Here is a 72,089-nt window from a genome sequence, read left to right as displayed (position 1 = left end):
TCCCTTATCTGTACACTCGATTGTGATGATGTATTGTCTTTCTGCGGACTGGTTAGCACGCAACAAAAGCTTCTCACTGTACCTCGGTACACGTGACAACAAACTAATAGACTAAACTGAACTAAACTAAACTAAAGGTAGACACAAAAAGCTGGAGTAACTCAGCAGGACAGGCAGCATCTCTGGAGAGAAGGAATGGGTGACGTTTTGGGTCGAGACCCTTCTTCAGACTAAACTAAACATTAGACCCCAGTCAATAAATAACATAATGAAGGGTCCCCTCCAGAATCCCCGCTACAGGTTTAAACAAAACCAGGATGAAAGATGAAGGAGGAAACGATGATTACCCTCCATGACAAAACACTGAGAAACAAAGATGAAAGTCAAAGGTTAACAATTTACCGGCAAAATGCAAGGCTCGTGATAATCGCCACAAAGGAAGATTTAGACGGCTCAACAATACATCTGAACATTGGGAGGGACTCTGATCACGGTCATTGACAAGAGAGAGAAACAATTGGAACAAAGTCTTTGAAATGAATTGGCAACAACAAAGGCAGCCCGAGAGTGGATGATTTGCACACAAATACCAATAATGCAGGTGGCAGGAATTAAACCAACCATTTACATTAGAAACAATCAGACAAGCTGAGGGTGAAAGTGGACTGATTTAAAAGAATTAATGGAATGAAAGAGATAAAATAACACTCAGAAACGTGGGCAATGTTTTCGAATGGGAAACAAAAATTTGTCCTGAATAATTTTAAAGAGGCACAACATGTGCATAAAATCACGAGAGGAATAGATCGGGTAGATGCGTAGAGTCTCTTGCCCAGAGTAGGGGAATCGAGGACCAGAGGACATGCTGTAGGTTTAAGGTGAAGGGGGAAAGATTTAATGGGAATCTGAGGAGTGACTTTTTCACACAGAGGGTGGTGGGTGTATGGAACGAGCTGCCAGAGGAGGTAGTTGAGGCTGGGACTGTCGCAACGTTTAAGAAACAGTTAGACAGGTACATGGATAGGACAGGTTTGGAGGGATATGGGCCAAACGCGGGCTGGTGGGACTAGTGTAGCTGGGACATGTTGGCCGGTGTGGGCAAGTTGGGTCGAAGGGCCTGTTTCCACACTGTATCACTCTATGACTCTATGTACTGTAGGACATTTGCAAGTGGTGTCCTCAAGACAGTGTGTGTTCCTCCTTCTCTCTGTTGTCCCCCTCCCTCCTCTCATGCATCAGACCATCCACTGGCACGCCACGCTGTCTGATCTTAGGCTTGCTTTCAATAAGTGAAATATGTGACAAAAATATGTCATTAAAATAAACAAGCTGCCCTGGGCTCCAGTCAATCTGAGAGTCAGACTTTGTAAGAAAAAAGTTGTGATGTACTTTATACATAAATTTAGTTTCATTTAGTGTTGAGATACAGCATTTAAACAGGCCCACCGAGTCCACACCGACCAACCATCACCCGCTCACACTAGTTCCACGTTATCCCACTTTCCCATCCACTCCCGACACACTAGGGGCAACTTACAGAGGGCCAGTTAACCCACAAACCCGCACGTCTTTGGGATGTGGGAGGAGACCGGAGCACCCGGAGAAAACCCACGCGGTCACAGGGACAACGTGCAAACTCCACACAGACAGCACCCGAGGTCAGGATCGAACCGGGGCCGCTGGCGCTGTGAGGCAGCAGCTCTACCCGCTGCACCACTGTTGCCGCCCTTGAATGCTTGATGCCTATTGCTTTCTGAACTTTGAACACGGGGCCACAGTTTAAGAATATGTTGGAGCGACTAGGTTTGTATACACTGGAATTTAGAAGGATGACAGGGGATCTTATCGAAACGTATAAGATTATTAAGGGGTTGGACATGTTAGAGGCAGGAAACATGTTCCCAATGTTGGGGGAGTCCAGAACCAGGGGCCACAGTTTAAGAATAAGGGGTAGGCCATTAAGAACGGAGATGAGGAAAAACTTTTTTAGTCAGAGAGTTGTGAATCTGTGGAATTCTCTGCCTCAGAGGGCAGTGGAGGCCAATTCTCTGAATGCATTCAAGAGAGAGCTAGATAGAGCTCTTAAGGATAGCGGAGTCAGGGGGTATGGGGAGAAGGCAGGAACGGGGTACTGATTGAGAATGATCAGCCATGATCACATTGAATGGTGGTGCTGGCTCAAAGGACCGAATGGCCTCCTCCTGCACCTATTGTCTATTGTCTATTGTCTATTGATTAATTTATTAAGTGCCGCGCTTTTGACAAAACCTACGCTGATTTTTTACAGGAATTAATTAAAGTTAGATGAACAAATTTCGTGATTCTGAGGCAACGCAGTCTTTTTAAATATTTGGTGTGTTTTATTTAACTGGGGCATTTTAAGGGCATGACTTGGATATAATAATGTGCTATAAGGTAGTCAGGCCGAGCTGCCATGAATCCAATGTGCTGTTCATTGTGCCTCAGAGAGCAGTGCACCGGCGACACACAGACACACAGACACACAGACACAGACACACAGCACACAGCACACAGCACACAGCACACAGACACAGACACACAGCACACAGACACACAGCACACAGCACACAGCACACGGACACACGGCACACAGACACACAGCACACAGCAACAGCACAGACACACAGACACACAGACACACAGACACACGGACACACAGACACACAGACACACAGCACAGACACACAGACACACAGACACACAGACACACGGACACACAGCACACAGACACACAGACACACAGACACACAGACACACAGACACACAGACACACAGACACACAGACACACAGACACAGACACACAGACACACAGACACAGACACACAGACACACAGCACACAGACACAGACACACAGACACACAGACACACAGACACACAGACACAGACACACAGACACACAGACACACAGCACACAGACACACAGACACAGACACACAGACACAGCACACAGCACAGACACACAGACACACAGACACACAGACACACAGCACACAGACACACAGACACACAGACACACAGACACAGCACACAGCACAGACACACAGACACACAGACACACAGACACACAGACACACAGACACACAGACACACAGACACACAGACACACAGACACACAGACACAGCACACAGACACACAGACACAGACACACAGACACACAGACACACAGACACAGCACACAGCACAGACACACAGACACACAGACACACAGACACACAGACACACAGACACACAGACACACAGACACACAGACACACAGACACACAGACACACAGACACACAGCACACAGACACACAGCACACAGCACACAGACACAGCACACAGACACACGGCACACAGACACAGCACACAGACACACAGACACACAGCACACAGACACAGACACACAGCACACAGACACAGCACACAGACACAGCACACAGACACACGGCACACAGACACACAGACACACGGCACACACAGACACACAGACACACAGACACACAGACACACAGACACACAGCACACAGACACACAGCACACAGACACACAGACACACGGCACACACAGCACACAGACACACAGCACACAGCACACAGACACACGGCACACAGCACACAGCACACACACACACAGACACACAGCACAGACACACAGCACACAGCACACAGACACACAGACACACAGCACACAGACACACGGCACACAGCACACAGCACACAGACACACGGCACACAGACACACGGACACACAGCACACAGCACACAGCACAGACACACAATCAGTCAGACGGAACAACTTTATAACGCGGGTTGGAAAAAGTAATTTACTTGACTTCGAACTTTCTCCCAATAAACAGCTGACTGCCATCTCAACAAAATGAGAGCAGAGGAGGATATTTAGTTCGAGGTCATTCTTTTCACAGCAGGAGTTGTACTAAACAGAAAGATCTTCCATTTCCCTGCTAACGGAGGGCTTCAGGAACCTGTGATTCTGCTTGGCGGTGACAACAGACAATAGACAATAGGTGCAGGAGGAGGCCATTCGGCCCTTCGAGCCAGCACCGCCATTCAATGTGATCATGGCTGATCATTCTCAATCAGTACCCCGTTCCTGCCTTCTCCCCATACCCCCTGACTCCGCTATCCTTAAGAGCTCTATCCAGCTCTCTCTTGACTGCATTCAGAGAATTGGCCTCCACTGCCTTCTGAGGCAGAGAATTCCACAGATTCACAACTCTCTGACTGAAAAAGTTTTTCCTCATCTCCGTTCTAAATGGCCTACCCCTTATTCTTAAACTGTGTGGACCCTTGTTCTGGACTCCCCCAACATTGGGAACACGTTTCCTGCCTCTAACGTGTCCAACACCTTGTTGGGGTTGATGGTGTCTGCATGTCGTGCAGTTTGCCACTTTAACTAAAACCCAAACAGCCGGGCTTTCACATAACTGCCAGAGAAACACTGGCAAAGGCGAAGGGAAGGAAGGCAAGTAGGTATCACAAAATGCTGGAGTAACTCAGCGGGTCAGTCAGCATCTGGGAGAGAGGGAATGGGTGACGTTTCGGGTCGAGACCTTTCTTCAGTCTGAAGAAGGGTCTCGACCCGAAACGTCACCCATTCCCTCTCTCCTGAGATACTGCCTGACCTGCTGAGTTACTCCAGCATTTTGTGATACCTTCGATTTGTACCAGCATCTGCAGTTGTTTTCCTAAGGCATGCAGTACAGTCCAGAGACAACATTCATCTCTGCAAATGTTGAGGAGCACCGTGCACTGGAGAAGTAGGCATCTTGTGACACAACGTGAACACTGATAGTGCAAGTGAGTGCAAACAATCAAGTGTGTCAAACGTTGCGTTTGCACACTTCCCGTAGAATATTCTCCCCCATTGTTGCATTTTGTTAATTAATCATAGTCACAATCAATTAATGCACAAACAGTGAGGTTATATCAGAAGGAGCCGCTGACTGGCTGACACAAATCTGAGCACCGTAATGAATTATAGAACAGAATAGAGAGAGCTTTTCCTGAGGCAACTTACAGAATGGTTGATTATTCTGCTGCAGATAGACATCTGTGCTGCGGGTTTCCAGTGGGTGGAATCATTTAAATTAGCAAAGTTCCTTCCATCGGAGAACAAAATCGAGTAGTTGTCAAGGAGCGTACAGCATGGACACAGGCCCTTCGTCCCGCTGTGTCCACTCCAACCATCACTCACCCATTAGGCCTCTCTCACCAAGCAATAGGTAGAGAAGTGTCAAAACGCACACCTCCAGGTTTAGACTTTGTAGACTTTGGCCTTTGGAGATACAGCCCGGAATCAGGCCCTTCGGCCCACCGAGACCACGCTGACCAGCGATAAACCCATACACTCGCACTGTCCACACACTAGTGATAATTATACAACTTACCAAAGCCAATTAACAAACCTGCACGTCTTTGGAGTGTGGGAGGAAACCGGAGCACCCAAAGGAAAACCATGCAGTCACAGGGAGAACGTACAAACTATGTACAGGTAGCGCCCGTAATCAGGATCGAACCTAGGTCTCTGGCGATGCGAGGCAGCAACTCTACCGCTGCGCCACCATGCTGCCCTTCAAACTATCTTTAATCGGACATTACTCGACTTTACCTTGCACTAAATGCTAATCCCTTTATCCTGTATCTGTAACCTGTGGGTCAGGCAACATCTATGGAGAACATGGATAGGCCAGGATTCTTCTGTAGGCTTCTTCAGAAGGTTCTTGACCCAAAACGTCACCTATCCATGTTCTCCAGAGACGCTGCCTGACCCGCTGAGTTACTCCAGCACTCTGTGAAACGTCACCTGTCCATGTTCTCCACAGATGCTGCCTGACCCGCTGAGTTACTCCAGCACTCTGTGAAATCTCACCTATCCATGTTTTCCAGAGATGCTGCCTGACCCGCTGAGTTACTCCAGCACTCTGTGCCTGTTTATGTCAACTAGCACCTGCAGTTCCTTGTTTCTACCCTCTGTTTATTGTTGGGTTCCTGGGCAACCACTGAATTTAACTGCGAGGACCATCAGACCATTAGCAACTCCAGACTCAACCTGTTGAGTATCCAGGCCTTGGTTCCAGTGATGTAAAGTGGGTTACATCAGCATTGAGCTGACAGAAACTTGGTGCAAGATCATTCATTTTAACAGCAAGCGTTTGTTTTGAGGCAGACTGTAGGACAAAGAACATTTCACATCTTCAAGTCAATAAATACCTCTTGGTGAATCTAGGATAATTTAATGGAACAATATGTTCCTGAACCAACAACCATTTTCCAATGCAATGATGATTAAAAGTCAGGCAGCTCGGAAACATTAAGGAACACTGAGATAATTCCGACCAAAATATGTTCACATTTGCTGCTTAGTTCTCAAAGCAAAGTGTTGAGCCACAAACTAACTTTTAAATGGCTACGAGACTGAACTTGGAGAGTCGAGGTTGAATGGGAACACAACACACTAGGCAGACCTTGTAAACATAGAAACATAGAAAATAGGTACAGGAGGAATAGGCCATTTGGTGAGAGCTAAATCTAACTCTCTCTTGAAAACATCCAGTGAATTGGCCTCCACTGCCTTCTGTGGCAGAGAATTCCACAGATTCACAACTCTCTGGGTGAAACTGTTTTTCCTCATCTCAGTCCTAAATGGCTTACCCCTTATTCTTAAACTGCATGTAACCCCTGGCTCTGGACTCCCCCAACATCGGGAACATTTTTCCTGCATCTAGCCTGTCCAATCCCTAAAGAATTTTATATGTTTCTATAAGATCCCCTTCTCGTCCATCTAAATTCCAGTGAATACAAGCCCAGTCGACCCATTAAATATCAATAATAATGCTGATCAGTGGATGAGGTTGTGAATGACACCGCAGCACATCAGACTGTATTCATATTCAAGGATTGAGAGAGATATTTGCAGAGTTAAAGAAACATGTCAATGATGGAGTAGTGACACAAGGAACTGCAGATGCTGGAATCTGGAGCAAAACACAAAGTGCTGGAAGACCTCAATAGATCAGGCAGCATCTGTGGAGGGAATTGGTCAGACCATGTTTCGGGTCGGGACCCATCTTCAGTTTGAGGAAGGGTTCCAACCCAATTGTTGCCTGGCCAGCTCCTCCACAGATGCTGCCTGGCCCACTGAGTTCCTCCAGTCCTTGGTGTTTTTTGAAAATAATATATGCCGTGCAACGACTTGAATTATTAGTACACACCTTTAACTCAAATCGGGTTTCCCATCTACGTTCGGTATGTGACCTCCTAAAAACTGCCAACTCACAAACAATTACCAGTCACCAATCTCCAGACGAATCCCAGGCCAATGATTTCCACCCACACTAGTCCCACCTGCCCAGGTTTGGCCCAAATCCCTCTCAACCTTCCCAGTCCATATACATGTCCAAGTATCTTTTAAATGTTGTTCAGACCAGCCCTATGTCCTCTGGTCCTTGATTCTCCTACTCTGGGTAAAAAACCTAATGCATTTAGCTCGCTGTTACCTTCATGGTCCCTTCTTCTTCTTGCGTTTGAGGCAGCAGAAGTTATGAAACTGCTTCTGCTTCTGCTGTCTCTGTTTGTTGTAGTTCGCCTGACTGAGGTCAGTTGACGGGACTCACCACGGGGAGGTCGACAACGTCAGCCCCCTTCATGATCCCTGAGCCTCCTGCGCTCCAAGGAATAGCGTCCTCGCCTGCCCGAACTCTCCCTGTTGCTCATGCCCTCAAGTCCTGGCAACATTATCATCATCATAGTACCTGCCTTAACTAACTCCTCTGGCAGCCCATTCCAGATACCCACCGCCTCTGTGTGAAAATGGTGCTCCTTAAGTGTGTGTTAAATCTTTCCCCCTTTCACCTTATCCCCACCTTCTACAGGAGGAGTTGCCTCAAAAACGCAGCCAGCATCATCAGAGACCCACACCACCCTGGCCACACTCTCACTGACCCACACCACCCTGGCCACACTCGCACTGACCCACACCACCCTGGCCACACTCTCACTGACCCACACCACCCTGGCCACACTCTCACTGACCCACACCACCCTGGCCACACTCTCACTGACCCACTCCACCCTGGCCACACTCTCACTGACCCACACCACCCTCGCCACACTCTCACTGACCCACACCACCCTGGCCACACTCTCACTGAGCCACACCACCCTGGCCACACTCTCACTGACCCACACCACCCTGGCCACACTCTCACTGACCCACACCACCCTGGCCACACTCTCACTGACCCACACCACCCTGGCCACACTCTCACTGACCCACACCACCCTGGCCACACTCTCACTGACCCACACCACCCTGGCCACACTCTCACTGACACACACCACCCTGGCCACACTCTCACTGACCCACACCACCCTGACCACACTCTCACTGACCCACACCACCCTGGCCACACTCTCACTGACCCACACCACCCTGGCCACACTCTCACTGACCCACACCACCCTGGCCACACTCTCGTCTCGCTGCTACCATGGGGAAGAAGGTCCAGGAGCCCAAAAACCGTGACCTCCAGGTTCAGGAACAGCTTCTTCCCAACAACCGTGTGGGAACAGGGTGAGTGAACAAAAACGTTTCGACAGGAGTAAGGAGTCACCCAGATTAGTGGAGGGGTCTGAGTGAAGTTCACTTTAAACTCTTCTCCAACACTCTGTGCTCACTGTCTGCTGCGACTCAAGCACTTCACATTATTACACGTTCTCCTCGTGACCACATGGGTTCTCTCCTGGATCTCTGGTTTCCTGCAACACTCCAAAAGACGGACAGGTTTGTAGGTTAATTGGCTTTGCTAAAATTGAAAATTGTCCCTAGTGTGTGTAGGATAGTGCTAGTGTACGGAGATCGCTGGGCGGCACGGACTCGGTGGCCGAAGGGCCTGTTTCAGCGCTGTATCTCTAAGGATCTGTATCCTTAAGAGCTCTTAAGGCTAGATAGAGCTCTTAAGGATAGCGGAGTCAGGGGGTATGGGGAGAAGGCAGGAACGGGGTACTGATTGAGAATGATCAGCCATGATTACATTGAATGGTGGTGCTGGCTCGAAGGGCCGAATGGCCTCCTCCTGCACCTATTGTCTATTGTCTATAACTAAAAAACTTAACTAAACTAAACTAAACCATCAAACTGCTGAATACTACAAACACTAACTAAACTCTGAACTACAAACTGTCTTGTTGCACTGGGAACTTTGGGCTTTTGTTTTGTTTTAATATTGCTTTGTATTATTTATCAGACTTTTCTCTTTGTTTTTTATGATGTTATCTATTGTGTACTATGTCTACAGACCCGCTACGCTCCTGCAAGTACGAAGTTCACGGTTCTGTTTCGGTACATGTGACAATTAGACACACTTGACTCTTGACAAAACGTTTCACTGTCTGATTTATTTTCCAGTCTGCCACTATGACAGTGTGTAAGAAGATAGACACAAAATGCTGGAGTAACTCAGCGGGATACTCCAGGCAGCATCTCCGGAGAGAAGGAATGGGTGACGTTTATCGTCAAGACCCTTCTTCAAAACCCAGTGGTATGAATATTTTACAACTCTTCAAACCAGCGGTATGAACATTGACTTCTCTAACTTCAAACAACCCTTGTTTTCCCTCTCTCTCCATCCCTCCCCATTCTGGTTCTCCGACCAGTTTCACTGTTCTCCTGATTCATTTCACTGACTATGTGCCTCGTTCTCACCCTCCCCTCACCCAACAATGATCCACTTCACGTTTTCCTTGATTGTTGTCCCCTTTGATCTCTCGTTTTGGTCTCCAAATTTGAGGAAGGATATTCTTGCTATTGAGGGCGTGCAGCGTAGGTTTACTAGGTTAATTCCCTGAATGGCGGGACTGTCATATGTTGAAAGACTGGAGCGACTAGGCTTGTATACACTGGAATTTAGAAGGATGAGAGGGGATCTTATCAAAACGTATAAAATTATTAAGGGGTTGGACACGTTAGAGGCAGGAAACATGTTCCCAATGTTGGGGGAGTCCAGAACAAGGGGCCACAGTTTAAGAATAAGGGGTAGGCCATTTAGATAAGGAAAAGCTTTTTCAGTCAGAGAGTTGTGAATCTGTGGAATTCTCTGCCTCAGAAGGCAGTGGAGGCCAATTCTCTGAATGCATTCATGAGAGAGCCAGATAGAGCTCTTAAGGATAGCGGAGTCAGGAGGTATGGGGAGAAGGCAGGAATGGGGTACTGATTGAGAATGATCAGCCATGATCACATTGAATGGCGGTGCTGGCTCGAAGGGCCGAATGGCCTGCTCCTGCACCTATTGTCTATTGTCTATCGTATTCACACCTTTCCCTTCCAAACCTTCCTTCCTATACATGACAGTGTGTAACACTGGGCAGAAGTGAGGGCAGGGTATTTATCAGCACATCTTGGTATCTAAGGCTGCAGTGACACGAGGCTTCAGTTTAATTTATTGTCACGTGTGCCGAGGTACAGTGAAAAGCTTTTTTGGTGTGTGCCAACCAGTCAGCAGAAAGCCAATACACGATTACAATCGAGCTGTCCACAGTGTACAGATACATGATAAGGGAATAACGTTTAGTGCAAGGTAAAGCCAGCAAAGTCCGATCAAGGATAGTCCGAGAGTATCAAAGAGGTGGATAGTAGTAGGAAAATAACTGCAGATGCTGGTACAAATCGAAGGTATCACAAAAAGCTGGAGTAACTCAGCGGGTCAGGCAGCATCTCAGGAGAGAAGGAATGGGTGACGTTTCGGCAATACGTCACCCATTCCTTCTCTCCTGAGATGCTGCCTGACCCGCTGAGTTACTCCAGCTTTTTGTGATACCTAGTAGTTGACCACTGCTCTCTGGTTGAGGTAGGATGGTTCAGTTGCCTGATAATAGAAGTACCTTTGTCACCAGCCTTTCCTGTTTCATTTTGACAGAGCCTCATTAATAAAGCCAAATTATGGACATATTTTATGCTCACACTATCTCCACATGTCCTATGATAGTTTTAATCTTGCATCCTCAATTAACCAGTGATTACTTTGTTGAATACTGTGTAGGCTTTGACAAGCAAATCCCCGAAGGAACTACTATAAGCAGTTTACGTTCAGAATAAATAATTTTTATACTTACAACAGATTCTAAGCAACCTGATTATCATATATTAGGATGTATTTTAAGTAAGGTGCAAAAGGATTGTTTATCAAACAACACATGTAACTCATTTGAAAATGTGGCCCGCGTTTCTATGATGCATTAATTGTTAAATTGGGGAATTATAGTTTTGAACGAAGCTGTTCGTTTTCTCCGAGATGTCTTTCTATGAAACAGTTGTGAGCAGTTTTGGGCCCCATATCTGAGGAAGGATGTGCTGGCTCTGGAGAGGGCCCAGAGGAGGTTTACAAGAATGATCCCAGGAATGAGTGGATTAACCTATGATGAGCGTTTGTGGGCACTGGGCCTGTGCTCGCTGGAGTTTAGATAAATGAGGGGGGACCTCATTGAAACGTACAGAATAGTGAAAGGCTTGGATAGCGTGGATGTGGAAAGGATGTTTTCACCAGTGGGAGAGTCTAGGACTAGAGGTCACAGCCTCAGAATTAAAGGACATTCTTTTAGGAAGGAGATGAGGAGGAGTTTCTTTAGTCAGAGGGCCTGTATCTGCATCTTATCTCTCTGTGATTTCTGCCCACAGCTTGTAAACACCAGCTCCTTGTCTTCAGAATTAAAAAACATTCCTTTCGGAAGGAGATGAGGAGGAGTTGACTAAAGAATCAGAGGGTGATGAATCTGTGGAATTCATTGCCACAGAAGGCTGTGGAGACCAAGTCCATGAATATTTCTAAGGCAGAGATAGATAGATTCTTGATCAGTGCGGGTGTCAGGGGTTATGGGGAGAAGGCAGGAGAATGGGGTTAGGAGGGAGAGATAGATCAGCCATGATTGAATGGCGGAGTAGACTTGATGGGCCGAATGGCCTAATTCTGCTCCTATCACTCATGATAACCAAACTAACAGCCATTGAAGAAAGACGGTACTCGAGAATGTGTGTACTTACAAATTAATTGTGTAGAGAACAGTACAAAGGAGACTGATTCAATCTGAAGAAGGGTCTCGACCCGAAACGTCGCCCATTCCTTCTCTCTAGAGATGCTGCCTGTCCCGCTGAATTACTCCAGCATTTTGTGTCTATCTTCGGTTTAAACGAGCATCTGCAGTTCCTTCCTACAACAGTACAGAACGATATTGCAAATGTAGGGAAATGAATGAGTGTTTATTTCCAGCGTACCTCTCACCAAGATTATTATCACCACAGACGTAAAATTACCTCCCTTGCCTATTTCTGCTTATAACCAATACCTGCATTGGTCGCACATTGCTTGCCGGTGAATTAAAAGAGTGTGCTAACTAATATATTTCATCTGTCAACTACGATCTAGCGCTGGGTCAGATAATGATGTGTAATTCAGTAAACAATGGCGGTGTGAAAATGAACAAAGATATTGGAGTCTGGTGTCAGATTTTGCTCCCAAAATTACTTTATTCCAAATTAAAAGCAACTGAACCTTAGAGGTAACTCATTTCACATGTGTTTCATTTCAGGTAATATAATATAACATTTACTATTAATACTGTAAACCAAGTGGATGGCTGGACCTGGCTGGCTGGGACAGTTACATAGTTGAGCACTGCAAATTCTTGCGATTCATTTTAATTGTAGAAAGCAGACTTTCACTGCCAGCCAACATCTCAGAGTATGTCAGCAATATCTTATGCCGCAGAATTTTTTTTATTTTTTTTGATAACGAAATGCACATGATTTTTACAGAGATCAATAAACGAATAAGGTGACAAAGTGATTTATTGCCTCAGGTGAATGATCTTTTTTTTGCTGGTGCTTTCATCTTACTGCAAAAAAGATAATACCATGGAGAGACTTTTTTTTTTTTTTTCCCTCCTCCTTAGAAAATTGGGAAAAGCTTGGTCCATTTATCATTTACCTGCTTAGACTGTGCAAATCTTAAAATAGTAGCTGAAATTAATAACTGCTGTCCAATGAATTATTTTTACGATTCCATAACTCTGCCACTGCAATGCATAATGAAAAATCTGGAGAATTAGGTTTGTCACTGTGTGTCTCATTGCAAGCAGCCAGCATATGTCCTGATAATGCAATGCAAAACTGTGAAAAGAAACGCTTTCTCCTGCAATATACTTTGCAATCCATCAGTGGGTTAGGTGTGTTGCAGCCTTCCACCACAGTACATCAGTAATGTTTGATAAACAATGTTTCTAAGCAACTCTGCCCGGTAATCATTATTTTGTTCTTAAGAATGAATTATTCAATTTATTGCTTGCAGCTTTTAAAAGTTCAATGATGTTGCAAGTCACTTTTACTTACTCCTTTGATTTTTTTCCAGGCGCCGGCTGACTTGTTTCAGGGGAAAAGGCCGCTGATTTTCCACTAAGGGCCCTGGTTAATGCTGTCCACATCCATGAGTCATAGCAAAGCAGGAGATAACGAGTCCAGCCCTTCCACACTTGCCAGGGATTAAATTAAACATCCAACCTGTTCCATATCAACGTGATATCTTTAAAAAATGAAGAGAACTTAGCAAGAGAATACTTATCTGTGAATCGTGGAACTTAGATTGGAAATAAACTATGTATGCAGAAAACCACAGCTACTCTGCTGACTGCCTCAATCTGCATTAAATCCACAAGTGTAAACTCCAGTGAACAAATCCAGTGTACAACTCTGGTGCACAACTCTAGTGTACAAATCCAGTGTACAAATTCAATGTACAACTCTAGTGTACAAATCCAGTGTACAACTCTAGTGTACAAATCCAGTGTACAAATTCAATGTATGCGAATGGTATGTTGGCATTCATAGCAAGAGGATTTGAGTTTAGGAGCAGGGAGGTTCTGCTGCAGTTGTACAGGGCCTTGGTGAGACGGCACCTGGAGTATTGTGTGCAGTTTTGGTCTCCTAACCTGAGGAAAGACGTTCTTGCCTTAGAGGGAGTACAGAGAAGGTTCACCAGATTGATCTCTGGGATGGCGGGACTTACATATGAGGAAAGACTAGATAGACTGGGCTTGTACTCGCTGGAATTTAGAAGACTGAGGGGGGATCTTATAGAAACATATAAAATTCTTAAGGGGTTGGAGAGGCTAGATGCGGGAAGATTGTTCCCGATGTTGGGGGAGTCCAGAACCAGGGGTCACAGCTTAAGGATAAGGGGGAAGTCTTTTAGGACCGAGATGAGAAAACATTTCTTCACACAGAGAGTGGTGAGTCTGTGGAATTCTCTGCCACAGAAGGTAGTTGAGGCCAGTTCATTGGCTATATTTAAGAGGGAGTTAGATGTGGCCCTTTTTGCTAAAGGGATCAGGGGGTATGGAGAGAAGGCAGGTACAGGCTACTGAGCTGAATGATCAGCCATGATCATATTGAATGGCGGTGCAGGCTCGAAGGGCCGAATGGCCTACTCCTGCACCTATTTTCTATGTTTCTATGTTTCTATGTACAACTCTAGTGTACAAATCCAGTGTACAACTCTGGTGTACAACTCTAGTGTATAAATCCAGTGTACAAATCCGGTGTATCATATTATATCATATCATATATATACAGCCGGAAACAGGCCTTTTCGGCCCTCCAAGTCCGTGCCGCCCAGCGATCCCCGTACATTAACACTATCCTACACCCACTAGGGACAATGTTTACATTTACCCAGCCAATTAACCTACATACCTGTACGTCTTTGGAGTGTGGGAGGAAACCGAAGATCTCGGAGAAAACCCACGCAGGTCACTACAAGTCCAGTGTACAAGTCCAGTGTACAAATCCAGTGTAAAAGTCCAGTGTATAAATCCAGTGTACCAGTGTATAAGTCCAGTGTACGTCCAGTGTACAAATCCGGTGTACAAGTCCAGTGTACGTCCAGTATACAACAATAGTGTACAACAATGGTGTACAACTCCAGTGTACAACTCCAGTATACAGGTCCAGTGTACATCTCCAGTGTCCAAGTCCCGTGTACAAGTCCAGTGTACAAGTCCAGTGTACAAGTCCAGTGTACAAGTCCAGTGTACATCTCCAGTGTACAGGTCCAGTGTACAAGTCCAGTATACAAGTCCAGTGTACAAGTCCAGTGTACAAGTCCAGTGTACAAGTCCAGTGTACAAGTCCAGTGTACAAGTCCAGTGTACAAGTCCAGTGTACAAGTCCAGTGTACAAGTCCAGTGTACAAGTCCAGTGTACAAGTCCAGTGTACAAGTCCAGTGTACAAGTCCAGTGTACGTCCAGTGTACAACTCCAGTGTACAACTCCAGTGTACAAGTCCAGTGTATAACAAGGAAACTCAGATGCTAGAATCATGGAGAACTCACCCCCTCTCACCGACATCCACCTGCTCCTTTCCAGGCTTTGCCCAGCTCTCTGTCTTTGCTAGCTTTCTCCTCCCCACTACAATGAGACTAAAGAAGGCACTCGAGCCAAAACATCGCCTGCCCATGTATCTCCACAGTGGTCAATGTTAACCTATTGCCCATGTAGCTAATGACTTGGAAGCTAAGCAGGGGCACAACCTTCCATTAGGGCCTCCATGTTGTCTACATGAATTATCTTGGCGTTTATTGAATGCCAAACTCTGAGGCTTGAATATATGATGGTTGGGATCAGGGTGACAAACAAGCCGGTGATGACCTTAGAAAGACCATAGAAAACATGGACAATAGGTGCAGGAGGAGGCCATTCGGCCCTTCAAGCCAGCACCACCATTCAATATGATCATGGTTTATCAACTAAAATCAGTACCCCGTTGCTGATTTCTCCCCATATCCCTTGAATCCTTTAGCCCCAAGAGCTCTATCTAACTCTCTCTTGAAAACAGCCAATGAATCGGCCTCCACTGCCTTCTGTGGCAGAGAATTCCACAGATTCACAACTCTCTGGGTGAAAAAGTTTTTCATCATCTCCGTTCTAAATGGCCGACCCCTTATTCTTAAACTGTCTGGAGCAGGCAGGAAATATCCAGGATAACTCTGAGATCAGTAAACAGGAGACCATCGAGATCAGGAACCATTCCAAAGACGTATAGGTTTGTAGATTAAATGGCTTGGTAAATGCAAAAATTGTCCCTCGCGTGGGGATCGCTGGTCAGCATGGACCCGGAGGGCCGAATGGCCTGTTTCCGCACAGTATCCCTAAACTAAACTAAACTAAATTTTACATGTTACGTTCCCAGATAAGGCCATGGATAAAGACTGGAGCAACTAGGCTTGTATACGCTGGAATTTAGAAGGATGAGAGGGAATCTTATCGAAACGTATAAGGTTAATAAGGGGTTGGACACGTTAGAGGCAGGAACCATGTTCCCAATGTTGAGGGAGTCCCGAACCAGGGGCCACAGTTTAAGAATAAGGGGTAGGCCATTTAGAACGGAGTTGAGGAAAAACTTTTTCAGTCAGAGAGTTATGAATCTGTGGAATTCTCTGCCTCAGAAGGCAGTGGAGGCCAATTCTCTGAATGCATTCAAGAGGGAGCTAGATAGAGCTCTTAAGGATAGCGGAGTCAGGGGGTATGGGGAGAAGGCAGGAACGGGGTACTGATTGTGAATGATCAGCCATGATCACATTGAATGGTGGTGCTGGCTCGAAGGGCCGAATGGCCTCCTCCTGCACCTATTGTCTATGGACCTTTGAACTGAATTCATACGATCAGAAGTGATAGGAGCAGAATTAAGCCATGGAGCCCATCAAGTCCACTCCGCCATTCAATCATGGCTGATCTATCTCTCCCTCCTAACCCCATTCTCCTGCCTTCTCCCCGTAACCCCTGACACCCGTACTAATCAACAATCTATCTATCTCTGCCATAAATATATCCACTGACTTGGCCCCTTCTGTGAATTAGTCATCATGATTTTTTTTAACCAATTGCTGAAGATCCTACTGGCTACAAAGGTTCACACTTCTGTTCGACTCGACCACTGAATTTAATGTTCCATTTGGGTCTGCCAACTGCCCCAATCTGCAACCTGCATTAATGGCTAGGAAGGTATTAAGACAGAGCCTCTTCCAACCTATTGTATCTTTCCAATTAAAGTTTGCAACCTTCAACATAAATCTCACGCTGTCAGCTTCCGCCATCATTCTGATTCGGACCGCAGCACCACGGAAATCAGAAAAACACCATTAATGCAGGAACCTGAAGATGCTGAACTGATGAAGGTGTTGGATTATGATAATAACATTCTCACAGCCCTGTTGGATGGGCCGGCATTGGGCGCAGCGGTAGAGTTGCTGCCTCACAGCGCCGGAGACCCAGGTTCGATCCCGACCACGGGCGCTGTCTGTATGGAGTTTGTACGTTCTCCCCGTGACCTGCGTGGGTTTTCCCCGAGATCTTCGGTTTCCTCCCACACTCCAAAGACGTGCAGGTTTGTAGGTTAATTGGCCTTCACACACATTGTGATTTAAGCTATAGACATCATCATTTCCTAAAATATCCATTGCATGTTATAAGTGGTCTCGATGGATCAATGGTGTTTTATTAGCGTATCTGGAGGTGCAGTGAAATTCTACATATACATACAATTTTTTGAGCAAGTTCCAGTGTTTCATTAAAAATCGTTTACAGAGAATTGTTCCTCAAGATGACCACTAAATCAATGAATAAACTCGCTCTCAAAACTACTTTAGTCACCCATTCCTTCTCTCCACAGATGCAGTCAGTCCCGCTGAGTTACTCCAGCGTTGTGTGTCTGTCACAGGAGGGAGTGGCAGGTGTGGTGAGAGGGGCAGTGATGGGGCAGGAGGGGAGGGGAGGGGTGGGACACAGAGACCGCTGGAGTCAGTCCCAGAGTCACCACCCACCTAGCAGTTATAATCAGGAGTGGACAGGGAATCAGAATTGGACAGCAAAGGTGGGTTTCCTCCGGGTGCTCCGGTTTCCTCCCACATTCCAAGGATGTGCAGGTTTGTAGATTAATTGGCTTCAGTAAATTGTCCCTAGTGCGTAGGATAGTATACGGGGTGACTGCTGGTCGATGGGCTGAAGGGCCTGTTTCCACGCTGAATCTCCAAAACTAAAAACTAAATCTACCTCAACACATACAGTTAAATTGTGGAGGGAGGAACAGCAGACGCTGGTTTACTCCAAAGAGAGACACAAATTGCTGGAATAACTCAGCGAGACAGGCACTATCTCTGGATAGATGGAATTCTTCTGAAGAGGGGTCTCGACCCGAAACATCATCCACTTCTTCAATCCACAGATGCTGCCTGACCCGCTGAGTTATTCCAGCACTCTGTGAAACGTCACCTATCCATGTTCTCCACAGATGCTGCCTGACCCGCTGAGTTACTCCAGCACTCTGTGAAACGTGGGGGGAGGGGTGGATTAAATTCACCGTTTTGTAGAGGAGAGAAGCAGTTTCACTGTAATCAGAGAGCACACAGGAAGATAACACTTGTGCTAATCTTTCGTGGGATAAGATATTCTTACCCTGAAGTCTATTACTTCAAAGATTAACAATATCCATTTTTCCCCTCAGGAAGCAATCACCAAAAGAATTAAGTACACCGCACAGTTTTCCACTTCGTGACTCTGTGACCATCCTGAACATATTTTTTTTATTGCAAATAAACACATTCAAAGCTGTGCTTTCCCAACATAAGAATAATTTATAAATCTTTCACTTTGCTAATCAATGTAATGGAAGAAATGTATAGTAATTGTGCCGGGACTGTGTGAGGTGTCACAGTGTCAGGCTCATTGTCCCAGTCTGCCGCCTTGCCACAGATATGGGGGAAACAACTGCAGAAATCGACACAGAGTGCTGGAGTAACTCAGCGGGTCAGGCAGCATCTGTGGAGAACATGGATAGGTGACGTTTCACAGAGTGCTGGAGTAACTCAGCGGGTCAGGCAGCATCTGCGGAGAACATGGATAGGTGACGTTTCACAGAGTGCTGGAGTAACTCAGCGGGTCAGGCAGCATCTGCGGAGAACATGGATAGGTGACGTTTCACAGAGTGCTGGAGTAACTCAGCGGGTCAGGCAGCATCTGTGGAGAACATGGATAGGTGACGTTTCACAGAGTGCTGGAGTAACTCAGCGGGACAGGCAGCATCTCAGGAGAGAAGGAATGGGGGATGTTTCGGGTCGAGACCCTTCAGTCTGAAGAAGGGTCTCGACCCGAAACGTCACCCATTCCTTCTCTCCTGAGATGCTGCCTGACCTGCTGAGTTACTCCAGCATTTTGTGAAATAAAAAACGTCTTCAGACTGATGTCAGTGCCCGCCCCCTCCCCTGAAATCAGTCTGAGGAAGGTCGCCCATTCCTTCTCTCCACAGATGCTGCCTGACCAGCTGAGTTACTCCAGCACTCTGTGTCTGCCGCCATGCCACAGATTGCAGATTTATCATCGCGGAGTGAAAAGCAGAATCATTTATACGTAAGGAAATTGGAGAAATCACAATGAGGGGTTTAGTATTAAATGATGGAGACACACCAAACTGCAGATGCTGTAATCCTGAGCAAAAGCACTCAGTGCTGGAGGAGATGTAATGAAATTCGACTACTTAATACTATTTTTTTAGCACGTTCCGGCGTTAAAATCATTAATGGAGGATTGTTCCTCAATACGACTACCAAATCAACTAACCCTGAAGAAGGGTCTCGACCCGAAACGTCACCCGTTCCTTCTCTCCTGAGATGCTGCCTGACCCGCTGAGTTACTCCAGCATTTTGTGAACAAACTCACTCGCAAAAACTTGCTCTCAAAGTTAACCAAACACACAAAGATAGAGCAGTCCTGAACTACTATCTACCTCATTGGTGACCTTCGGACTATCCTCGATCGGACTTTGCTGGCTTTACCTCGCACTAAACGTTATTTCCTTATCATGTATTTGTGCACTGTGGACGGCTCGATTGTAATCACACATTGTCTTTCTGCTGACACGTGGAACTGCAGATGCTGTAACCCTGAGCAAAAGCACAAAGTGCCGGAGGAGATAGAATGATATTCCACAAGTACACACCATTATTATTAGTAAACTCTGGTGTTTGATTAAAAACCATTAATGGAGGATAGTTCTCAACATGACAACTAAATCGATTGAATAACTCACTCAAAAATAATCAAAATGTGCTGGAGTAACTCAGCGGGTCAGGCAGCACCTGTGGAGAACATGGATAGGTGATGTTTCACAGAGTGTTGGAGTAACTCAGTGGGCCAGGCAGCACCTGTGGAGAACATGGATAGGTGACGCTTCACAGAGTGCTGGAGTAACTCAGTGGGTCAGGCAGCATCTGTGGGGGGAATGTCCATTGGTGTTTTGGGTCAGGACCCTTCTTTAGTTTGGTTCAGTTTTGAGATACAGCGCGGAAACAGGCCCTTCGGCCCACCGGGTCTGCGCCGACCAGCGATCCCCGCACATTAACGTTATCCTACACACACTAGGGACAATTTTTACATTTACCAAGCCAATTAACCTACATACCTGCACGTCTTTGGAGTGTGGGAGAAAACTTGCCAACAGCGGCCAACATGACCCAGCTACACTAGTCCCACCTGCCTGCACTTGGTCCATATCCCTCCAAACCTGTCCTGTCAATGTACCTGTCTAACTGTTTCTTAAACGTTGGGATAGTCCCAGCCTCAACGACCTCCTCTGGCAGCTCGTTCCATACACCCACCACCCTCTGGCAGCTCGTTCCATACACCCACCACCCTCTGTGCATCTGCAGTTCCTTGCTACACATTCCTTCCTCTCTGTGATACCATGTCTGTCTGCAGCAATCCCATGCCTTGCCGTGTCGATACATTGAAGATGCTGCAACATGTACCTTATTGGCTTTGCTTAATCCCGAACAAAAACCGCAGCAAAGGCAAAACGGATTGTTCACACGCCGACAAGCACAAAAGACTGGCTTTTTTTGTTTTATATTGACCTGTGTGCAGCTTAAAGGAGGCCAGCAAGAACCTAATGATTTTTAACAGTAGCATGAATTTTGTGCAAACAGCTAACAAGCCTCTGCACAGATTAATGCACTGAACAGTGATTTAGCAGTAGCACATCACAGATTAATGCACTGGACAGTGATTTAGCAGTAGCACAGCACAGATTAAAATTACTCGAGCTTGGGAAAGGAGACATGGTTTTCAGTGATCGGCCCTGTTCGGACACTCCTGGATGAAACCTTCTCATTATAAAAACTCTTTCCCAAATCACTCTTTTTAATCTTCATTAACCTTAACTGAAATAATATCTTGTTTTTTAATCCGTCTACTAATCCTGGCTGCCAGGCCAGTGAGGAGTAGATGTAAATACAAGGGCCACTAATTACTGGGGAACAGTCCCGATGAGAAACAGTGTGTGACTGTGCAGGGGTTTAGTCGACCAAGGTGTGGCTGGCCAGAGAATTGCCAAGCTGGCTGCAATAACAGGGGCTTACGAGGAGATGCAGGAGAAGTTGGACCAAAGGTTCACGCAGTTTTTTCACAAGTGCACACGTTATAGGAGTAGAATTTAGGGCGGTCACGGTGACGCAGCGGTAGAATTGCCGCCTTACAGCGAATGCAGCTTCGGAGTCCCGGGTTTCATCCCGACTATGGGTGCTGTCTGTATGGAGTTTGTACGTTCACACCGTGACCTGCGTGGGTGTTCTCCAGGTGCTCCGGTTTCCTCCCACATTCCAAAGACGTGCAGGTTTGTAGGTTAATTGGCTTGGTATAAATGTAAAAATTGTCCCTAGTGTGTGTGGGATAGTGTTAGTGTGCGGGGATCGCTGGTCGGCGCGGACCCGGTGGTCCGAAGGGCCTGTTTCCGTGCTGTATCTCTGAAACTAAAACTAAAACTAATTAAGCCATTCGGCCTATCAACGCACATGGATTAACGTGTACCGGAGAGATGGAAAGAGAGGTGAGAGGCGGGGAAGCTTTTGGGAGAGATTATCAGAATTGAATTTAATTGAAAGCTGCCTTTACTTGTGAGGTCTAAGGCCAAGATGCTTCGAGGCACGGAGTCACACTCTATGTGACTCTTCTGCTCCAAACAAGGGACAAGTAGGAAAGACCTGGCTGTGAGTGGTCTTTGATTATGTTGGCTGCTTTCCTGAGGCAGTGTGAAGTGTAGTTGGAGTCGGTGCCCTGAGTGGGTGAATCGAGGACCAGAGGACATAGGTTTAAGGTGAGGGGAGAAAGATTTAATATGAACCTGAGGGGTACCTTCTTTACACAGAGGGTTGAGGCTGGGACTATCCAAACATTAAGAAACAGTTTGACAGGTACATAGTTAAGATAGGTTAAGAGAGATATGGGCCAAATGCAGGCAGGTGGCACTAGTGTAGGTGGGACATGTTGAAAGGTAAATCCTTTAGTTTAGTTTAGTTTAGAGGTACAGCGCGGAAACAAGCCCTTTGGCCCACTGAGTCTGCACCGACCATCGATCCCCGCACACTAACACTATCCTACACACTAGGGACAAGTTACAATTATACCAAGTATACCAACCCAAGCCAATTAACCAACAAACCTGCACGTCTTTGGAGCGTGGGAGGAATCTGAAGATCCCTGAGAAAACCCACGCAGGTCACGGGGAGAACGTACAAACTCCGTACAGACAGCGCCCGTGGTCGGGATCGAACCCGGGTCTCTGGCGCTGTGAGGCAGCAACTCTACCGCTGCGCCACCGTGACGCCCCTCTCTGTTCCTTCCAGCACCGTGCCTCTCACTGTTGTACACTCAGTCCCTGTGACCACTGGGTGATGCACAAGTCTGAGAGCTACTGGTTGATGCAAACTGCCTCCACTGACCCTGACACACACACCCTGCAGTCCGTGACTAAGATATAGAAAGCACTGAATATCCATGCAGATATAGAACGCACTGAATATTCTGAAAATCTTTTAAACGCACAGAAGAAATCAACCAGGCGCCAACATTTAAATATTTGATAACCCCTTTAAATCGCACCAGTGAGCTGTACTTTCTGCTGCCTTAGATGCCCTTACTAATCACGGACCTTTCCATCTCCACTTTAAAAATACCCAATGTGCTGGCCAGTAAACCAGCCTCTCTGCTGCCAAAGCCTTGTTCCTTTGCAAGACCATAAGACACAGGAGCTGAATTAGACCATCTCTGCTTTAACAGTACCCAATGACTTGGCCTCCACAGCTGATTAGTTTAGTTTAGTTTAGTTTAGTTTAGAGATACAGCATGGAAACAGGCCCTTCGGCCCACTGAGTCCGCGCCGACCAGCGATCCCCGCACACTAGTACTATCCAACACACAAGGGACAATTTACAACTTTACCAAATCCAATGAACCTACGAATCTGCACGTCTTTGGAGCTCTGCGACAAGTTTATCCACTCTCTGTGAATATAGATTCCAGGTACGTCCTCACATTAAGTTGCCAAATCTATTGTCACACGATTTCTCACTCCATCCCTTTTTAAATAATGGAGTAACAATTCGACTGCTCTAATCTGAAGCCACAACCCCAGAATCTGGAGACCTTTCCAATGTTATGACTAATGCCTCTGCAATTTCCTCACCTATTTATTTAGCCACCCTGGGGTGCAAACCATCAGGTCCAGGAGATTTGTCTATTTTAAGTTCCATTATTTACACTAATATCATTTTTTTTTTTTTTTACAGGCTAGCTGCTTGGGGACAAAATTTACAAGAAAATGATTAAATTTCCCTGCACAATAGTGATTCCTGAGCTTGAAATTGCTCCGCAAATGGTTTCTGTCAGAGACCATTGCTTTCCTGGATAGGATTGCTCAGAGTGAGCCAGGCTGGGTCGCCCACAGTTTAAGAGAGATAAGGGCAGGGTTTTTTCCGTAAAGGCCAAGAGAAAGTAAGACCAGTTCCTGAAGTCAAGAATGTCATAGAGAGAGTCATAGAGTCACAGAGTGATACAGCGTGGAAACAGGCCCATCGGCCCAACTCGCCCACACCGGCCAACAATGTCCCAGCTACCCTAGTCCCACCTGCCTGCGCTTGGTCCATATCCCACTAAACCTGTCCTATCCATGTACCTGTCTAACTGTTTCATAAACGATGGGATAGTCCCAGCCTCAACTACCTCCTCTGGCAGCTTGTTCCATACACCCACCACCCTCTGTGTGAAAAAGTTACCCCTCGGATTCCTATTAAATCTTTTCCCTTTCACCTTGAACCTATGTCCTCTGGTCCTCGATTCCCCTACTCTGGGTAAAAGACTGTGCATTTACCAGATCTATTCCTCTCATGATTTTATACACCTCTCTAAGATCACCCCTCATCCTCCTGTGCTCCATGGAATAGAGACCCAGCCTACTCAACCTCTCCCTGTAGCTCACACCCTCTAGTGCTGGTAACATCCGCGTAAATCTTTTCTGAACACATAGTCATACAGTGTGGAAACAGGGCCTTCAGCCCAACCTGCAGAGATAGATGGATTCTTGATCAGTGCGGGTGTCAGGGGTTATGGGGAGAAGGCAGGAGAATGGGGTTAGGAGGGAGAGATAGATCAGCCATGGTTGAATGGTGGAGTAGACTTGATGGGCCGAATGGCCGAATTAGACATAGAAAATATGTGGAGGAGGAGGCCATTTGGCCCTTCGAGCCAGCACCGCCATTCATTGTTATCATGGCTAATCATTCACAATCAGTAACCCGTGCCTGCCTTCTCCCCATATCCCTTGATTCCACTAGCCCCTAGAGCTCTATCTAACTCCCTTTTAAATTCATCCAGTGAATTGGCCTCCACTGCCCTCTGTGGCAGAGAATTCCTCAAATTCACAACTCTCGGGGTGAAAAAAGTTTCTTCTCAGCTCAGTTTTAAATGGCCTCCCCTTTATTCTTAGATGGTGGCCCCTGGTTCTGGGAACATTGGGAACATTTCTCCTGCATCTAGCTTGTCCAGTCCTTTTATGATTTTATACGTCTCTATAAGATCCCCTCTCTTCCTTCTAAACTCCAGTGAATACAAGCCCAGTCTTTCCAATCTTTCCTCATACGACAGTCCTGCCATCCCAGTGATTAACCTGGTGAACCTACGCTGCACTGCCTCAATAGCAAGGACGTCCTTCCTCAAACTAGGAGACCAAAACTGCACACAATGCTCCAGATGTGGTCTCACCAGGGCCCTGTACAACTGCACGCAATACTCCAGATGTGGTCTCACCAGGGCCCTGTACAACTGCACACAATACTCCAGATGTGGTCTCACCAGGGCCCTGTACAACTGCACGCAATACTCCAGATGTGGTCTCACCAAGGCCCTGTACAACTGCACGCAATACTCCAGATGTGGTCTCACCAGGGCCCTGTACAACTGCATGCAATACTCCAGATGTGGTCTCACCAGGGCCCTTATGGTCCTATCAATTATGACCTTATGAATTTTACCACAAGTTGCCCCACACATTTACTTTAAAGGCTCCTTAGGGCGGCACGGTGGTGCAGCGGGTAGAGCTGCTGCCTCACAACGCCAGAGACCCGGGTTCAATTCTGACCACGGGTGCTGCCTGTACGGAGTTTGTGCGTTCTCCCCGTGACCTGCGTAGGTTTTCTCCGGGTGCTTCCGTTTCAATGTGCTAATGTGCGTGGATCGCTGGTCGGTGTGGATTCGGTGGGCAGACGGGCTTGGTTCCATGCTGTAAGTCGAAAAATAAAACTAAAACTAAATGGGGATAGTTAGTCATTAGTCCTGGCTAATACGGGACAGTTGGCAACCCTACCCCTCAGATACCTGCGCTCCAAAGTAAACAGTCCCAGCCTGTCCATCCCCCCCCCCCCCCCCCCCCCCCACATCAGCCCACAAGCATAAACAGACAATGTTCCTCCAACTTGTACATCAACATTATATTTGTGGACACCAGCCTTTGTCCCTCATTGAAGGACAGAAACAACTTAGTTTAGTTTAGAGATTCAGCGCGGAAACAGGCCCTTCGGCCACCGAGTCCGCACCGACCAGCGATCCCAGCGCACTAACACTATCCTACACACACAAGGGACAGGTTGTACATATATTGTACACCAAGACAATTAACCTACACACCTGTACGTCTTTGGAATGTGGACGGAAACCAAAGTTCTCGGAGAAAAACCCACGCAGGTCACGGGGAGAACGTACAAACTATGTGGAGACAAGCACCCGTGGTCAGGATGGAACCCGGGTCTCTGGTGCTGTGAGGCAGCAGTTCTACCCGCTGCGCCACCACGCCGAGTTATTCTCACTAAATAACAGATTCAGCGAGTGCCCCTTTATGTTATTTCTGATTTGCAAGATAAATGTAGGCCCATCTGAAGAGCCCTTGACTACTTTATAGAACATTGCCACTTTTTCAGTGCAGACTCAAAGTGCACATCAGACACAGATTAGACACTTGTACAACCTCCTTTTACCATCAAGCTGTTTTCTATTTCTTCATGTGTAGGGAAAAAAACTGCGGATGCTGGTTTAAATCGAAGGTAGACGCAAAATGCTGGAGTTACCCAACGGGTCAGGCAGCATCTGGGGAGAGAAGGAATGGGTGGCGTTTCGGGTCTGGACTCTTCTTCAGACTGATCAGAAGGGTGTCCGCCCGAAACGTCACACATTCCTTCCCTCCCGAGATGCTGCCTGACCCGCTGAGTTACTCCAGCATTCTGTGTCTGCCTTCTATTTCCTCATATCAGCCAGACTCCAGCTACGTGGGCCACACAGTAAGTCCATGCGCACTTGCCAGAGAGTCGCACGTCACGGAAACAGGTCCTTCATCCCAACCTGGCTATGCTAAACAAGATGCCCCATCTACACTCGTCCCACCTGCACGCGTCTGTTCCATACCTCTCTAAACCTTTCCAATCCGTGTCCGTGTACGTGTTCAAATGTAAATGTGGTCATAGACCCTGCCTCAACTACCTCCTCTGGCAGCTCGTTCTAAACACCCACCACCCTTTGTGTTAAAATGTTGCCCCTGAAGGTTCCAACTAAACCTTTCCCCTGCCTGTCCCGCTGAGTTGCGCCAACTTTTTGTGCAAATCGATCCCCTCTCATCTTCAATCGATTTCTTCTGGTCCTCGATTACCCGATCCCAGAGGAATAGACTCTGTGCATTCACCCTAAAGCCCCTGACCCACGTAGGTGATTGTTTAGGCGACTACAGGTGACTAGGCCGTTGCCACACGGTTGCCGGGGTGTCGCCTGTGCGGCCGTGAGTCGTCTCCAAAGAGTCGCAGCGTTTTTCTGGTCGCCGCTGGATTTTGAGATGTTTAAACATTTTCGGCGCCTGTCGGTGTGACGCCGACGATCGTAGCTTGACGTCTCCTGACGGGGGCGCTGTCGTAGGTTGTCGCCAGGTGACGTAGGTTGTTGCCGGTGCTGACTTCGGTGAGTTCCATTGGCGACTACCTACGTCAACCGGCGACAGGTACCGGCGGCAAAACCAGAGGACAAAATGGCGTGAATTATCTTCAGTTGTGGCCGACACGGTCGTAGCTTGTCGTAGTTTCTCGCGGGTGGACGTAGGTTGACTTCGGTTGTCACAGGTTGCCGCCTGTGTGGCCGTAGGTTGTCGTAGGTGCGGTCGTAGGTAGACGCCCTACTCGCGACGATTGGGTCGCCGGTTGTCGGCAGCTTACCGTAGCTTGATGTCGACTGGGTGGTAAGTTGTCATACCTGGATGGTGCAGCTTGTCGTAGACATTGTCCTTGGTGGGGGGGGTCCAGTCCCCGGTTTATCGGCGGTCTGCTACGACTATTGCAGTCGCCGGCAGTCACCTAAAAAATCGCCCAAGTGGGACAGGCCCCTTAATAACTGTTCAACTCGGGCTCCGATTAAATCCGTTCCCTTTCACCTTAAACCTTTGTCCTCAGGTTCTTTCCCCTGCTCTGGGTAAAATCGTTTTTTCAGTCGCCTGACAAGCTGCCGATTATCAGCATTTACCTTGGACAATAGGCAATAGGTGCAGGAGGAGGCCATTTGGCCCTTCGAGCCAGCACCACCATTCAATGTGATCATGGCTGATCATTCCCAATCAGTACCCCGTTCCTGCCTTCTCCCCATACCCCCTGACTCCGCTATCCTTTAGAACGGAGATGAGGAAGAACTTTTTCAGTCAGAGAGTGGTGAAGGTGTGGAATTCTCTGCCTCAGAAGGCAGTGGAGGCCAGTTCGTTGGATGCTTTCAAGAGAGAGCTGGATAGAGCTCTTAAGGATAGCGGAGTGAGGGGGTATGGGGAGAAGGCAGGAACGGGGTACTGATTGAGAGTGATCAGCCATGATCGCATTGAATGGCAGTGCTGGCTCGAAGGGCTGAATGGCCTACTCCTGCACCTATTGTCTATTGTCTATTGTCTATTCAGAGAATTGGCCTCCACTGCCTTCTGAGGCAGAGAATTCCACAGATTCACAACTCTCTGACTGAAAAGGTTTTTCCTCATCTCAGTTCTAAATGGCCTACCCCTTATTCTTAAACTGTGGCCCTTGGTTCTGGACTCCCCCAACATTGGGAACATGTTTCCTGACTCTAACGTGTCCAACCCCTTAATAATCTTATATGTTTCGATAAGATCCCCTCTCATCCTTCTAGATCCCCTCTCATCCTTGGAGGATGTGCTTGCGATCCAAGCAAGTCCGAGTGTTAATTCAGACTGGTGGAGTTGTGCGTGAAGCCAGGACCGAGGGTGTGGGCTGAGCCACTGACTGTGCAGTGTGAGGAGCCCTGTACTATAGATGAGGAATGCAGTGTTTGTGTGAGAAATGTGAACCGGCCTCTTGCAGCTGTTATGCAGGTAAAACAATGAATCTTCCTGAAGACAGGCACAAAATGCTGGAGTAACCCAGCGGGACATGCAACATCTCTGGAGAGAAGGAACGGGTGACGTTTTGGTCGAGACCCTTCTTCAGACTGAAGAAACGTCACCCATTCCTTCTCTCCAGAGATGCTGCCTGTCCCGCCGAGTTACTCCAGCACTTTGTGTCTATCTTTAATTTAAACCAGCATCTGCAGTTCTTTCCTACACGTTGAATCTTCCTGTTTATATAGAGCTCATAAGACACAGGAGCAAAATGTCATTCGGCCCATCGAGTCTGCTCCACCATTCAATCAGAGCTGATCTACTTTTCCCTCTCACCCACTCTCCTGCCCTCTCCAGCCACACGATGTCACATCACCTGCTCTGTAGCTCAGCCACATCAGTGCATTACACGTTTGCACGATTCGCTGGCATTTCAGATCTCTGAGGTCCAATCCAAATGGAGACTAATTTAATTTCCCTGATTAAATGGATCTACGGGAAGCTTAAATTAATCAAAACCACAAAAGCTCGCAAACTGACCTGCCCTGAAAACAGGAACAACCTTTTTAACTCATTGCAATTTTTTCACGTGTATGAGCTTTCCTTCGACGGTCTTTGATCTGATTATATCTCATTGCTTCTACCATGGTAGAATGAGACTAGATGAGACTAGGTCAGGGAAAGTGGTCGGCGTGGACTGGTAGGGCCGAACGGGCCTGTTTCAGTGCTGTAGTTGTTATATGGTTATATGGTTATATGGGGGAGAAGGTACAGGAGCCTGAAAACCTTGAGCTCCAGGTTCAGGAACAGCTTCTTCCCAACAACATCAGGCTCTTGAACACCACACAACACCGACCTCAGCAAGTGTGTCTTTGGTTGAACTACGGACTTCAGTCTTGTACTGCTATGGGTAGGTTTTCGGTTTTAGGTTCAGGATTAAGTTTATTATTGTCATGGGTAGTGGGCTGAAAGACCTCGGTATGCATGACTATAAACTAAACTGAGGTACAGTCAAATGTTTTCATAGGTTCTAGGAGCAGAATTAAGCCATTCAGCCCATCAAGTCTAGGCTGCCATTCAATCATGGATGTTTTGCATGCTATCCAAACTGATCAGATAACACTCTACATAAATGCAATCAAGTTACCTAGTATTATGCTTATTAATTTATTGTGGGATTATACATTTATCTGTGTATTATTGTGTGAGCTGCTGCGTAAGGTAGGAAAATAACTGCAGATGCTGGTACAAATCGAAGGTATCACAAAATGCTGGAGTAACTCAGCAGGTCAGGCAGCATCTAGTAGAGAGGGAATGGGTGACGTTTCGGGTCTAGACCCTTCTTCAGTCTGCTGCAAGTAAGGGTTTCTTGTTCTGTTGTCGGTACACGTTAGAAGTAAACTCTCTAGACTTTGGACTCACTTCACAGCCAGACCTGCCCTTCACACGCCCATGGTCAGTCTGTTCCTGAGGTTTGTAGATCACACAGGAGGCGCCAAACATGACTGTTGTCTGAAGATAGACACAAAATGCTGGAGTAACGCAGCGGGTCAGGCAGCATCTGTGGAGAACATGGATAGGTGATGTTTCACAGAGTGCTGGAGTAACTCAGCGGGTCAGGCAGCATCTGTGGAGAACATGGATAGGTGATGTTTCACAGAGTGCTGGAGTAACTCAGCGGGTCAGGCAGCATCTCTGGAGAGAAGGAATGGCTGACGTTTCGGGTCGAGACCCTTCTTCAAACTGAGAGTCTGGGGAGAGCGAATCGAGAGATCTGAAAAGGTGAGGTGTGAACACGACAGATCAAAGCAAACGATGACCAAGAAATGTATAGGTAGGAACCCAACGTAGAACGGTTCATTGTGGGCTGAGGGGAAGGTGGCAGTGAGGCTACAAACAGTAACCTTAACCATGAGGACAGTGAAACTAGGCAGAGAAACGGTTTACAAATGATTGTTTTCTGTATTGGTTCCCACACCCTTTGGAGATGCAAACATCAAAGTCGGTGTTGGAATAAAACCTCCTCACCGACCTTTCGGATGCTGATAAACCCAGAGGTGTTCTGATCAGAATACCACCGGGTGATAATGGAGAAACTTCAAGCAGTGTGACGTTTCCCTGAGATACCAACGGGAAAAACAATCACTAAATACACTCGACAGACAGGATTATGACGTGGACTTCAAAAGGGGGATCCCCTCCATCGTTTGACACTGCGGCGATTTCCGGTTTGGGTTTTGTGTTACCAGAAGGTGGGTTACAGAGACAAAGCTTAGAGACTTAGAATGGAAGTAGGGAAGGATCTGATCGATGTGTTCACACCTCTGTGTGATTGTTGGGATGAGTGTTGCTTTCAATCAAAGAGAGTTAGACAGAACGGTTGGTATTTATAGTTGAAGGGAACGCCCTGCTGTAAGGTACAGAATACAAGTGTTTCCATGTTACGTTCAGTGCAAAACAAATTAACTCACCTGTGACTGGCGGTTCCGGGGGGCCATAGAAACATGGAAACATGGAAAAATAGGTGCAGGAGGAGGCCATTCGGCCCCTCGAGCCAGCACCGCCATTCATGGCCATCCCTGTGTGGTACCTCAGCTGCACGGAGGCAGAAAGGAAAGCTCTTCAGCGGGTAGTCCATAGAGCTCAGAGGACCATCGGAACACAGCTACCAGCCTTGGAGGGCATCTACAACACACGATGCCTCAGAAAAGCCACCAGCATCCACAAAGACTCTTCACACCCCTGCAACAGTCTGTTCGAACTCCTTCCATCGGGCAGACGATACAAGGCCTTCTACGCCCGCACCTCCAGACTCAGGAACAGCTTCATCCCCAGGGCCATAGCTGCTATGAACCGGTCCTGCTGAGCCGGATGGTCACATCGCACAGTGATCCGGCACAGATCTACTTGCACTTTATTCTGTCTTAAAACTGTTACAATTTGTTTCGTTGGGTTGTTGTTATTTAAATTAATTAATTTACTGCATCGTATGGGAGGCGCATTCCCAATCTCGTTGTACCTCTGTACAATGACAATAAAGATATATTGTATTGTATTGTATCATCCAAAATCAGTAACCCGTGCCTGCCTTCTCCCCATATCCCTTGATTCCACTCGCCCCTAGAGCCCTATCTAACTCTCTTTTAAATCCATCCAGTGAATTGGCCTCCACTGCCCTCTGTGGCAGAGAATTCACAACTCTCTGGGTGAGAAAGATTTTGGACTCCCCCAACATTGGGAACATTTTTCCTGCATCTAGCTTGTCCAGTCCTTTTATAATTTTACACGTGAAACATAGAAAATAGGTGCAGGAGGAGGCCATTCGGCCCCTTGAGCCAGCACCGCCATTCAATAAGATCATGGCTGATCATCCAAAATCACTACCCCGTTCCTGCCTTCTCTACTGTGTGCAGTTTTGGCCTCCTAATTTGAGGAAGGACATTCTTGCTATTGAGGGAGTGCAGCGTAGGTTCACCAGGTTAATCCCCGGGATGGCGGGACTGACATATGATGAAAGAATGGAGCGACTGGGCTTGTATTCACTGGAATTTAGCTGGATGAGAGGGGATCTTATAGAAACATATAAAATTCTTCAGTAATCGGACAGGCTGGTTGCAGGAAAAATGTTCCCGATGTTGGGGGAGTCCAGAACCAGAGGTCACAGTTTAAAAATAATGGGTAGGCCATTTAGGACTGAGATGAGAAAAAGCTTTTTCACCCAGAGAGTTGTGAATCTGTGGAATTCTCTGCCACAGAAGGCAGTGGAGTCCAATTCACTGGATGAATTCAAGAGAGAGTTAGATAGAGCTCTTGGTTACTCCAGCATTTTGTGTCTATAACATATAACAAACATATAACATATAACAACTACAGCATGGAAACAGGCCTGTCCGGCCCTACCAGTCCACGCCGACCATTCTCCCTGACCTAGTCTCATCTACCTGCACTCAGACCATAACCCTCCAATCCCCTCCTATCCATATACCTATCCAATTTACTCTTAAATAATAAAATCGAGCCAGCCTCCACCACTTCCACCGGAAGCCCATTCCATACAGCCACAACCCTCTGAGTAAAGAAGATCCCCCTCATGTTACCCCTAAACCTTTGTCCCTCAATTCTGAAGCTATGTCCCCTTGTTGGAATCTTCCCCACTCTCAAAGGGAAAAGCCTACCCACGTCAACTCTGTCCGTCCCTCTCAAAATTTTAAAAACCTCTATCAAGTCCCCCCTCAACCTTCTACGCTCCAAAGAATAAAGACCCAACCTGTTCAACCTCTCTCTGTAGCCTAAGTGCTGAAACCCAGGCAACATTCTAGTAAATCTCCTCTGTACCCTCTCCATTTTGTCGACATCCTTCCTATAATTTGGCGACCAGAACTGCACACCATACTCCAGATTCGGCCTCACCAATGCCCTGTACAATTTCAACATTACATCCCAACTTCTATACTCGATGCTCTGATTTATAAAGGCAAGCATACCAAACGCCTTCTTCACCACCCTATCCACATGAGATTCCACCTTCAGGGAACAATGCACAGTTATTCCCAGATCCCTCTGTTCCACTGCATTCCTCAATTCCCTACCATTTACCCTGTACGTCCTATTTTGATTTGTCCTACCAAAATGCAGCACCTCACACTTATCAGCATTAAACTCCATCTGCCATCTTTCAGCCCACCCTTCCAAAAGGCCCAAGTCTCTCTGTAGACTTTGAAAATCTACCTCACTATCAACTACTCCACCTATCTTAGTATCATCTGCATATTTACTAATCCAATTTGCCACACCATCATCCAGATCATTAATGTAAATGACAAACAACAGTGGACCCAACACAGATCCTTGGGGCACTCCACTAGACACTGGCCTCCAACCTGACATACAATTGTCAACCGTTACCCTCTGGTATCTCCCATTCAGCCATTGTTGAATCCATCTTGCAACCTCACTATTAATACCCAACGATTTAACCTTCTTAATCAACCTTCCATGTAGAACCTTGTCAAATGCCTTACTGAAGTCCATATAGACAACATCCACAGCCTTGCCCTTATCAATTTCCCTGGTAACCTCTTCAAAAAATTCAAGAAGATTAGTCAAACATGACCTTCCAGGCACAAATCCATGTTGACTGTTTCTAATCAGGCCTTGATTATCCAAATAATTATATATATTGTCCCTAAGTATCTTTTCCATTAATTTTCCCACCACAGACGTCAAACTAATAGGTCTATAATTGCTAGGTTTACTTTTAGAACCTTTTTTAAACAAAGGCACAACATGCGCAATGCGCCAATCTTCCGGCACCATCCCTGTTTCTAATGACGTTTGAAATATTTCCGTCATAGCCCCTGCTATTTCTGCACTAACTTCCCTCTATGTCCTAGGGAATATCCTATCAGGACCTGGAGACTTATCCACTTTTATATTCTTCAAAAGTGTCCGTACCTCCTCTTCTTTAATCCTCCTAATTTCCATCACTACTCTACTTGTTTCGCTTACCTCACATAATTCAATATCCTTCTCCTCGGTAAATACCGAAGAAAAGAAATTGTTTAATATCTCCCCCATTTCTTCCGGCTCAGCACATAGCTGTCCACTCTGACTCTCTAATGGACCAATTTTATCCCTCACTATCCTTTTGCTATTGACATATCTGTAGAACCCCTTGGGGTTTACTTTTACATTACTTGCCAAAGCAGCCTCATATCTTTTTTTCGCTTTTCTAATTTCCTTCTTAAGATTCCTTTTACATTCTTTATATTCCTCAAGAACCTCATTTACTCCCTGCCGCTTATATTTATTGTATATCTCCCTCTTTTTCCGAACCAAGTGTCCAATTTCCCTGGAAAACCACGGCTCTTTCAAATTATTATTCTTTCCTTTCCACCGAACAGGGACATAAAGACTCTGTACTCTCAAAATGTCACCTTTAAATATCCTCCATTTCTCTATTATATCCTTTTCATAAAACAACAATTTCCATTTCACTCCTTTTAAATCCTTTCTCATCTCCTCAAAATTAGCCTTTCTCCAATCCAAAATCTCAACCCTTGGTCCAGATTTGACCTTCTCCATAATGATATTGAAACTAATGGCATTATGATCACTAGACCCAAAGTGCTCCTCAACACATACCTCCGTCACCTGACCCATCTCATTTCCTAACAGGAGGTCCAACACTGCCCCTTCTCTGGTAGGCACCTCTACGTATTGCTGCAAAAAACTATCCTGCACACATTTTACAAACTCCAAACCATCCAGCCCTTTAACAGAATGTGATTCCCAGTCTATATACGGAAAATTGAAATCACCCACAATCACCACTCTGTGCTTACTACTAATATATGCTATCTCCTTACATATTTGCTCTTCCAATTCTCGTTCCCTATTTGGCGGTCTATAATACACCCCTATAAGTGTTGCTAAACCTTTCTCATTTCTGAGTTCCACCCAAACAGCCTCCTTAATCGAGCCTTCTAGTCTGTCCTGCCAAAGCACTGCTGTGATATCCTCCCTGACAAGCAATGCAACACCCCCACCTCTTGCCCCTCCGATTCTATCACATCTGAAACAATGAAATCCTGGAATATTTAATTGCCAATCGCAACCCTCCTGCAACCATGTTTCACTGATCGCCACATCATCATACTTCCAGATGTCAATCCAGGCTCTAAGCTCATCCACCTTTCTTACAATGCTCCTAGCATTAAAATATACACATTTAAGGGACCCATCATTTCTTATTCTCAGTTTATTTCTTTTCCCTTCTTTCTCTCCTACATATTGGGTCTGAGTGTTTCCCTTTTCTGCCTCCTGCCTCACACACTGCCTATTAGCTATCTGTGTTTGAGTCCCTCCCCCCAACCGTACTAGTTTAAAGTCTCCGCAGTTATTTTAGCAAATCTCCCCGCCAGGATATTGGTTCCCCTCGGGTTCAGATGCAACCCGTCCTTTTTGTACAGGTCATACTTCCCCCAGAAGAGGTCCCAATGATCCAGAAACTTGAAACCCTGCTCCCTGCACCAGTTCCTCAGCCACGTATTTATCCTCCACCTCACTCCATTCCTATTCTCACTATCGCGTGGCACAGGCAGTAAGCCTGAGATTATTACTTTGGAAGTCCTTTTTTTTAACTTTCTTCCTAGCCCCCTGAATTCTCCTTTCAGGACCTCTTCCCTTATCCTACCTATATTGTTGGTACCTATATGTACCACGACCTCTGGCTCCTCTCCCTCCCCTTTCAGGATATCCTGGACACGCTCAGACACATCCCGGACACCGGCACCAGGGAGGCAAACCACCATCCGGGTCTCCCGACTGCGTCCACAGAAACGCCTATCTGACCCCCTCACTATAGAGTCCCCTATTACAACTGCTCTCCTCTTCCTTTCCCTACCCTTCTGAGCAACAGGGCCGGACTCCTTGCCAGAGGCCCGGGCACCGTCTATCTTCCAGTATTTTGAGAAGTTTCTCAGATTATGTTCATAAAATATTGCACATCAGCATTATCGCCCGTGACGTTTCTCTTATTTACACGTACAACTTTAAAAAAAGAGTGAAACTAGTTAAAAAAAGCATTTACAAATTCACAGGTTGAACAATTAATTGAGTTTTGAATTCTCTTTAATCTTCGATTGTTGTGTGAGCTCATTTGTAAGAAGAATACTAAAACAAAGGGCCCCATGCAGGTTCAACCCACTGGTGCGGCTGTTTTATGTTCCAACTGAAACAATTCTTTGAAGATACTTCACAGAGTGTGCAATGCCCAGGAGATGTTCAGGTCAATGAAACCACATTTCAGAAGTACATTTCAGAGTACACAGGCCGGCACGGTGGCGCAGCGGTAGAGCTGCTGCCTCACCGCGCCAGAGACCCGGGTTCCATCCCGACTACGGGCGTTGTCTGTACGGAGTTTGTACGTTCTCCCCGTGACCTGCGTGGGTTTTCTCCGAGATCATCGGTTTCCTCCCACACTCCAAAGACGTGCAGTTTTGTAGGTTAATTGGCTCGGTATAAGTGTAAATTGTCCCTCGTGTGTGTAGGATAGTGTTAGCGTGCGGGGATCGCTGGTCGGCATTGACTCGATGGGCCAAAAGGCCTGTTTCCGTGTTGTATCTCTAAACTAAACTGAACTAAAACTTGAGAAAACTTATGTCTCTAATTTAGGTTCAGTAAAAAATGCCTCCACTGACAAGAAGCTTTTCTAATGGGCATAAATTGAAAAGCATAATTGGTAGCAACGTATGTACATCAAAGCCACAAAGTAATATAGGAAATTGAACTTCTGCATATTATTCCCACACTTCATGCGGTTTCCCCTTAAGCAGTGCGCCACAGAAGACAAGAAAGTTTCAGGAGATAACACAGACACACAAAAAGGGAAAGACTATCAAAGGGAGGAAGCTGTGGGATTGCCAGTGAAAGACTTTCGGCTCTGGTTCACAAGAAAAGGAAGGTGGGTAAGTCTTAAAGAAATCAGGTACCATTAAAGTATCTGCCCTATTTGTCAGCGTTTTTGGACTTGAAAACACCGAAAATCTGAAATCTGCATTTGATCCCATTTATCCATCAGCTACCACTGGAAAAATTAATAACAACGCTGGCAAATCAGCTTCTATAAAGCACTTTGCAAACATAATATTTTAGCCTATAAAAAGTCTGACTCTTTAGTCAGAGGGCGGTGAATCTGTGGAATTCATTGCCACAGAATGCTGTGGAGGCTACATCAATGAATATATTTAAGGCAGAGATAGATAGATTCTTGATTAGTACAGATTTTTAGATTTAGATTTAGAGATACAGCGCGGAAACAGTCCCTTCGGCCCACCGAGTCCGTGCTGCCCAGTGATCCCCGCACACTAACACTATCCTACACACACTAGGGACAATTTTTACATTTACCCAGTCAATTAACCTACAAACCCGCACGTCTTTGGAGTGTGGGAGGAAACCGAAGATCTCGGAGAAAACCCACGCAGGTCACGGGGAGAACGTACAAACTCCGTACAGACGGCGCCCGTAGTCAGGATCGAACCTGAGTCTCCGGCGCTGCATTCGCTGTAAGGCAGCAACTCTACCGCTGCGCCACCGTGCCACACCGATGTCAGAAGTTATGGGGAGAAGGCAGGAGAATGGGGTTAGGAGGGAGAGATAGATCAGTCATGAATGAATGGGGTATCAGACTTGATGGGCTGAATGGCCGAATACTGCTCCTATCACATGATCTGATGACACGTGAATAATATCTTCAGAAATGGCCAGAAGGCGCAGAGTAATGAGGGTCGCTGGTGGTTGCTGGACACTTAGATTGCTTGAAAGTTTAATTGTTTGCATCGCAAGTTACTTTAGAAACATAGAAACATGTTTCTATGTTTAAGGTTGGCCTTTCAACATTTTAAATATTTTACAGACGGCCACATCAAGTTTACAGGCGGTTTCTGAATTGAAGCCACCCAGCTTGTTAGTTCAGCTTCCCTCATTAAATGTTCCTGTAATCTTATTCCACCAAATACTGGGGTTCAAAAAAACCCAACCATGTGAACATCCAGTGACAGCTGCACTGTGATAGACCATTGCTTAATCCGATTATCTGCTGCTTTGCCAGCCTTGCACACATGTCTGTAAGCAGTTACTACATTACACCCTAAGCCGCTGATTCCATCTGAGATTGCATCACTCAGTTTGCAAAGATTATGTGAGTGTATCGTGGCAGGCTTTGTAAGGCCCCAGCCTCGCAACAAGTGACTTTTACTTGCAACTGATACGACGTATCAGGGTTAGAACTGATGGGACTTCAACCACTCGCTGTTAGCATGTTGGGCACGTAGGCCTCTACGACAAGAGGTGTTGAGTATAGGAGCAAAGAGGTCCTTCTGCAGTTGTACAGGGCCCTAGTGAGACCGCACCTGGAGTACTGTGTGCCGTTTTGGTCTCCAAATTTGAGGAAGGATATTCTTGCTATTGAGGGCGTGCAGCGTAGGTTTACTAGGTTAATTCCCGGAATGGCGGGACTGTCATATGTTGCAAGACTGGAGCGACTAGGCTTGTATACACTGGAATTTAGAAGGACGAGAGGAGATCTTTTCAAAACGTATAAGATTATTAAGGGTTTGGACACGTTAGAGGCAGGTAACATGTTCCCAATGTTGGGGGAGTCCAGAACCAGGGGCCACAGTTTAAGAATAAAGGGTAGGCCATTTAGAACTGAGATGAGGAAAAACTTTTTCAGTCGGAGAGTTGTAAATCTGTGGAATTCTCTGCCTCAGAAGGCAGTGGAGGCCAGTTCTCTGAATGCATTCAAGAGAGAGCTAGATAGAGCTCTTAAGGATAGCGGAGTCAGTGGGTATGGGGAGAAGGCAGGAACGGGGTACTGATTGAGAATGATCAGCCATGATCACATTGAATGGCGGTGCTGGCTCGAAGGGGTGAGTGGCCTCCTCCTGCACCTATTGTCTATTGTCTAATTAGCAGAGTGTTTATCTGTAACATCCATCGGATATAAACCAGAACGAGGATGTTTAGGAAGGAAATGCAGATGCTGGTGAAGGTAGACACAAAATACTGGAGTAACTCAGCGGGACAGGCAGCATCTCTGGAGAGATGCTGGCGGTGCTGGCTCGAAGGGCTGAATGGCCGACTCCTGCACCTATTGTCTATTGTCTATAGCAGTGCCAACAGCAGTGGAAAATATTATGCGACCTTGAGCTGACCCCCACACTCTCATCTCGCTGCTACCATGGGGAAGGAGGTACAGGAGCCGGAAAACCGTGAGCTCCAGGTTCAAGAACAGCTTCTTCCCAACAACATCAGGCTGTTGAACACCGCACAACACTGACCTCAACTATAGACAACTGTAGGGCCAAATGGCCTCCTCCTGCACCTATTTTCTATCTAAAATCCATCTCAACCATATTTCCAGATGTGGTGGTGGTGGTGGGGGCAGATGTCAGTGGCAAGTAAGAGGCTTTTGGACAGGCTCATGGATATGCAGGGCATGGAGGGCCATGGATCACGTGCTGGCAATGGAGAGGAGTTTAACTTGGCATTATGTTCGGCACAGACATTGTGGGCCGAAGGGCCTGTTCCTCTTCTGTGCTGTTCTAAGTTTGATGCTTTAAAATGAATTAAAATACATTTACCTTCATGTATTTTTCTTAAATCTGACTGGGGTTGGCGTGAGCAACACCAATGTCCGGCACGGTGGCGCAGCAATAGAGTTACTGCCTCACAGCGCCAGAGACCCGGCTTCCATCCCGACTACGGGGGCTGTCTGTGCGGAGTTTGCACGTTCTCCCCGTGATCTGCGTGGGTTTTTAATCCGAGATCTCCGGTTTCCTCCCACGCTCCAAAGCCGTGCAGGTTTGTAGGTTAATTGGCTTGGTGTAAATGTAAAATTGTCCCCAGTGTGTGTGGGATAGTGTTAGTGTGCGGGGATCGCTGGTCGGCAGTAACTCAGGCCATCGTTGGTGGAGCGGGAGCATGTGGCCGCTGGCTGGGTGAGGTCACGTGGGGCGCGGGGCGGTGACGTCACCCTTTGTCCCGTATTTGGGAGTGAGGAAGTTGCCAACCCTACCAATACGGGACAAGGGCAGTCCCGTACGGGACAAACTCATTTAGCCCAAAATATGGGATGTCCCGGCTAATACGGGACAGTTGGCGACCCTAGTCCCAACCCAAAACATCACCCACCCATGCTTTCCACAGATGCTGCCTGACCCGCTGAGTTACTCCAGCACTCTGTGAAACATCACCTATCCATGTTCTCCACAGATGCTGCCTGACCCACTGAGTTATTCCAGCGCTTTGTGTCTATCTTGAATGATTTGACTGCACACTCTCCTGTCGCAAGATATCAAATGTTTAGTTTGGAAACCTGGCCTCACTTTTTAAGTTCTGACTTTTTCCTTACTACAACACGGTCTCATTGGCTTCACACAAGTTGATATTTATGTTTGCTCAGCAAAACCTGATAGCTGCATCTGACCTCAATTTCAAAAAAGATCTCTCTGGTCTATTTTAATTCTTTGTTGCTGAATTCTATAAGCTGATTGAATGCAGCCGTGAGATTATTCACTCCACAGACACAGCTGGAAAATATCAAGGGCCCGTTACTTACTATCTTCAGCAAAGCACAGAGTGCTGGAGTAACTCAGCGGGTCAGGCAGCATCTCCGGAGAACATGGATAGGTAACGTTTCACAGAGTGCTGGAGTAACTCAGCGGGTCAGGCAGCATCTCTGGAGAATATGGATAGGTGACGTTTCACAGAGTGCTAGAGTAACTCAACAGGTCAGGCAGCATCTGTGGAGAACATGGATAGGTGACGTTTCACAGAGTGCTGGAGTAACTCAGCGGGTCAGGCAGCATCTGCGGAGAACATGGATAGGTAACGTTTCACAGAGTGCTGGAGTAACTCAGCAGGTCAGGCAGCATCTGTGGAGAACACGGATAGGTGACGTTTCACAGAGTGCTGGAGTAACTCAGCGGGTCAGGCAGCATCTCTGGGGAACATGGATAGGTGACGTTTCTGGTCAGGACCCTTCCTCAGATAGTTCGGGTTCCAAACAAAATGTCACCTATCCATGTTCTCCAGGATGCTGCCTGACCCGTTGAGTTACTCTGGAAATTTAAGAAACAGTTAGACAAGTACATGTACAGGACAGGTTTGGATGGACGGGTGGGACTAGTGTAGATGGGGCATGTTGGCCGGTGTGGGCAAGTTGGGCCAATGGGCCTGTTTCCACGCTGTATCACTCTATAACTCTATTATAACTTTGCTGGCTTTTCTTGGTAAACCAGCTGTTCGTTGTGTCTATGAGGCAAGAAGCAATGAGCAGACGCTAATGTATATAAAACCTGTACCAGGACAGAGGGGCGTGCGAGTTAATCTCAAAACACCATTCCAACACAATCTGATTTGTTCCCGTAGGAATTCACTGCATCAATGATTCCACTACCTGTATCACCACCTTGTGTTGGACCCAAGTTACCACAGCTTCTAAACACCAAGTGAATTTAACCATCCTGTAATCTAGAGTCACACTCAAATCCTGTGTAACCTTAATAATGTTTCAATGTAATACGTAGACATCTTATTTTTCTGTTGAAAAATTGCGCTGTTAAATATCGGTTTATGATATTCAGGCTTAATTATCTAATTAAGTTGAAAGGGTGTTGAGAACAATTTTGGTCACATTTTCATGCTGAACCTTGGTGCATTCTGCAGATTTTGTGTTTGCTTTGTTCACAATGCCCTGCTTGTGTTCGGCAGGGGATTGGTATTCACACATTGCAGGAGCTTTGACAACAGAATTTCAAGGGCAGGTAGAGAGGGAATGAGAAGTTGCTTCACACAGAACCCGGTCGGTCCCTCTTTGTTGCTCCTGTGTTGGTCTGTAAACAATAGATTTAATTGCTGTAGGAAATATAACAGCCTCCCCTCTCTATTTATCTTTCTCATCTCCACCGAAAACATTTGCCAATTAAAATTGGGCCTACAAATAACAAGAGTGACGATGCTTTGCATGTGGATGTATCCATGTGAAAATGTCATCAGTTGCTCTTATTTACACTAAAGCTTTCAAGCATGAGTCTGCATCCTCTTCTTAATTATGTAAACCCACAGCCTTTTATAAAGCAATAATTATCTTGGAACACTAGACACCAAATTCCAGTCATTATTTTGATGTGCAATATTAAAAATCCATTAGTATCTCTTCCAGTTTTTTAGCACAAACAATTAAGATTATTCAGAATATTTAGCATCGAACATTACTGTTGTGTTGGCAGGTATCAACAAATCAGGACCAAGCCTGAGAGATGTTCCCACCACCAGAGGAACACCTGTGGCCGCTGGAACCGTGACAGCAACAGATTCATTCTCTCATTCCACCTCCTTACATAAACCTGCTCGCTTTTAGCTACGGATGTTGGACTGTTGAGCAAAGCACAATGGTGTCGGAGGAACTCAGCGGGTCAGGCATAAGGTCGCCAACCGTCCCGTATTAGCCGGGACATCCCGTATTTTGGGCTGAATTAGTTTGTCCCGTACGGGACCGCCCTTGTCCCGTATTAGTAGGGTTGCCAACTTCCCTACTCCCAAATACGGGACAAAGAGTGACGTCACCGCCCCGCGCCCCAGGTGACCTCACCCAGCAGGCGCCCACATGCTCCCGCTCCGCCAATGGCGGCCGCCCGGGTCGGGAGGCGGGTCACCACGCACGTGGCCGCTGGCTGGGTGAGGTCACGTGGGGCGCGGGGCGGTGACGTCACCCTTTGTCCCGTATTTGGGAGTGGGGAAGTTGGCAACTAATACGGATTTTATTATTTAAGAGTAAATTGGATAGGTATATGGATAAGAGGGGATTAGAGGGTTATGGTCTGAGTGCAGGTAGATGAGACTAGATCAGGGAGAGTGGTCGGCGTGGACTGGAAGGGCCGAACGGGCCTGTTTCCGTGCTGTAGTTGTTATATGGTTATATGGTTATATGGTCACCCTTTGTCCCGTATTTGGGAGTGAGGAAGTTGGCAACCCCAGTCAGGCAGCATCTGTGGACAGGAGGGGACAGGCCACGTTTCAGGTCCATTCTTCAGGCAGGGAAGTAAATGTTAGGGTCGATTAAAGGTGTAGGTTCTAATATTAGCAACGATCTGTCGTGGACCAACCACACTGGTGCAAACACCAAGAGGCCTCACCACACCTCCAGTTCCCGAGGAGACTGAGGCCATTCGGCATGTCTCCAACGCCTCTTACAAACGCCTACAGGTGCCCCGTACACAGAACACTGTTGGGTTACATCACAGCTTGGTTTAGGAACAGCTCTGCCCAGGACTGCAAGAAATTGCAGAGTTGTAGATGTAGCCCAGCCCATCACACACACCACACTCCCCACCACTGACTCCATCTACACTCCTGAAGGTAGCAGTGCGTAGAGGAGTTCCAGTTTAGTTTATTGTCTGATCTGAAGAAGGGTCTCGACCCGAAACGTCACCCATTCTTTCTCTCCAGAGCTGCTGCCTGTCCCGCTGAGTTACTCCAGCATCTTGTGTCCACGCAGCGTGAAACTGGTGAGGTATCTCCAGAAATCTCACCATATGTTGTGAAGGATGCCCCTCAGATCTGCAGTGGAGCAGGCTTGGATAGAGTGGATGTGGAGAGGATGTTTCCCCTAGTGGGAGAGACTAGGACCAGAGGGCACAGCCTCAGAATTAAAGGACATTCCTTTAGGAAGGAGATGAGGAGGAATTTCTTTAGTCAGAGGGTGGTGAATGTGTGGAGTTCTTTGCAGTGGCAGTGGCATTTTTTAAGACAGAGATAGATGGATTCTTGATTGGTACATGGTGTCAGGGGTTATGAGGAGAAGGCAGGAGAATGGGGTTGAGAGGAGAGATAGATCAGCCATGATTAAATGTCGGGGTAGACTTGATGGGCCGAATGGCCTAATTCTGCTCCTGTCACTTGTGAATTTATGAACTCAGCCAACGGCCTCAGCGGCTGAAGCTGTGAACAGGGAGTCTGGAGCTTGCCGACATTGCCGAGATTGAGTGGCAGCCATTGCTCGTGCTCAGCTACACGCAAGCCTCTACATCTGCACATTTATAAACGTCACAGTCCATGCTTCATTTCAGTATCATCTGACATGCTTCACAAGGCTGACACGTTGGGTTCAAGTTCAAGGCTTTGTATTTTATCTGCGTGCAGATTACTCACATAAATGGGACTGGCGCTGTAAAATATTGTTATGATCTGCACATTCGTCTTTTTGTCTTGCAGCATCTTCTTCATATCTGGAGGCATTGGTGACAGGCGGGCAGGGGAGGAGAGGAGAGGGTATCGGAGGGACAAATCACTGCCATGAATATTCTGGCAGCCTCCCTTACAGCCGACCGAAAATGATCAACCATTGCAATATATTCCCCAAATGTTTAATTAGCTACTCCACAATTAAATTCATTAATCCGCCATTAACTTCTGCAGAATTAGTGTACAAAATAAAGAGTACCTCAGACTAGAGTGGAGGGGTGGGGTGGAGGGGTGGGGGGTGGAGGGGTGGAGGGGTGGGGGGATGGAGGGGTGGAGGGGTGGAGGGGTGGGGTGGAGTGGAGGGGTGGAGGGGTGGAGGGGTGGAGGGGTGGAGGGGTGGAGGGGTGGAGGGGTGGGGTGGAGTGGTGGAGGGGTGGAGGGGTGTAGGGGTGGGGTGGAGTGGAGGGGTGGAGGGGTGGAGGGATGGAGGGGTGGGGTGGAGTGGTGGAGGGGTGGAGGGGTGTAAGGGTGGAGTGGTGGAGGGGTGGGAGGATGGGGTGGAGGGGTGGGGTGGGGTGGAGGGGTGGAGGGGTGTAGGGGTGGGGTGGAGTGGAGGGGTGGAGGGGTGGGGTGGGGTGGAGGGGTGGAGGGGTGGGGTGGGGTGGGGTGGAGGGGTGGAGGGGTGGGGTGGAGTGGAGGGGTGGAGGGGTGGGAGGATGGAGGGGTGGAGGGGTGGGGTGGGGTGGGGTGGAGGGGTGGAGGGGTGGGGTGGGGTGGAGGGGTGGAGGGGTGGGGTGGGGTGGAGGGGTGGAGGGGTGTAGGGGTGGGGTGGAGTGGAGGGGTGGAGGGGTGGGAGGATGGAGGGGTGGAGGGGTGGGGTGGGGTGGGGTGGAGGGGTGGAGGGGTGGAGTGGTGGAGTGGTGGAGGGGTGGAGTGGTGATGGTGGAGGGGTGGAGGGGTGGAGGGGTGGAGTGGTGGAGGGGTGGAGTGGTGATGGTGGAGGGGTGGAGGGGTGGAGGGGTGGAGGGGTGGAGTGGTGATGGTGGAGGGGTGGAGGGGTGGAGGGGTGGAGGGGTGGAGGGGTGGAGGGGTGGAGGGGTGGAGTGGTGGAGTGGTGGAGGGGTGTAGGGGTGGGGTGGAGTGGAGGGGTGGAGGGGTGGGAGGATGGAGGGGTGGAGGGGTGGGGTGGGGGGTGGGGTGGAGGGGTGGAGGGGTGGGGGTGGAGTGGTGGAGTGGTGGAGGGGTGGAGGGGTGGAGGGGTGGAGGGGTGGAGGGGTGATGGGAGGAGGGGTGGGGGGGGAGGTGTGGAGGGGTGGAGGGGTGGAGGGGTGGAGGGGTGGAGTGGTGGAGGGGTGGAGGGGTGGAGGGGTGGGGGGGAGGTGTGGGGTGGGGTGGAGGGGTGGAGGGGTGGAGGGGTGGAGGGGTGGAGGGGTGGGGGAGGGGTGGAGTGGTGATGGTGGAGGGGTGGAGGGGTGGAGGGGTGGAGGGGTGGAGGGGTGGAGGGGTGGAGGGGTGATGGTGGAGGGGTGGAGGGGGTGGAGGGGTGGAGTGGTGGAGTGGTGGAGGGGTGGAGGGGTGGAGGGGTGGAGGGGTGGAGGGGTGGAGGGGTGGAGGGGTGGAGGGGTGGAGGGGTGGAGGGGTGGAGGGGTGGAGTGGTGATGGTGGAGGGGTGGAGGGGTGGAGGGGTGGAGGGGTGGAGTGGTGGAGTGGTGGAGGGGTGGAGGGGTGGAGGGGTGGAGGGGTGGAGGGGGTGGAGGGGTGGAGGGGTGGAGGGGTGGAGGGGTGGAGGGGTGGAGGGGTGGAGGGGTGGAGTGGTGGAGTGGTTGCAATCAAAAATCGTTATTCATTGTCTCAAAGTTAGATGTTTCTGGTCTGAAGCAGGGTATACTTTACATGCAGCCAAGTCTAATAGAGTGGTGTCCTGATGTTCTGGCCCTTCTACCCATTGCCTTGAGCAATGCAGGTGGGAATGCCAAACCCAATCTCTACATATCTACTTGTGTTATATCATTAGCTCATAAGTAAAGAATTCGGCCATTCGGCCCATCAAGTCCACTCCGCCATTCAATCATGGCTGATCTATCTCTCCCTCCTAACCCCATTCTCCTGCCTTCTCCCCATAACCACTGACACCTGTTCTACATCTCTTATATATCACAATTTTCCAATCCTAATGAATTTTATATTAACCCAAAACTCTGTTTCTCCTTCCATTTATGCTATCTGACAGTATTTCCAGCATTTAAATAGGACGTTATCCTTCTGAGAATACAAAAAAAAAACTATAATGGAATATTTAAACTTTTTCTATAAATTTTAGTAAGTCAAAGTAATCCATATTGGAGAAAAAGAGAAAAGCAAAGTTATACTTCCTTCCCTTGTTGTCCCTTCCACAGATCCCTGAACGTACGGACAGGGAACTCGTCTGATGGGACATCCACGCACGATCTTCTATAAATTGGCTGTAAATTCATTACTGCTCAGTGGTCCGAGTCATGATCTACCCGAGTCAACGCCTTATGTCTGTCTCTACAACTCATTCCATTCAGTCAATGGAATGAACTTCAGAGGTGGACTACAGTAAGCTAAGTTGGGTTTAGTTTATTGACGTGGTTGAGTGCTACCAAATCCACTCCTACCTGCAGCTGCCCCGAAACACTCAGTCACAGTGAGGACATGGGCATTTCATGGACAAAATGCTGGAGTAATTCAGCGGGTCAGGCAGCATCTGTGGAGAACATGGATAGGTGACGTTTCACAGAGTGCTGGAGTAACTCAGCGGGTCAGGCAGCATCTGTGGAGAACATGGATAGGTGTCGTTTCACAGAGTGCTGGAGTAACTCAGCGGGTCAGGCAGCATCTGTGGAGAACATGGATAGGTGACGTTTCACAGAGTGCTGGAGTAACTCAGCGGGTCAGGCAGCATCTCAGGAGAGAAGGTATGGGTCTGAAGAAGGGTCTCGATCCAAAACGTCACCCGTTCCTTCTCTCCACAGACGCCGCCTGTCCCCCTGAGTTACTCCAGCATTTTGTGTCTGTCTTCGGTTTAAACCAGCGTCTGCAGTTCCTTCCTGCACAATGACATTTGGGTCTCTGATTAAATCAGCTCATCCACAAGACGTGCAGTGCGTGCACGTTATTCCTCTAGTCGTCTACAGTCACTTGGATGTACCTACACTGGTGCAAGAGTCACCATCTGCTTGGGTCTTAGTTGAGTTCAGTTTATTGTCACGTGTGCCGAGGTACAGTGAAAAGCTTTTGTTGCATGCTAACCAGTCAGCGGAAAGACATAGAAACATAGAAACATAGAAAATAGGTGCAGGAGTAGGCCATTCGGCCCTTCGAGCCTGCACCGCCATTCAATATGATCATGGCTGATCATCCAACTCAGTATCCCGTACCTGCCTTCTCTCCATACCCCCTGATCCCTTTAGCCACAAGGGCCACATCTAACTCCCTCCTTAAATATAGTCAATGAACTGGCCTCAACTACCTTCTGTGGCAGAGAATTCCACAGATTCACCACTCTCTGTGTGAAAAAAAACTTTCTCATCTCGGTCCTAAGACTTCCCTCTTATCCTTAAACTGTGACCCCTTGTTCTGGACTTCCCCAACATCGGGAACAATCTTCCTGCATCTAGCCTGTCCAACCCCTTAAGAATTTTGTACGTTTCTATAAGATCCCCCCTCAATCTTCTAAATTCCACCATAAATGATGGCCATCGAGCCGTCCACAATGTACAGATACGTGATAAAGGGAATAACGTGAATGATGTTTAATGATGTGGATAATGTGTAGGTGTGGTGTGGTGTGTTTGGCACCAACTCACAATGTACAGGACCTGCTGGAGGTGTACACCCATTGAAAATTGCCCTTCTTTTAGTTTAACCATACTATAAAAGATTGGGGGAGTCCAGAACAAGGGGCCACAGTTTAAGAATAATGGGTAGGCCATTTAGAACTGAGATGAGGAAAAACTTTTTCAGTCAGAGAGTTGTGAATCTGTGGAATTCTCTGCCTCAGAAGGCAGTGGAGGCCAATTCTCTGCCATCACTCTGCCCAGGACAGGATGGCCCTGCAGAGAGTAGTGCGTTCGGCAGAACGCACCATGGGAACTACACTCATCCCCCTGCAGGACCTATACATCAGGAGGTGCAGATCCAGAGCAAGTAAGATCATGAGGGACCCCTGCCACCCCAGTAACGGACTGTTCCAGATGCTACGATCAGGCAAACGCCTCCACTGTCACGCTGTGAAAACGGAGAGGATGAGACGGAGCTTCTTCCCACAGGCCATCAGGACTGTCAACTTTTATAACCCCAGAGACTAAATTTTTGTCGACACTAATAGTAACTTATTAACTTTATTTATATGCTGTAACTGTAATTCTTTTTGTGCACAACCCGCAGGCATTGCCACTTTCATTTCACTGCACATCGTGTATGTGTATGTGACAAATAAATTTGACTTGACTTGACTTGAATGCATTCAAGAGAGAGCTAGATAGAGCTCTTAAGGATAGCGGAGTCAGGGGGTATGTGGAGAAGGCAGGAATGGGGTACTGATTGTGGATGATCAGCCATGATCACATTGAATGGTGGTGCTGGCTCGAAGGGCCGAATGGCCTCCTCCTGCACCTATTGTCTATTGTCTATTTACATTTTGAATACAATACACTTTTTTTTAATGACCTGAAGTTGCCAGTAGGCTCATGAGGGTCAATGTTGTGGTTCTGCGTCTGGAAGCTAGAGGCGGACGTTGTTTTGAAGGGGGACTTTATGAAAACGTGTCGTGCAGCACTACTGACAAAATGATTAGGTCGCCAAACATTTGCTTTGTGTCCCGCTGTGATTAATGGCAGAGGAATACAGCAAAAGTTCAGATCAAAACAACCCTGATATCCAGTGTAGTGTACTCGACTGATTGCTTCGTGGTCTGTAAAAAAGGGGGCTAAAAATATCTGCGAGGTTCATGTCAGATCAAGTTGAGAAATTGCTGCAGCCCGACCTCTCCCAGCTGATAATGGTGTGGAGTGTATTTGGGAACGTTGGCACCTGATAAACGTGCTGTCAGAGAGCAGCTCTCCTGTTAGGTATTCTCAGCGGGCCACTGTGCTCCACATTAAACACAACAACCTGGAGAAATCGTGCACTGTGCCTGACACTACGGGAATTCTTTGAGAACTACATCTGTTACCATGAAGGCATGACATAGGGTGATTCTTTCACCAGGCACCTCCCCTTTTCACCTCTACCCCATTGTGTCACGATTCTTGCTATTGAGGGCGTGCAGCGTAGGTTCACTAGGTTAATTCCCGGAATGGCGGGACTATCATATGTTGAAAGACTGGAGCGACTAGGCTTGTATACACTGGAATTTAGAAGGATGAGAGGGGATCTTATCGAAACGTATAAGATTATTAAGGGGTTGGACACGTTAGAGGCAGGAAACATGTTCCCAATGTTGGGGGAGTCCAGAACAAGGGCCACAGTTTAAGAATAAGGGGTAGGCCATTTAGAACTGAGATGATGAAAAAAACTTTTTCAGTCAGAGAGTTGTGAATCTGTGGAATTCTCTGCCTCAGAAGGCAGTGGAGGCCAATTCTCTGAATGCATTCAAGAGAGAGCTGGATAGAGCTCTTAAGGATAGCGGAGTCAGGGGGTATGGGGAGAAGGCAGGAACGGGGTACTGATTGAGAATGATCAGCCATGATCACATTGAATGGTGGTGCTGGCTCGAAGGGCCGAATGGCCTCCTCCTGCACCTATTGTCTGTTGTGATGTACAGCCTCTTGTACCCATTGCCTTGAACAATGCAGGTGAGAATACCAAACCCATCATCTACTTGTGCTGTTCCTTCCACCTCTAACCCATTGCAGACATTGGACTTTGTCTGTGGAACTGATGTGCTACAATGCTGAGAACTATATTCTGCACTCTGTATCTTCCCCTTTGCTCTACCTGTTGCACTAGAGTTTGACTTGGTTGTATTTACGTGTGCTATTATCTGTGTAGGGAAATAACTGCAGATGCTGGTTACACAAAATGCTGCAGTAACTCAACGGGTCAGGCAGCATCTGATCTGTCTGGATAGCATGCAGAACAAAGCTTTTCACTGTACCTCGGTACACGTGACAATATTAAACCTAAACCTCAACCTTAAGAGATGCAGGCTGCTTTTAAATAACGCTCCCCACAAATGTTTTCCGATAATCAAGAGCTAAGAAATATTTAATGATTAAGTACAGTAATGGTTTAAATTAATGGCCAGCTCAGATCCTTAGATGAAGTGGCTGCCTTTAACAAAAAAATTCTCCCTGGAGTTTAGAGTTTTGAAGAATGAAAGGTGAGCTTATTTCAATACAACAGTTTAAGAGGTGTTGCTTTGGCAGATGTTGAGAATATGTCTGTGTGGTGGGACAATGTGAACTGCAGACTACTACCTCAGGATAAAGGCCAGCTAACGTTGGGATGAGGACAATAGACAATAGACAATAGACAATAGACAATAGACAATAGACAATAGACAATAGACAATAGACAATAGACAATAGACGCAGGAGGAGGCCATTCGACCCTTCGAGCCAGCACTGCCATTCAATGTGATCATGGCTGATCATTCTCAATCAGTACCCCGTTCCTGCCTTCTCCCCATACCCCCTGACTCCGCTATACTTAAGAGCTCTATCTAGCTCTCTCTTGAATGCATTCAGAGAATTGGCCTCCACTGCCTTCTGAGGCAGAGAATTCCACAGATTCACAACTGGATGGATGGTGCAGAATCAGGGGAGTGGGCCGAATGGCTCGTTAGAAAGTCATCGAGCTGTACAGCATGGAAACAGGCCCTTCAGCCCATGCTGATCATGGTGGCGCACTGGACTAGTCCCATTTGCCAGCATTTTGTCTAAAGCCCTCGAAACATTTCTATCCATCAATGTCTTTGAAACGTCACAAATGCATCCACTTCCAAGGCTTCACCTTCCAAAGCTCATTCCAGAGGTAGACACAAAATGCTGGAGTAACTCAGCGGGCCAGGCAGCATCTCGGGAGAGAAGGAATGGGTGACGTTTCGGATCGGGGCGGGCTCCCGCCCCCTCCCCTGACATCAGCCTGAAGAAGGGTCTCGGCCCGAAACATCACCCATTCCATCTCTCCTGAGATGCTGCCTGACCCGCTGAGTTACTCCAGCATGTTGCGTCTAGAAACATAGAAAATTGGTGCAGGAGGAGGCCATTTGGCCCTTCGAGCCAACACCACCATTCATTGTGATCATGGCTGATCATCCACAATCAGTAAACTGTGCCTGCCTTCTACCTTTAATTTATACCAGCATCTGCACTTTTTTATCCTACACTTTTTGCAGCTCATTCCAGATACAGATGCCCCTGTGAATGAAGACGTTGCCCCTGCCTCGAGGAAAGAGATACAGTCTGTCCGACTTTGCCTGGAATGCACTTCCTCACGTTTCAGTTGACATTCCTGAAATATCTTCCTTGCTCCCTCTCATAGTCTCGATCTGCTTTATAAAAATGGACCAGCTGACCCTGAGTGTGATAGGATGCTTTTTACGGAGCATTTGGAGTAAAAAAAATAGGCAGGCACAGGTTACTGATTGTGGAGGACAAGCCACGATCACAATGAATGGAGGTGCTGGCTCGAAGGGCCAAATGGCCTCCTCCTGCACCTATTTCCTGTGTTTTTTCTAATGAGTCTGAGTGATTGGAGACAGACTGAAGTCCATTGTCCACTGAGGAAGGTGGTGTAGTTGTGCTTTCCTGGCCGTGGGCTCGGTGCGTTCACCCCATCGATGCCCCACGTGGCTTTAAGGTTTAGATTTTTAGATTTAGATTTAGAGATACAGCGCAGAAACAGGCCCTTCGGCCCACCGGGTCCGCGCCGCCCAGCGATCCCCGCACATTAACACTATCCTACACCCACTAGGGACAATTTTTACATTTACCGAGCCAATTAACCTACAAACCTGTACGTCTTTGGAGTGTGGGAGGAAACCGAAGATCTCGGAGAAAACCCACGCAGGTCACGGGGAGAACGTACAAACTCCGTACAGACGGCACCCGTAGTCAGGATCGAACCTGAGTCTCCGGCGCTGCATTCGCTGTAAGGCAGCAACTCTACCGCTGCGCCACCGTTGCAGATAATAATTCTGCATTGGTCCACTGCAACTGGACAAATGGCCAGCACAGTGGCACAGCCACTGCCTCAAAGGCCCAGAGACACGGGTTTAATCCTGACCAGGGGGTGCTGTTAGACAATAGACAATAGGTGGCAATAGACAATAGACAATATTGCTAGTGTGGAGTTTGCACATTCTCCCTGTGACCACATGGGCTTTCTCCGGGCGCTCCAGTTAACTGCCTCATCTCAAAGACGTGCAGTTTGTAGGTTAATTGGCTTCTGTAAATTGTCCCTAGTGTGTGCAGGATAGAACGAGTGTACGGGGTGATTGCTGGCTGACACGGACTCGATGGGCCAAAGGGCCTGTTTCCACACTGTATCGCTAAACTAAACGGCTCCAGAAATATATTTTGTTTCTTTAGTACATTATTTCCCTTGCTTTCACCTTGTGGCATTATCACCTAATAACATAATTTAAACATCTTTTGCTGGTCTGTCATTTTTATTTATTTTACACTCTACAGTCAACAGCAAATAACATATTTTTAGAGTCAACAGAATGAAAGAAAAATCTCCACATTCAAACAAAAGTAATAAGCAGTGCCTTGTTGATGAATGACTCATTTTAAAATTGGTTTAGTTGTTATTTAAGCAACAATAGAACATAAATTTACATGTGTACAGACACAGGGAATTACAGATGATGTAAACTTGACCAAAATATCCTGAAGAAGAGGAAATAGTCTGAAGAAAAGTCTCGACCCGAAACATCACCTATCCTCTTTCTCCACAGATGCTGCCTGACACGCTGAGTTACTCCAGCACTCTGTGAAACGTCACCTATCCATGTTCTCCACAGATGCTGCCTGACACGCTGAGTTACTCCAGCACTCTGTGAAACGTCACCTATCCATGTTCTCCACAGATGCTGCCTGACCCGCTGAGTTACTCCAGCACTCTGTGTGTGACTCTGAAGAATGATCCGGAGCTGTCCCTTGCCCCCAGCAGTGGGGCTCAGTGGAGGGATGCTGGGCCCATAACCCAGAGGTTGATGGATCAAAACCAGTCTATGCCAATTGTGGGCAGAACAGTGGTGCAGCGGGTAGAGCTGCTGCCTCACAGCGCCAGAGAGCAGGGTTCGATCCTGCCCTCGGGTGCTGTCGATGATGAGTTTGCATGTCATCACTGTATCTCTGTGCACCTGACAATAATTAAACTAAATTAAAGTCATATTGTACTCCAATCCCTTTGCAATGATGGCCAATCAACTATTAAAGCATAAAAGGATAAAACAGGTTACCAAGCATAAAGAAACTTGTGGATAGACACAAAATGCTGGAGTAACTCAGCGGGTCAGGCAGCATCTCAGGAGGGAAGGATTGGGTGATGTTTCGGGTCGAGACCCTTCTTCAGACTCAACCCAAAACGTCACCCATTCCCTCTCTCTAGAGATGTTGCCTGTCCCGCTGAGTTACTCCAGCACTTTGTGTCCATATTCGGTGTAAACCAGCTTCTGCAGTTCCTTCCTACACAAAGAAACTCATATTCCCACCTTCAAAGCACTGAGATTCCAAGCAGCTAACGACACATCAGGGCTACTTGGTGGCAAATTAAAATATCAACGGTCGTACGTGTGACGCTAATTCAACGTTGTTCCTGTGGGCTAGATGAAGGGTTCGTTGTGGTGAGGTTCTGCGTGAGCAAGGTTCTTGGCTGACATTCCTGGATGCGGAATGTCAGCCAAGACTGAGCAGGGAGCCCCTTGGTGTGAGCAACAGTTGCCAACTTCCTTGCTCCCAAATACGGGACAAAGGGTGACGTCACCGCCCCACGCCCCACGTGACCTCACCCAGCCAGCATGTGGCCGCTGGCTGGGTGAGGTCATATGGGGCGCCTGTCGGTGACGTCACCCTCTGTCCCGTATTTGGGAGTGAGGAAGTTGGCAACCCTACTAATACGGGACAAGGGCGGTCCCGTACGGGGACAAACTAATTTAGCCCAAAATACGGGATGTCCCGGCTAATACGGGACAGTTGGCGACCCTAGTGTGAGCTGTGGATGAAGCCAGCATTGCCTGAGTGGCTGTTTGAAGTATCGAAGGAACAAAGAGACATGGTACACGATACAAATAAATGATGAGAATTGGGAGCCCTGACCTTATTGTGCTTGGACGGTTCCTGGTTTCTCCGCAACTGTGTTTACTGATATCCCTGGGTTGCTGGGGGGGGGGAAAAACAATTTCAACATGATGTCCTTGCCACCTAATCCACGGCATCTCACATCACGGGACCATTACCACTCAGCAACGCCGACCATGGTTTTCCTGAGTTGCTTTCCACCCCTGATGCGAAGTGAGGCAAGATTCACAATCAGGCCGAGGGTCGACATGGTTCAGTGCTACGACCCCACTCCCACCTCCCGAAACGCTCAGTCACAGTGAGGACATGGACACAATGTGCTGGAGTAACTCAGCGGGTCAGGCAGCATCTGTGGAGAACATGGATAGGTGACGATTCACAGAGTGCTGGAGTAACTCAGCGGGTCAGGCAGCATCTGTGGAGAACATGGATAGGTGACGTTTCACAGAGTGCTGGAGTAACTCAGCGGGTCAGGCAGCATCTGTGGAGAACATGGATAGGTGACGATTCACAGGGTGCTGGAGTAACTCAGCGGGTCAGGCAGCATCTGTGGAGAGAAGGAATGGGTGAAGAAGTCTGAAGAAGGGTCTGAAGAAGGGTTTTGACCCGAAACGTCACCCATTCCTTCTCTCCAGAGATGCTGCCTGTCCCGCTGAGTTACTCCAGCATCTTGTGTCTATCTTCAGGTTAAACCAGTATCTGTAGTTCCTTCTTTCACGTATTGTATAGAGTTTACAGATTCAGCGTGGATAGTCCACTATATACACGTACATCCCTCCGACAGGACAAACCAACACTGTGAGATGGGTCAGTAAAAGCCCCACGTGAAAATGAAGATGACTCTTCATTTGAACAAATATCCCAGGAAAACCTTCCTGTGTGGACAGAAGACATAGCCACCAGAACTGATGGGTTTTGTTCAAAACCATGAACATTGAGAACACTTGCTGGCCTCATGTGAGCAGGTCAACCTGGAATTCCATGGCTACCCTGAAGTGACAAATCCCTACTCATCTTTGACCATTCTTTGTCACAGACTTAAATCCAATGCTCTTATCTATGAGAGTTGAAGCAAAAATTCCATTAGGACATTATCAAATACTTGTCTCACGCCAGTCATTCCTCCTTCTCTCCCCTCCTGTCCAGCAGAAGATACAGAAGTTTGAAAGCGCGTACTGCCAAACACCACCAGGCTTGTGAACGGCCCTTCCACAAGCTAGGGCACTGTCCGATTCACCTCTACCCCATTGCAGACATTGGACTTTGTCTCTGGAGCTGATGCGCTACAATGCTGAGAACTATATTCTGCACTCTGTATCTTCCCCTTTGCTCTACCTGTTGGACTTGACTTGATTGTATTTATAGACAATAGACAATAGGCGCAGGAGTAGGCCATTCGGCCCTTCGAGCCAGCACCACCATCCAATATGATCATGGCTGATCATTCTCAATCAGTACCCCCGTTCCTGCCTTCTCCCCTTACCCCCTGACTCCACTATCCTTAAGAGCTCTATCTAGCTCTCTCTTGAATGCATTCAGAGAATTGGCCTCCATTGCCTTCTGAGGCAGAGAATTCCACAGATTCACAACTCTCTGACTGAAAAAGTTTTTCCTCATCTCCATTCTAAATGGCCTACCCCTTATTCTTAAACTGTGGCCCCTGGTTCTGGATTCCCCCAACATTGGGAACATGTTTCCTGCCTTTAACGTGCCCAACCCCTTAATAATCTTATATGTTTCAATAAGATCTCCACAGTATTATCCACTTTGAGTGGATAGCATGCAAAATAAAACTTTTCACGGCACCTCGGTACAATAATAAACCTAATTTGGAATGGATCAAACTGCAGCTGGGTCTGGTACTCCATCATTGAACCATACAGCTGTACAGCACAACAACAGGCCCTTCGGCCCAACTTGTCCTTGCCGACCAATAGTTTCATGGGTAGGACACCTCACGTTGCCTCAGCAAGGCCAGCAGCATAATCAAAGACCAGTCTCACCCCGGCCACTCCCTCTTCTCCCCTCTCCCATCGGGCAAGAGGTACAGAAGTGTGAAAACCCACACCTCCAGATTCAGGGACAGTTTCTTCCCGGCTGTTATCAGGCAACTGAACCGGCCTACCACAACCAGAGCGCAGTCCTGAACTACTATCTACCTCATTGGAGACCCCTGGACTATCTTCAATCGGACTTTATCTTGCACTAAACGTTGTTCCCTTTACCCTGTATCTGTACACTGTGGACGGCTTGATTGTAATCAAGTACAGTCTTTCCGCTGACTGGATAACACACAACAAAAAAGCTTTTCGCTGTACCTCGGTACACGTGACAGTAAACCAAGGAGGTAGATGTTTGAGCCTTCGTTTCCATCCGATCAGCTTGCCCGAACTTGGAAAGCATGAAATTACCAGTGGAAATGTCCTCTCTATTAAATCACACTGCTGCTAAATATTATCTGAGGTTTCCCAGCGTTTTTTACAGGCACTAGTGTAGAGACATAGTCATAGAGGAAGCAAACACCTCAGGCAATTGGACTGTGAGGCTGATGATTTATACCTGTGTCGGGGAGAGTGTATAAAATGAATAGCGAAACCAAATTAAATAAATTGATTAACCATCAATCATTCTCCATCCAAGTATGAACAGCCAGGGCTCAATTTACGCAGGGCTAAAAGGGACTCCTGTTTTGGAGAATCTGCAAGATTCTGATTAGCAGTAAATCAAATATAATGAGAGCTCGTTAAGTTTTGCAGGGCTGGAGCTAATGGCAAGAAGAAACAAACAATTAAGTTGCATCTGTGGAATTAGCAATCGGCAAACCAAATTGGAACCAGTCACATTGGCTTTTTCTTACTTACGGGCAAATAATTTAAAAGGACCTTTCACAATAAAAACAAGCCATCAAGGTACTTAGTTATTAATTGCTTGGTTTTGGAGAGTCATTTGGGATGATATTTCCAGTAGGTGTGGAGATAAATCAGAATTAGGCCTAGGGTAAAAGTAACATAATCCATTCCCACCGATGATTATAAAATATAAATACTGCATTATGCTTTAATAGGGGAGATAAGAAATAATTTGCTTTCTTCCTTCTTGTTTGTATTATGCAACCTCTTGCAGCATCTCAGAGACACAGGGAAAAAAGCTCACCGAATATTGAATCCCATTTAGTTGATCAAATGTGTTTTCAATTCAGTAGTCGCATCGTGGCTTGGTTTGGTAACTTGAAGGCCCAGGAGTGAAGGAGGCAACAGAGAATGGTGGACACTGCCCGACCCATCACAGGTACTGACCTCCCCACCCCACACTGCCTGGTCCATCACAGGTACTGACCTCCCCACCCCACACTGCCTGGTCCATCACAGGTACTGACCTCCCCACCCCACACTGCCTGGTCCATCACAGGTACTGACCTCCCCACCCCACACTGCCTGGTCCATCACAGGTACTGACCTCCCCACCCCACACTGCCTGGTCCATCACAGGTACCGACCTCCCCACCCCACACTGCCTGGTCCATCACAGGTACCGACCTCCCCACCCCACACTGCCTGGTCCATCACAGGTACCGACCTCCCCACCATCGAAGGGACCTACAGGAGTCACTGCCTCAAAAAGGCAGCCAGCATCATCAGAGACCCACACCACCCTGGCCACACTCTCACTGACCCACACCACCCTGGCCACACTCTCACTGACCCACACCACCCTGGCCACACTCTCACTGACCCACACCACCCTGGCCACACTCTCACTGACCCACACCACCCTGGCCACACTCTCACTGACCCACACCACCCTGGCCACACTCTCACTGACCCACACCACCCTGGCCACACTCTCACTGACCCACACCACCCTGGCCACACTCTCACTGACCCACACCACCCTGGCCACACTCTCACTGACCCACACCACCCTGGCCACACTCTCACTGACCCACACCACCCTGGCCACACACTCACTGACCCACACCACCCTGGCCACGCTCTCACTGACCCACACCACCCTGGCCACACTCTCACTGACCCACACCACCCTGGCCACACTCTCACTGACCCACACCACCCTGGCCACACTCTCACTGACCCACACCACCCTGGCCACACTCTCACTGACCCACACCACCCTAGCCACACTCTCACTGACCCACACCACCCTGGCCACACTCTCACTGACCCACACCACCCTGGCCACACTCTCATCTCGCTGCTACCATGGGGAAGAAGGTACAGGAGCCTGAAAACCGTGACCTCCAGGTTCAAGAACAGCTTCTTCCCAACAACATCAGGCTGTTGATCACCGCACAACACAGACCTCAGCAACCGTGATCGACGGACCTTGTCTTTGGCTGCACTACAGATATGGGTGTTCCATTGTTATGGTCACCTAGTATTTCTGTTATTAATTTATTATATTACCAATCCTTGTATATTTGCCTTGTGTTTACAGGCCTGCTAAACTACAGCAAGTAACAATTGTGGTAGACACAAAATGCTGGAGTAACTCAGCGGGTCGGGCAGCATCTCTGGAGAGAAGGAATGGGCGACGTTTCGTGTCGAGACCCTCTTAGGCATTGTGGTGCCTGAAGAAGGGTCTCGAGCCGAATCGCCATCTGTGTCTATCTTTAGTATAAACCAGCACCTGAAGTTCCTACTTAAAACAAGTAAGACTTTCATTGTTCCGTTGTCGGTGAAGACGTGCGTGTTTGTGGATTAATCGGCCCCAGTGTGTGGGGGAGTGGATGTGAAAGTGGGGTAACTAGTGTGAACTGCTGATTGATGGTCGGTGCGGACTCGGTGGGCCGAAGGGCCTGTTTCCATGCTGTATCTCTAAACTAAACTAATTAAACGCTCCTGACTCTTGAATCAAAAAGATGTGTTGGCATCAAGAAAGCAGAGAGCTTTGGGAGGGCAGCCATGCAGGTGATGGTCAGTGCTCAGTGGGACAGGTGACCCTCTGATCACCGACCATCACCACCATAAGCACCTGGACAAGGATGTCTATCAGATTACCCAGTGTTGCAGATGTAGGGGCTACACTCAAGTTCATTGCAGTTTCAATGTATCTTACTAGAATAATAACGTGGTGATCTATCTAGATAGAGCTCTTAAGGATAGCGGAGTCAGGGGGTATGGGGAGAAGGCAGGAACGGGGTACTGATTGAGAATGATCAGCCATGAACACATTGAATGGCGGTGCTGGCCCGAAGGGCTGAATGGCCTCCTGCTGCACCTATTGTCTATTGTCTATGCAATGCAAGGAATTGGTAAGATCTAAGTAGACCATTATTCGCAGTTTTTTCAACACTTGATAGGAGATAGGGGCGGCACGGTGGCGCAGCAGTAGAGTTGCTGCCTCATAGCACCGGAGACCCTGGTTCGATCCCGACTACGGGTGCTGTCTGTACGGAGTTTGTACGTTCTCCCCGTGACCTGTGTGGGTTTTCTCCGGGTGCTCCGGTTTCCTCCCACACTCTAAAGACGTGCAGGTTTGTAGGTTAATTTTCTTTGGTACAATTGTAAATTGTCCCTAGTGTGTGTGGGATAGTGCTAGTGTGCGGGGATCACTGGTCGGCACGGACTCGGTGGGCCGAAGGGCCTGTTTCCGCGCTGTATCTCTAAAGTCCAAGTACTCAAAGTTTTTAAACAAAACTTTATTATTGCTATGGGGAGGTGAAGATAAAGCAAATAACTGGAACATTAAGATATAAAAGGAAGTCTGAGAAGTATTGATTTGGTTCTCTGATGAGGCATCAGGGAAGAGTGATAAAGGAAATGCAGAAGATGCCTTTGGTGTGGAGTGCACAGGCATTTGATCAAAACCCACATAAACGACATAAACAAACCTGAGACTCACGGAATCAAAGGGTTCGTGTTAGTCATGAACGAGGCATTGCACCAAGCAAACACAGAAAACCAGGGCAAACCAGCAGAGGGAATATTGTGGAGGTGTCTGTGGGTGTGTCTCTCTGTCTCTCTCTCTGTCTCTCTCTCTGTCTCTCTCTCTGTCTCTCTCTCTGTCTCTCTCTCTCTCTCTCTCTCTCTCTCTCTCTCTCTCTCTCTCTCTCTCTCCTCTCTCTGTCTCTCTCTCTCTCTCTCTCTCTCTCTCTCTCTCTCTCTGTCTCTGTCTCTCTCTCTGTCTCTCTCTCTGTCTCTCTCTCTCTCTCTCTCTCTCTCTGTCTCTCTCTCTGTCTCTCTCTCTGTCTCTCTCTCTGTCTCTGTGTGTGTGTGTGTGTGTGTGTGTGTGTGTGTGTGTGTGTGTGTGTGTGTGTGTGTGTGTGTGTGTGTGTGTGTGTGTGTGTGTGTGTGTCTCTGGGTGTCTCTCTGTCTCTCTGTCTCTCTGTCTCTCTGTCTCTCTGTGTCTCTCGGTGTGTGTCTCTGTGTGTGTCTCTCTCTCTCTCTGTCTCTCTATCTCTCGGTGTGTGTCTCTGTGTGTGTCTCTCTCTCTCTCTGTCTCTGTCTCTCTCTCTCTGTCTCTCTCTCTGTCTCTCTCTCTGTCTCTCTCTCTCTCTCTCTCTCTCTGTCTCTCTCTCTGTCTCTCTCTCTGTCTCTCTCTCTGTCTCTGTGTGTGTGTGTGTGTGTGTGTGTGTGTGTGTGTGTGTGTGTGTGTGTGTGTGTGTGTGTGTGTGTGTGTGTGTGTGTGTGTGTGTGTGTGTGTGTGTGTGTGTGTGTGTGTGTGTGTGTGTGTGTGTCTCTGTGTGGGTGTGTGTCTCTCTGGGTGTCTCTCTGTCTCTCTGTCGCTCTATGTCTCTGGGTGTGTGTGTCTCTGTGCACGAGTCCATGCTGTATCTCCCAACACGTAGAGCTGGACACTTGCAGAGAAAGCCGTCCTGGGTGGGTGGGGGGTAAACGTGTGATTGCCACGTTAAACTCTGCCTCTGATGTACATTTCCAATGAAACGTGGAATCACCACCTCGTAAAGGGATTGAACTGTTCTCCACTTTGTCTCCTGTCCCGTAAAACACGTCGGAAGATGTTTCCACGCTGGCTGAACGTGGAGGTGATGGGCTGGGTTTACAACTCTGTTGTACACTGCTATAAATACCAGCGATGAAAGTCCTGCATTGTTAATCCACAGTGCTCCATTCCCACTGTCAGTTTTCAGTTTGCACATTTTGTTTAAGCAATCACGTTGCGGCCTTATCTCAATATTGTACCTCCATGTACATTAATGCTCATTGCAGAAGGAAAAAAATCTTGTCATTATCTGTGAAAGAATAAATCAAAGTGAAATATTTCAGCCTCAGATTAAATTTGCAGTTTAACAGGTGACACATCAATGCCATTGAGCATCGTAAAGAGTCAGGAATCATTGGTCTAATTTCAGTGGCAAAATCTGCTCCGGTTGTGTATTAGAGTGTTAAAATCTGCAGCTCAGTACTTGATGTACACACACGTTGGATAACGATTTACACACACGGAACAGCAGATGCTGCTTTACGGGGAAAAAAGACACCGAGTGCTGGAGTAACTCAGCGGGGTCAGGCAGCATCTGTGGAGAACATGGATAGGTGACGTTTCACAGAGTGCTGGAGTAACTCAGCGGGTCAGGCAGCATCTGTGGAGAACATGGACAGGTGACGTTTCACAGAGTGCTGGAGTAACTCAGCGGGTCAGTCAGCATCTCTGGAACCCGTAGAGAGTGCGGCCTTGGTGTGTCGGAGTGTACACCACATCCATGGCAGTGACCGTCGTGCGCTTGGCGTGCTCGGTGTAGGTGACTGCGTCCCTGAGCACGTGCTCCAGGAAAACCTTCAGCATCCCGCGGGTCTCCTCATAGATCACACCTGAGATCTGCTTCACCCCGCCTCGCTGAGCCAGGCGGCGATGGCTGGCTTGCGATGCCTTGGATCTTATCATAGAAATGTAGAAACATAGACAATAGGTGCAGGAGGAGGCCATTCGGCCCTTCGAGCCAGCACCGCCATTCAATAAGATCGTGGCTGATCATCCACAATCAGTACCCCGTTCCTGCTTTCACCGCATATCCCTTGATTCCATTAGCCTCAAGAGCTAAATCTAACTCTCTCTTGAAAACATCCAGTGAATTGGCCTCCACTGCCTTCTGTGGCAGAGAATTCCACAGATTCACAACTCTCTGGGTGAAAAACTGTCCGCAAACTTGGAGATGTTGCATTTAATTCCTTCGTCTAAATCGTCAATATACATATATATATATCGTAAATAACTGTGGTCCCAGCACCGAGCCTTGCGGCAAGCCGCTGGTCACTGCCTGCCATTCTGTAAAGGGCCCGTTAATTCCTACATTATGGCAAAGTAGTTAACAATGCCGCCCGTTTCTGCCTTTGCCCAGTCCTTTGCCATCTCTCCCTCCGTCTGCCACACATGATGCTGCTTCACTCAAGGCTCTGCTCAAACACAATCGGCAATGAGATCCCACTGCTGAAGCAAGATGTCTCAGTTTAACCTCCAACCTCCCACGCTGTGATGGGCACCTGGTCAGGTACGTATTGAGGATAGGTTTGGAGGAGTAAGGTTGCTGTTCATTGTTTGTCACCTCCACCTGCAGGCTGTGGAATGTGGTCCTGGTTGCCACATCACAGGACGGGGCAAAACATAAAGTTGCAGAAGAATCCAACGGGACTGGCAGCATCTGTGGAAAGAGATGGACAGAGGACATAAACCCTTCTTCAGTCAGACGAAGAACCGGTGAAGAATCAATCTACGGAAGGGTCTTGATCCAAAACACCACCTTTCCATTTCCCTCCACTGATGCTGCCTGGCCCGCTGAGTTCCTCCAGCACTTTGGGCTTTGCTCAAGATTCCAACATCTGCAGTTTCTTGTCTCAGCACGAGAGGAGGGGTGGGGTTGTGTTGGAGGGAGTGCGGAGCAGATTCACCGAGATGCTGCCTGCTGTGGGGGACTTTCACGGTGGGCAAGATTAGATAGGCTGGAGCAAAGGGACGATGTGACAGAGCTGTTTAAAGTTATCGAGGGCAGGAATAGAGCAGACAAATCTGTTTTCCCCTCTGACGGTGATATCAAAAACAAGAGATCACGGGTTTAAGGTCAGATGAAGACACTTTAAAAGAGATCGGCGCTGGAAAGGTTATTTTTACACCGAGAGTAATTTATACCTCTGCCAGAGAAGATGGTGGAGTCAGATATAATAATTACATTTAAGAGACATTTCAGCAGGTACTTAAGAAGACAAGGCATAGAAGGATACAGACCTAATGTGGGCAAACGAGATTAGTGGAGAAGGTCATGATGGGGGAGAGGGGACAAAGAGCTTGTTTCTGTTCTGTTCGGCACTGTCACCCGACAACGGTTACATCCAACAAATGAATAATAAAACAGGGTAAAATGGCAGAGGGACCTTGAGGAAACTTGTTCGGTGAACGAGGGAACAGACTTTTAAAGGTAATCGATCCCAGTGGGATCAATTACTGCTCTTTCCACCCACTCCATCTACACCTCGCACTGCCTCCGCAAGGCCAGCAGCCCAGACCATCACACACACAAACCAACCTCTCCTCCATTGACTCCATCTACACCTCACGCTGCCTCGGCAAGGCCAGCAGCATAATCAAGGATCAGTCTCACCCCGGTCACTCCCTCTTCTCCCCTCTCCCATCAGGCAAGAGGTACAGAAGTGTGAAAACGCACACCTCCAGATTCAGCGACAGTTTCTTCCCGGCTGTTATCAGGCAACTGAACCATCCTACCACAACCAGAGAGCAGTGCTGAATTACTATCTACCTCATTGGTGACCCTCGGACTATCCTTGATCTGACTTTGCTGGCTCTACCTTGCACTAAACGTTATTCTAGTATCATGTATCTGTACACTGTGAGTGGCTCGATTGTAATCATGTATTGTCTTTCCGCTGACTGGTTAGCGCGCAACAAAAGCTTTTCACTGTACCTCGGTACACGTGACAATAAACTGAACTGTACTGAAATTGAAAGAGAACTTACCACGGCCACACTGCAGATCTCTGATCCCAGAGATTTGGGATCAAAAACTTACATATCAAATGTGAAATGAGGCTCAGAAAACCTTGATAACATGAATTAAATTAAACTCATGTATGCCAGTCAATAATAATGACTGACATAGACGAGTTTCATATCGGATATGCAACAAGGCGAGAACAAAGACCTGCAGTTGTGAATCTGTGGAATTCTCGGCCTCAGAAGGCAGTGGAGGCCAATTCTCTGGATGCATTCAAGAGAGAGCTCGATAGAGCTCTTAAGGATAGCGGAGTCAGGAGGTATGGGGAGAAGGCAGGAACGGGATACTGATTGAGAATGATCAGCCATGATCACATTGAATGGCGGTACTGGCTCGAAGGGCTGAATGGCCTCCTCCTGCACCTATTGTCTGTTGTCTATTGCTTTGATTAATGGACTTGAATCTGCACCACTCATATTATTCCATAGCCGTCCAATCCCCATGCTGTGATGATAGCTTTAACAAAGTGCTGGGGCATCAGTGGGTCAGGCAGCATCTGTGGAGGGTATAGCCAGACAACGCTCTGGGTCAGGTCCCTTCCCCTCCACGAGGAAGGGCCCCGACCCGAGTCCATTCCCTCCACGGACGCTGCCTGACCTGCTGCCGTTCCTCCAGCATTTGTGTTCTTTTTGCTGAAGATTCCAGCATCTGCAGTTCTTTCTGTCTAACATTGTCTTGTGTGTACACGGCCAGGGGACGCAACGATTGAAAAATTGGACCATATGGGACTGACAAATTTAAAAGCATCCAAGTTAGTAGCATCAGTGTTGATAGGTTAAGCAAGTGTGGGACTGGGAGATAAGTCATTAACAATATAAAATACAATGAATAAAAACATTTCTTTTAATTACACCCCCTTCCAGCTTTAGCACGCCCACGCCCTCCAATGCAATAAACTACCTTCTCGTTAGAAGACTTGATGGATAATTGCAAGGGTTTATTTCTCAGTCCTCAGATTGTTGGGTTTATAGCTTTGCAGAGTTAGTTGTGCCAGTCCGTCCGTTATCTGACTACTTCACAGACCAATTGAACGTCACAGGATTTTTCCGATGTGCTCGTTGCAGAGTTCACGAGCGGCAGACCACCTCGGCTTCCCTGTGGAAATAATATTTACGCTTCTAATAATTAATAGGACCCTCTGAAGGGAGTCGCTGGTGGGAGTGGGGGGGCGGGACACTCAGCCGCAGGGATTGGGCACAAATGTTCCTTCTGCTTTCCTGATCCCTGGAGAAAACGGGCCAATCTGACAGCCCTCTCGACATTTCCCCCCCAGTCTTTTCCTGAACATCTTGCTTTCACTTGACCTCTCCTGTTACTAATTATTTTTCCACCTGAGTGTCAGTTATTTGGCTGTAGGCGAGCGGAACACAGAGATTCAAGTCCATAAGTCAAAGCAGGTCTATCTATGTCTTCTGTCCTTGTTGTATATCCGATATTAAACCCGTGTATGTCAGTCATTAATATTTCAATAATTCTTCCAGATATTCTGGGACAGATGATTGTGTCAATACAATCATACGTCTTCATTCACTATCATGATCTCCATCCGACATGCTTTAACTCAACGATTCCTATCTGTATTCCACGCTTGGATGAACAATTACTTGGCTGTATTCATCTGTGTGTTAAACAGGGTTAAATGCTTTGATCTTGTATTGGAACTGGATTTGCTTTTTGCATTTGTGCTCTGAGGTTTTTTTTTCAGAAATATGAAAGATCAAATACCAAGGAGATAGTTTTGAGTGTCGAGAGGGCTCAGAAATTAGTAAACCACTAAAGATTTCAAAACACATAATCACCCACGATAATGAACATGACATATTGACCACTGTTACATCAATTAAACAGCTGAAATTGTTTATGGATTTGCATTGACTGGGTTGTCTGTGGGCTGCACATTAAAGGGCGATGGATGTTGGGGGTGACAATTTTTAGTGAAGGCTCAGAGCATGTAGGCTTGTATACACTGGAATTTAGAAGGATGAGAGGAGATCTTATCGAAACATATAAGATTATTACGGGGTGGGACACGTTAGAGGCAGGAAACATGTTCCCAATGTTGGGGGAGTCCAGAAAAAGGGGCCACAGTTTAAGAATAAGGGGTAGGCCATTTAGAACTGAGATGAGGAAAAACTTTTTCAGTCAGAGAGTTGTGAATCTGTGGAATTCTCTGCCTCAGAAGGCAGTGGAGGCCAATTCTCTGAATGCATTCAAGAGAGAGCTAGATAGAGCTCTTAAGGATAGCGGAGTCAGGGGGTATGGGGAGAAGGCAGGAACGGGGGTACTGATTGAGAATGATCAGCCATGATCACATTGAATGGCGGTGCTGGCTCGAAGGGCCGAATGGCCTCCTCCTGCACCTATTGTCTATTGTCTATTGTCTATTGTCTATAAATATACGGATGGTTTTCCAAAACTGTGCAGCAGGAGATGGAAGTGGAGATTTAAAACGCGTCCATGCAGAAGCACAGGTTTCCATCCAACTCAGGGTTAGTGAGAATGACCGGAGTATTGTTAGCGGAACATTTTCCTGCACTTTAACCCAAACTACTGTAGCTGATGGGTTGAAGCCTGGGCTGGTGCACAGATCCCATGTTGACAAAGAATTTGCCGGGGTGAACAGAAGATCAGAGTCACGGAGCTGGGAATTCAGCGGCACCCCACCTGTTGTGTGATGTCTCAGTGACACAGCACCACCGAGTCCACACTCTACGCAGTTTATGGTTTAGTTTAGAGGTACAACGCGGAAACAGGCCCTTCGGCCCACCCGGTCCGTGCCGACCAGCGATCCTCGCACACTAACACTATCCTACACACACTAGGGACAATTTTACATTTAACCTACAAACCTGTAGGTCTTTGGAGTGTGGGAGGTAACCAAGAGGATCCTGGAGAAAACCCACACAGGTCACGGGGAGAACGTACAAACTCTGTACAGACAGCACCCTTTGGTTGGGATGGAACCCGGGTCTCTGGCGCTGTCAGGCAGTAGCTCTACCGCTGCGCCACCGTGACGCACAGTTTATGGTGATGGAACATGTTTCTGGAGTGAAGAGACTCGTTATGATGTTTAAAAAGACCCCACCCCCCCCCCCCCCCCCCCCCCCCCCCCCCCCCCACTATCTAAAGGAATATACCCGACACCAAATGGAGGAACTCAGCGGGTCAGGCAGCATCTGTGGAAGGAATGGACAATCTGAATCAGTCTGAATAAGGCTCCTGCCCTGAAATGTCACCTGTCCATTACCTTCCACAGATGCTGCGTGACCTACTGAGGGCCTCAAGCACTTTGTGTTTAGACTTTATAAATACAGTGTGAAAACAGGCCCTTTGGCCCACCGAGTCCGGGCCAAGCAAGGATATTCCGAAGACTAGCACTATCCTACACAGGGACAACGTTTACAACTTACAGAAGCCAATTAACCTACAAACCTGCACGTCTTTGGAGTGTGAGACTAAACCAGAGCACCCGGAGAAAACCCATGTGATCACAGGGGGAACGTACAAACTCCGTACAGACAGCACCCGAGGTCAGGATTGAACCCAGGTCTCTGGCGCTGTGAGGCAGCAACTCTACCACTGCGCCACCGTGCCGCCCCGCTCAACATTCCAGCATCTGTAGCTCCATGTAGCGCCAAGCTTCACTAACGTGTGTGAACTGTGGCCAGTAAGCACCAACGCTGGCACTAAATGCCGAGTGTCCACCACCAGGACTGTTCCTGCAGGAAATGCCTTGCTGACGTCTATCGAGATGCTGCCATTATATTTCCTATCCTGCTCTTCATTCACCCTTTACATTAAAAGACACAGAGTGCTGGAGTAACTCAGCGGGTCAGGCAGCATCTGTGGAGAACATGGATAGGTGACGTTTCACAGAGTGCTGGAGTAACTCAGCGGGTCAGGCAGCATCTGTGGAGAACATGGATAGGTGACGTTTCACAGAGTGCTGGAGTAACTCAGCGGGTCAGGCAGCATCTGTGGAGAACATGGATAGGTGACGTTTCACAGAGTGCTGGAGTAACTCATCGGGTCAGGCAGCATCTGTGGAGAACATGGATAGGTGACGTTTCACAGAGTGCTGGAGTAACTCAGCGGGTCGGGCACTCTGTGTCTTTCTTTGTAAACTAACATTTGTAGTTCTTGTTTCTCCATTATAATGTACCTTCGCTGAATATTATAACACAAGCCTGTTTTTGTTTCCTTTCCTGATTACAAACACTTCTTATGGATACTGTGAGCCCCCAGTAGGTTTCTGCAAGGCCAAACTAACCCCCACATCATTGGCTGCACATTGACCGATATATATGCACTGTTACAACATCAAAGCCCATTTGACAAACGGGAGCATTTGACAAATGGGAGCATTTGACAAACGGGAGCATTTCATCTTCACATAACCGGATGCAGAGAACCAAACTTCTCCTGACTCCATAACATAGAAAACATAGAAACATAGAAAATAGGTGCAGGAGTAGGCCATTCGGCTCTTTGAGCCAGCACCGCCGTTCAATATGATCATCCAGAATCAGTACCCCGTTCCTCCAATTTCCCCTTATACCCTGATTCCGTTAGCCCCAAGAGCTACTGTATATCTAACTCTCTCTTGAAAACATCCAGTGAATTGGCCTCCACTGCCTTCTGTGGCAGAGAATTCCGATGAATATTGGAACCATGCAACGCTTTCTCCTAACTGGGATAATTCTTCTACCAACAAGCAGTTTGTTTTAATGGGGACATTGGTCCCAGTCGCAGAAGCAGGTGAGAGGCAACTCGCTTGGTCTCATGTATTTGCCGAGTGTGTGGATTTATTCAGTAAAGGAACATCGGAGGAAGTGTGCCTGACTTGCATAGACAATAGACAATAGGTGCAGGAGGAGGCCATTCGGCCCTTCGAGCCAGCACCGCCATTCAATGTGATCATGGCAGATCATTCTCAATCAGTACCCCATTCCTGCCTTCACCCCATACCCCCTGACTCCGCTATCCTTAAGAGCTCTATCTAGCTCTCTCTTGAATGCATTCAGAGAATTGGCCTCCACTGCCTTCTGAGGCAGAGAGTTCCACAGATTCACAACTCTCTGACTGAAAATGTTTTTCCTCATCTCCGTTCTAAATGGCCTACCCCTTACTCTTAAACTGTGGTCCCTTGTTCTGGACTCCCCCAACATTGGGAACATGTTTCCTGCCTCTAACGTGTCCAACCCCTTAATAATCTTATAGCAGGCAAGTGTGTGCAGACCACCACCTAAAGCCACTTCACACGTCGATCTATTCATCTCCATCTCCATCTCCATCACCACCCCACACACCAGAAGGAGCTCAGGACACACGGCTTTTCATTGCAGATAGCTCTCTAAATAAAATAAACCAAAAGCCATAAATCATATTTGAAGGATTGATTCATGCTTCAAAGTGATATAAATGTTCGTGGAATTTCACAAAGGGCTCGGGGAATCCATATGATTTTTGCATAATTTAGAGAAAGGAAATGTACAGAGAAACAAAGCATATAAAGTAAACGTTGTCCTGAATAAGGTTCCTGTCCCGATACGTTGCCTTTCCATTGCACCCCGCTGTGATACTACCCCTGGTGTGCAGGGAGTGGGTGAGACAGTGGGACAACATGGAACTAGTGTGAGCGGGTGATCGATGGGTCAGTGCGGACTCGGTGGGCCGAAGGGCCTGTTTCCATGCTGTCCCTTTCAATCCGATTATAAAGCACTTGGCTAAAAATGACAGAAACACAACATCTAAATCTGAAACAGCAGGTACAGCAGGCAGTGAAGAAAGCTAATGGAATGTTGGCCTTCATAACGAGAGGATTTGAGGACAGGAGCAAATAAGTCCTTCTGCAGTTGTACAGGGCCCTGGTGAGACCGCACCTGGAATATTGTGTGCAGTTTTGGTCTCCTAATTTGAGGAAGGACGTCCTTGCTATTGAGGCAGTGCAGCGTAGGTTCATGAAGTTAATCCCTGGGATGGAGGGACTGTCATGTGAGGAAAGATTGGAAAGACTGGGCTTGTATTCACTGGAGTTTAGAAGGATGAGAGGGGATCTTATAGAGGCGTATAAAATCATAAAAGAACTAGACAAGCTAGATGCAGGAAAAATGTTCCCAATGTTGGGCGAGACCAGAACCAGGGGCCACACAGTCTAAGAATAAAGGGGAGGCCATTTAAAACAGAGAGTTATGAATTTGTGGAATTCTCTGCCACAGAAGGCATTAGAGGCCAATTCACTGGATGAATTTAAAAGAGAGTTAGATAGAGCTCTAGGGGCTAGTGGAATCAAGGGATATTGGGAGAAGGCAGGCATGGGTTACTGATTGTGGATGATCAGCCATGATCACAATGAATGGCGGTGCTGGCTCAAAGGGACGAATGGCCTCCTCCTGCACCTATTTTCTATGTTTGCATGAAATAGATTTGGAAAACTGAAAGGTTCATTGAGAAAATAAATATTATTTTCCATTGGAGATGTAAATGCGTCAATGGTTAAAATGAGAGCTTTATGTTTTCAGCGACTGTCCAAGCCCAAAGATCGATGTTTTAGGAATTAAATGGTTTGAGAATCGCCAACTATGAATCAGCAAACCCTCGTTCCACTTTGAACCAAGGACAGAGGCATGAAAATTAAATGACATTTAAAAGTTCAAAATCTCCATTGTTCTCACGGCCCAACGCCGGAGTGTAATATCGAAGGTGATTCGATGTTGTGTTAAACAGCCTGAACAAAATTGTGACCTTTCTGAATAGCTTGAAGTGGAAATTGAAAGTCATGAGGCCTGATCACAAATATACAAACATGAGTTTCAGGAATTATTGTCTGAACTTCATCGCTGAATCCACCATTTCCACAAAAAAACACAGCAAGATATTTAAAATGGTCTCTGTTCCCCCTTTGATGCCCAGTATACACCGTGAGCAGATGCAGCATGGAGTAGCTTACATAGAACTTGGAACGTTACAGCCTTGCAGGGCCTTTAGTCCATAGTACTGAAGAGCCTGCAAGTTCGTAGAATAAAGGGGAGGCCATTTAAAACTGAGGTAAGATAAAACTTTTTCACCCAGAGAGTTGTGAATTTGTGGGATTCTCTGCCACAGAGGGCAGTGGAGGCCAATTCACTGGATGAATTTAAAAGAGAGTTAGATAGAGCTCTAGGGGCTGGTGGAATCAAGGGATATGGGGAGAAGGCAGGCACGGGTTACTGATTGAGAATAATCAGGCATGATCACATTGAATGGCGGTGCTTGCTCGAAGGGCCGAATGGCCTCCTCCTGCACCTA

The sequence above is a fragment of the Rhinoraja longicauda genome, chromosome 21 (assembly GCF_053455715.1).
Source record: "Rhinoraja longicauda isolate Sanriku21f chromosome 21, sRhiLon1.1, whole genome shotgun sequence".
NCBI classification, from domain to species: domain Eukaryota; kingdom Metazoa; phylum Chordata; class Chondrichthyes; order Rajiformes; family Arhynchobatidae; genus Rhinoraja; species Rhinoraja longicauda.
The sequence above is the reverse complement of the archived record's forward strand: the minus strand, read 5'-3'. Positions refer to the sequence as shown.